The sequence below is a fragment of the Indicator indicator genome, chromosome 26 (assembly GCF_027791375.1).
Source record: "Indicator indicator isolate 239-I01 chromosome 26, UM_Iind_1.1, whole genome shotgun sequence".
NCBI classification, from domain to species: Eukaryota; Metazoa; Chordata; class Aves; order Piciformes; family Indicatoridae; genus Indicator; species Indicator indicator.
In genome coordinates this window covers 10,852,242-10,922,824 of record NC_072035.1, presented here as the reverse complement: position 1 = coordinate 10,922,824, position 70,583 = coordinate 10,852,242, and the positions used below count along the sequence as shown (strand labels likewise).

Sequence of the window (70,583 nt, the reverse complement as noted above, 5' to 3'; positions counted from 1 at the left end):
GCCCTGGGGCTGTTGAGCCTGGAAAAGAGTAGATCTGCTCCATGCTCAGCAAGAGCTAAAGGATCTGTGAGGGGCAAGAGGCTGGGGCCAGACTCTTCTCAGTCATGCCCAAGGACAGTGGGCACAAAGTGGAACCCAGGAGGTTCCATCTGAACAGGAGGAGAAACTTCTTTGTTGTGAGGCTGCTGGAGCCCTGGAGCAGGCTGCCCAGATTGGTTGTAGAGTCTCCTTTTCTGGAGAGATTCCAAACCCTGCTGGCCATTGTGGCCAAGCTGCAGTGGGTGCCCCTGCTTGGGCAGGGGGGATTGGACTGGATGATCTCCAGAGGTCCCTTCCAACCCCCACCATGCAGGGATTCTGCTCTAGACAGGGGGTGTGGGAGGAGATGACTCCCATGAACAAATTATTGTGTCCTATGAACAAAAGGCCAATTTCTAAGGCAGCTCCTCTAAGCTGCAGCAACCTTTGTCTTAAAGGTCGAGCTCACCACCATGCTGCACCACAGCAGCAGCTCTCTGAAGTGGGCAATGATGCTACCTCCCTGTCCCCCTTGGCAAGGACACACCATGACAACAGGCTGCCAGAGTCAGCAGTAATAAACAACACAGCTCACCATGCCAAGGCAGCCAGGTGGTCCATGGCACAGCTTCCAAAGGCACTGCCAGCAGGGCTGCTGACACCAGAACACCACCGTGCACCGAGCTTTGCTTCTCCAGCTCAGAACCACCACAGCAGGCAACTCAGTGTGCTGGACACCAACATTACATGGACCTGTGGGCACTACCTAGCAAATTCTGACTGAGGACATCCCTAACAGCTGGCAAGGACAACAGGTGCAGCATCCTGGAAAGGGGGAAGCATCTGACAGGGTTCTGATCTGGTTGAAGCTGGCCCTGTTCACTGCAGGGACTTGGAACTAGATTGACTTTTAAAGGTTCCTTCCAAGCCAAACCATTCTAGGGAATCAGGGCCCCTGGGAGGTGTTCAAGGAATGTGTGGACATGGCACCTGGGGACATGGTGGTCTTAGCAAGATGGTTGCATTTCATGATCTTGAAGGGCTTTTCCCACCCAAACAATTCTATGATTCTATGGTCCTATCATCTCCACTTCAGGCCCTAGAGTCTGCAAGCACAGGGCTTAGTAGCACTACCAAGCAAACCTCATCTTCATGAGCAAGCTTTGCAAACCTCATCTTCATGAGCAAGCTTTGCTTTGTGCACCAGCAGAAGCAGATCCTGACACATCTCTTTTGGATGTGTCCCCATAACCCAAATATACTTAAGGCAAAGTAGAGGGAAGAATAGAACTGGACTTGGGTTCATAGCTTTGGCATCAGCTCAGGGGGAAATTTTCCAGTGTGCTCAGCAACAACCTGACCAAATCCACCTTTAGCACCAGTTCTGGTAGCCAAGCCCCACATGGAAAATACCAGCCTCAGCTTTTCTACCCAGCACTACCTATGATGCAGGGTAGGTTATCTGATTAAAAGCCTCCTTTGCCCAAGCTCTTGCTCCTACAGCAGCAATTCAAAAGCTTTACATGGAAAATGAACCAATGGGGACTAAGTCAATTATTAACAGTCATAACGAGGATCACTTTGACTCCAGTTCTGCCTTTCACCACACCAACTGAGCCACTAAAACTCATAGAATCATAAAGGTTGGAAAAGACCTCTAAGATCATCAGCTCCAACCTTTCTACCCAATGCTTCTATGACCAGTAGACCATGTCCCAGAGTGCCACTCGTTTCTTGAACGCCTCCAGGGATGGTGACTCCACCACCTCCCTGAGCAGCCTGTTCCAATGCCCCAGCTCATTCCAATTCAAATGGACACCACCATCAGTTTTGCAACTTCCACTCACATCCCATAACTCCTGGAAAAGCCACTAGAGCAGAGCTGGGTGGATCTGTGTGGAGTCCAACGAAGTATTGTTATGAAAGCAAAACACCTGGTGGCATTTATCATCCTCTGAGCCAAACCCCCTTATGTCATCCTCAGCTCTACAACACAATTACATACTTTGAAGTTAATCCTTCTGCCTCTCAGGCTGTGAGCAATTTGCACACAGCTCTGTGATGTCTTCCTTGTACAGTCCAGGCATCATTAAGGTGGGTAGGGTAGGGCAATGCAGCAGGCTGCCACCACCCATCAGGCATCAATAATCTGCCCCAAACCGCAGACCCATAAAAGAAAAAAAAAAAAAACACCTGGTGAGAACAGGGTTTGTGCCACAGGAGCTCCTGCTGCTACCTTAGAATCATAGAATTGTTTGGGTTGGAAAAGACATCTAATACTGAGTTGAACCATCAAGCTAAGACCACCATGGCCATTAAACCATGTCCCCAAGTGCCATGGCCACAGGTTTCTTGAAAACCTCCAAGGACGGGGACTCCACCACCTCCCTGGGCAGCCTGTTCCAATCCCTGACCACTCTTGCAGGGAAAAAAAAAAAATTAAATAATCCCCAACCTAACCCTCCCCTGGCACCATCCAACCTAACCCTCCCCTGGCACCATTTCAGGCAATTTCCTCTTGATCTGTCACCTCACAGAGACCAACCTCACTGCAACCTCTTTTCAGGCAGTTGTAGAAAGCAATGAGGTCTCCACCCAGCTTCCACTTCTCCAGGATGAACAACCTCAGCTGCTTCTCCCCAGTGCTGTTCTCCAGACCCCTCACCAGCTTCATTGTCTTTCTCTGGATCCACTCCAGCCCCTTAACATCCTTCTTGGAATGAGGGGCCCAAAACTGAACCCAGGATTCAAGCTGTGGCCTCACCAACACTGAGTACAGCAGGGTGATCTCCCTAGTATCTGGTGACAGAAGGAGAGGAAATGGCCTGAAATTGTCAGGGGAGGGTTAGGTTGGAGATGATTTAAAATGTCTTTGCTGCAAGAGTGGTCAGGCACTGGAACAGGCTGCCCAGGGAGGTGGTGGAGTCCCCATCCCTGGAGGTGTTCCAGAAACCTGCGGACAGGGCACTCTGGGACATGGTTTGATGCTCACAGTGGTGTTGGGCTGACAGGTGGACTCAGAGGGCTTTTCCAACACAAACAATTCTATAGCTCTAATTCTAAGAGCTCTACCTTGCCTGACCCAATCCAGCCACAGCTCAGGCACCCTGTGCTCTGTTTGTTTTGCAGGAAAATGCTAAACCTACAGATTTGGATGCTGCAGCCAAGCCAGCCCAAGCGCCTGCAAACACTGTCTTGAGCGTTGAGTTAAAGCCAGTGTTGGCTGAACCTCCTGCTGATTGCTCAGTTTAAAACACACACTCGTGCCTCCAGTTTCTCACTCAGCCTCTTCTCTGCAGATGTGGTGGAAAGCAGAGCCATCCAACCTGGCCAGCAATACCTTCTTCCAGTCAACTCTTTGCAGACAAGTTCAGGTACTGACTCTTCACCATGACTGAGTGTGAAGTGTGAGTGTGAGGGTGGTGAGTGAGACAGGTTGCCCAGGGAGGTGATAGAAGCCTCATCCCTGGAGGTTTTTAAGGCCAGGCTGGCAACCTGATCTAGTATGAGGTGTCTCTGCCCATGGCAGAAGGGTTGGAACAGGATGATCATAGAATCAGTCAGGGTTGGAAGGGACCACAAGGATCAGCCAGTTCCAACCCCCCTGCCATGGGCAGGGACACCTCACACTACATCAGGCTGGCCAGAGCCTCATCCAGCCTGGCTGCAAACACCTCCAGGGATGGGGCCTCAACCACCTCCCCGGACAACCCATTCCAGGCTCTCACCACTCTCATGGGGAAGAACTTCTTCCTGATGATCCTTGAGGTCCCTTCCAACCCTGACAATTCTATGGTTCTATGATTCTGCTTCACTAGCAGCTCCTACCCTTGGTCTCACAAACCTCAGATTGCTCCAAACCAGGACCCATCAAGCCCTGGCAGTGGCCATCAGACTCAAAGCAATGCCAAGGGCTCACAGTGACCCCCCACAAGGAGGAGCATCTGAGCAGGAGGCTGCCAGACAGCCAAGTGTCCAAATGCATCCTTTGCCTTCCAGCACATGCTGTGATCAGTTTTGAAGCTCTCTAGATGCTGACCTGCCATCTGCTTCATTGCCTCCTTCTGAAGGATGCTCTCCAAATGCCAGGTTTAGGTGCCCCTCCCATGTTCACAGGCTGCTTCCACACTCCCATCAACAACCAGGTCCTGCTGGAACCAGTGTAATTATCTGGATGCTGAGATGCAGATCTCCAGAAGACAGCTTCCTCTCAGCAGTGTTTGAAGAATCCAATGCAAGAAGCAAAAACAAGCAGACCCCAGTTTATGAAGGGTTTTAAAGCAGTAAGAAGAACCCAGACTCCTGCAGCTCTGAGCAGGAAATCAGGAGAGCAAAATTTGTCCTAGCCCAAGAACCTGTAGGAGGGCTCCAACCATGCTGAGGTATAAGGATGGAGGAGTCACCATCCCTGGAGGTGTCCAAAAATCTTGCAGACATGGCACTTTAGGACATGACTTAATGGCCATGGTGGTGCTGGGTTGCTGGTTGGACTGGATGACCCTGGAGATTTTTCCCAACCCAAACAATTCCATGATTCTACCTTCAGAAACAAGCACCAGGGGGACAGTGACACAAGGTAAGCAAACACCTGGTGAGAGGAGCTCTGTCCCAGCTGAGCTCTCCAGACATATGTCTCACACATGATTACAACACAGGACAGAAGAAAGCTGAAAGCTTCTCCCTGCCCAAAGCAAACCCTCTGCACCCCAAGCGCAGAGCAAAGGCTCCGATGGAATCTGCCAGCGCTGCAGAAGCAAAAGGAAGCACAATCCCAATATGTTTAACAACCCAATTAGCATAATGCTCAGCAGGCAGAAACCAGCTTCCCTGACCTTCTTGAAATGCTGATCTGGAGCCATTGATGAGCCCTTCCTATGTGAGCTGTGATTCAGCTCTCAGAAGAAAATAGCCCTTGTCCTGTCAGGTTTAGTGAGAACAGGTCAGACGTGAAAAATCTCTCCTGCAGCTGCACACAACCCCACAGAAACCAGGAGCATCTCCCTTCTACCTGGTAAAGCTGTACTTAGGAGAGGAGCAAAAGATCTGAAGCAGCAGAAACTCCACTGTCATCAAATCAACTCACTTGTGCTCTCCTTTGCAGGCAGTGACCACAGAGAGCTGCAGGGAATTTGTTCTTCAATATGCATTTTGTGGAGAATGCAAACTGAACATCACAATGACTCATGAGAATCACAGAATCCCTGAATCCCAGCGTGGTGAGGGTTAGAAGGGACCTCTGGAGAGCATCCAACCCAACCCCCCTGCTCAAGCAGGGGCACCCAGAGCAGCTTGCCCAGGAACACAATGTCCAGGGGCGGTTGGAATGTCTCCAGAGAAGGAGACTCCACAACCTCTCTGGGCAGCCTGCTCCAGGGCTCCAGCAGCCTCACACCAAAGAAGTTTCTCCTCCTGTTCAGATGGAACCTTCTCGGTTCCAGTTTGTGCCCACTGCCCCTTTCCCTGTTGCTGGGTACCACTAACAAGAATCTGGTCCTATTTCCCTGCCCCCCTAACTTTTAGCTCTTGCTGAGCCTCGAGAAGCTTTCTGAGGCTGCTCTTCTCCAGGCTAAACACCCTCAGATCTCTCAGCCTTTGCTCCTTACAAAGATGCTCCAGGCCCCTCAGCACCTTTAGAGCCTTCACTCCTTGGCAGTTCCTTGATTCTCTTGAACTGGGGAGCCCAGAACTGGACCCAGGACTGCAGATGTGGCCTCACTATGGCAGAATAGAGGGAGAGGAGAGCCTCCCTCAACCTGCTGACCACACTCATCTACCTGCACCCCTAGGCACCACTGGCCTCTTGGCCACAAGGGCACATTGCTGGCTCATGGACACCTGTACTGGTGTTACACAAACTCAAAACATGTTTCAGGAAACACTTACTATTATTTGCATAAATCAAGAGATTTATTGTCTTGGCCATAACTGCTGTTAAAGGCTTGAACATGGAAAGGACAAACCCTGCACCATTGGTGGCTGTGAACAGCCAGAACAGGCTGATGTTTAGATAAGTTGATTTAATTATGTTGATTAAAACATTCCTACCAATACCTGGCATGGAAATGGTGCCAACAGTCAGAGCACTGTTTGACAACAAATAATAGAAATGACATTTCTTGAAGGTCTCCAAGCAAAGGCACGACCCAGCTGAGCTCCATGATTTCAGCACAAACACTCACAGTTTAAAGGCATCTGTGGCCAGCAGGACCAGGGAGGTGATTCTCCCCCTCTGCTCTGCTCTCATGAGGCTCTACCTGGAGTACTGGATCCAGTTCTGGGGACTCCAACACAAGAGAGACATGGAACTGTTAGGGAGGCTCCAGAGGAGGCCACGAAGATGATCAGAGGGCTGGAGAACCTCCTCTATGGGGACAGGCTAAATGAGTTGGGGCTGTTCAGCCTAAAGAAAAGAAGGCTCTGGGGAGACCTTAGAGCAGCCTTCCAGTACCTGAAGGGGGCTACAGGAGAGCTGAGGAGGGTGTAGTGATAGGATGAGGGACAGTGGCTTTGAGCTGGAAGAGGGGAGATTGAGACTGGAGATTAGGAAGAAATTCCTTGCAGTGAGGGTGGGGAGACACTGGAACAGGCTGCCCAGGGAGGCTGTGGATGCCTCCTCCCTGGAGGTGTGTTCAAGCCCAGGCTGGACAGGGCTTTGAGCAACCTGGGCTAGTGGAAGGTGTCCCTGCCCATGGCAGGGAGTGGTAACAACCTGATCTCTCAGGTCTCTTCCAACCCAAACCATTCCTTGATTCTCTGATCCCTGCTCATCTTGTTCAATGAAGGATTCTGAGTGTTCTCATGAGATATCAACCTCAGTGACAGGGGCCAAGAATTCCAACCCTGAGCTGAACGCTTTCATTCCGGATGAGGCAGCTCTGTCCATCCAAAGCCTTGTATGGTTGAACATAACCACAGCAGATAAACATCCCTCTTGGATTTTTGGCACAGCCCACTGCCTACCAAGAGTCACTGATACTATGAATTGAGAAAGCAGCCAGAATTAATCCAAGCTGACGTCTGAGCTCATTAAAAGCGGGGAATGAACACAAACTTCAATTCCACTCCTATTTATGTCCTTCAGATTCTCATCAGTGCCCTAAAACAAAGATCTGTGCTTTGCACCAGGAGGAATAAGGAGTTTCAGAAGTTGATTTTTGTCACTATCACTTGTGGAGAGGCACAGAAAGCTCAAACTCAAGAGAGGAATAAACAGGCACTAGGAAAACACCAACAGGGCCACGAAAATAATCCACAGGGCCACGAAAATAATCCACAGAAGGGGCTCATGTGTAGGACAACAGTTTGCATCAGTTCCAATGTAAATATTCTGTTTTCAGGTATTTCACTAAAACACTGATAGCTTTTTACCCTTAGGAACAATGAAGGGTAAAGGAGTTGGCTAAAAAAAAAAAAAAAAAAAAAAGTTCACTAATATCTCTAAAGTTACTAATATTCACTATTATTTCACTAATAGCACAGAGAAATGTTCTATTTTCAGGCATTTCACTAAAACACTGATAGCTTTTTACCCATTGGAAACAACAAATGGTAAAACAGTTTACTATTAGCTTACTCATATTTTTACTAATAGCACATCCAAATATTCTATTTTCAGGTGTTTGACTAAAACAGTGGTGGCTTTTTACCCTTAGAAATCATGAAGGGTAAAATAGTTTGCTAAAAATACTAAGATTCCACTAAGATTCCACTAAGATTCCACTAAGATTCCACTAAGATTCCACTAAGATTCCACTAAGATTCCACTAAGATTCCACTTCCAGGTATTGCATTAAAACACTACTGGCTTTTTACCCTTAGAAATTAAGGGTTAAATAGTTTGCTAAAATATTCCACTACTAATATTCCACTACTAATATTCCACTACTAATATTCCACTACTAATATTCCACTACTAATATTCCACTACTAATATTCCACTACTAATATTCCACTACTAATATTCCACTACTAATATTCCACTACTAATATTCCACTACTAATATTCCACTACTAATATTCCACTACTAATATTCCACTACTAATATTCCACTACTAATATTCCACTACTAATATTCCACTACTAATATTCCACTACTAATATTCCACTACTAATATTCCACTACTAATATTCCACTACTAATATTCCACTACTAATATTCCACTACTAATATTCCACTACTAATATTCCACTACTAATATTCCACTTTCAGTTATTTCACTACAACGCTGCTGGCTTTTTACCCTTAGAAACTCTGAAGGGTAAAAGAAATTCTCTCAAAAATAGTTCAGCAACATTTCTAAATTCCCTAATATTCACTAATATTTCACTGAAACCCTGGCAGCTTTTGCCCTTTAGAAGCCCTGAAGGGTACAATTGGTTGTAACCACTAAGGAAAACCTAACCAAGCATCGATGCCTCCTCCACCTCTTCTCCCATGCGCTGAACCAACTTATTCCAGATTGGAACAACAAAAAGCAGCCAAGTCCCCTTTTTCCTCTCTGTTTGCATCCACCTTTGTCTCCAAGCTCTGCTTCTGCAGTCAAGTTGCAGTTGTCTGCTCCCAGACACACACACACACACACACTTCCTGGGAATGCCAGAGCTCTGGGACTCCGCTGCTGGACTGTAAGTGGGTCACGGCTGGCACCAGGCTTAATGGGCTGCTGGGATCATGGCAATGCTGTCCCCAGCCCCCAGCCAAATCAAAGGGGTATTCTGACCTGGAAAACAACAAAAGGCTCAGATCTCTCCCCATCAGAGCTTAGCCTACCCAGCCCCATCTCTTACAACCCCCCATCAGAGCTTAGGGTAAGGCTGGAAAAATCAGCCCAAAGTGACCCCAAAGCTGGAGCTGTTGGCACGCTGCAGACACAAACTCTTTGGAGAATTGCTGGAATGCAGCAGTTTTCCCTCCAAGTGAACGCTGTTGATAACAATTCATCTGCTGAAGGTCTGGTTATCTTTTGCTCCTTGTTCCAGCAGGCTTAATGAACATCCTGACTCATAATTACTACAGTAGTAAGAAGCTTCCAGCTCACACACCGCTGTGAGACCAACACTCATCTGCCTTCAGGCATGCAACAGAATTATTATAGCCCAAAACTGGCTGTTTGGGCACTTAATTCTTATAAGAACTTTTAATGAATGGCTCTAAGTGGCTTAAAGGAGCCCAGATTCCCCCTCCTCTCTTTGCCCCCAGTGTTTAAATGCATGTTCATGGGACGTGACTCAAAACAACACCAAGCAATGCTGGGATAATCATCTTCTGTAGTTCCAGGCTGCTTAAATTGCATCAGCACAATCACACAGGCCTAAGAACAAATTCATTTCCTCTTCCCAAGCATGTCTTGTAGAGATGAAGGGTATAAAAAGCTAATGCAAACACGTGTTGCAGAGATGAAGGGCATCAAAAGCAAATTCAAGCATGTTTTGTGGAGATCAAGAGTATCAAAAAGCAAATTCAACTCCTGTTGTTTCAACATCATCCTAAGGTGTTCAGGAACTGTGACGATCCCTGTTGACAATCCCTTCTTGTACAGATGCATTGAAAAAAACAACCCCAAACAGTTTGGAAAGCTGTTTGATGGTTTCCTCACTTGCAGAAGTTCCAGGCTCACGTATTTCCAGAACATATCAAAGACAGTAGGAAGCAGGGAAAAGATTTTTCTCTTGATCTGGGACAAGAATCTCAAGATTAAGTTGTTTATGGAAGTAAACCTCTTTTAGAGTCTAGTTTATTTAAGTCTAGGCTTGAGGAAAAAACACCATCATCATTCAGCAGACCTACCTCTCCCTTTCTGATCAGATGGTCAGGTCATACCAGCCTAAACTGATATCCAGTCATGAGGAGAAGCATTGATTTATTATGTTTAAGCAGTAACTGCACAAAGACAGAATAGTCTCACACTAAATTTAGCATGCTTGGCCCAAACTCAATCCTCAGGTTTTCTTAAGAATTTGGGGGTCCTGCCACTTAACAGAACCTAAGAGATGGTAAATCCACTGTGCACAAAACCACCCACTAAAGCCTAATCAAGGCAAACACTAATTGGCTTGCTATGGGTTTGACTTGCTAATTTGGAAGGGGGGGAAGGTTTAAGTGTTGCTAGATCACAGCTCCACAAGAAAGACCTGAAAGTTCAGAGAAAGGTTTATGTATGACCTTCAAACCCCCTGAAAGTCAATCAAAGGACAGACACAACTTCTTCCAACTCTTCCCATCCAGCAAGTACCTGCCCAGAATCAGCTCCAGCAGTCACCTCTCACTGGCAGCACATGAATGGGAACCTAACAACAAACCCCTGTCTGGTTGTAGGAGACGTTTGTACATCCAGCAGCACAGGGCAGGTGCATTTGGAGTTTCTCAAGCATGATGTCTTCCAGCTGAACTGTTTAATCTGCCAGGTCTGTGGTCACTCAGAAGGTTGTGATTAGGATGCAAGAGCAGTTTGCTGCAGAGGGAATTCCACAGAGCCCTCCTGATGCTGTTATTCCAACCTCTTTGGCTGCCAACTCAAGACAACCACACAGTGGCTGGCACTGCAAAGGCCACTACAGCAACCAGGGAGCCTTCATCCAAATGCATTTCTGAAGCAAAAGCAACAAGTCTGTGGGGTTTTCCCTATGATTCCTTCATGCAAAACAAACAAACAAAACAAAACAAAAAAACCCACATCTAAAACATTGCAACACTCTCAGGTTCCAGTCACCTTCATGCATCAGACACTCTGAAGTGATCCAGACTCTGCTCACAGCATCTCTGCAGTCTTCATGTCTGGGCTTGCAGGATTCAGTTTACTCCAGCCTCACAAACAAACTGAATGAACTCCTACTCCGTGAAGGTCTCTTGGAAGCATTGAATAGACACAGTCCTTTCCTCCCCAAAGCTGCCTGCTACTTAAGGGCTGAAGAAGGAGTCCCAACAGGCTGTGCCTGTGCTAGGAAATAAATTAATAACATAAACCAGTATCTCCTAGAATCACTGCATTGTTTTGATTGGAAAAGACCTCCCAGATCAAGTCCAAATGTCAACCTAAGACCACATGGCCACTAAACTACATCCCAAAGTGCCATGTCCACAGAACTACGAAAGAACTTCCAACTAGCACTATCCACCTCCTCCTGCAGGGAAAAAAAAAAATCCCCTAAGAAGACACAGCTTGAAAATAAGAGCAGCCCAGTGGCACGAGATGCAACTGGATGCAGATCACTCAAAAGTGGCACATTTAGACATGCCCCCCTCTGACTGCTCACATTTTTATGTAACTACCCAGCACAAAGCTCAGCCTGACAAACCCCTTTGCCAAAGGGAAATTCCCCAGTGCCGAGTTACCGCTTTCTGTGGAATATTAATTTGAGAAAACATGCCAAGCGTTTGGAGGAAAAAAAAAAAAAATCTTTATGAGACTCCTCAACACAAAACCAGGACAATTTTTAACCCCCTGAGCAGCCAAAGCTGTAAGAGGAAGTTTTCTGCAGCCAGGACTGTGCTGTGTCCCTGACTGACATGCAAGGAGTAATCCTCTCCTGTGGGATCCCGATTCCTGCATCCCTGATCTGCAAAGTATTCCCTACAAACACCACCATCCTGGAACCTTCAATAGAGGAAGTTTTCTTACCCCTCAAGGACAGGTGGAAATTCACCTGGAGTTCTACAAGCTCGATTTTGACAATACCTGGAAAAGCTGCCAGAAAAGAGAAAGTTCCACGGCCAAAAATCCAGCAAGGACTAAACCCTGAGGAGAGGAGAGGGCAGGGAATGCAGCAGCACATTCTTCACCGAGGACAGCCAGCTCCTTTTTCACTTCACAGCAACCAAGCACGTGTGAAAGAGGAGGGAGGTGACAGGACTGGTTTCAAAATTATCTACTAGCCAGAGAAACAGAAGCACTGAATGGTGCAGAGTCCAGGACAACACCCAAGCAAAAATCACAGAGCCCTGCAAAGGCTCCCGGGAGGTGGAACCCCCAAGCTCTGCCTGCCTGCCACCAGGGACCTGCTGGCCAGGACTTGATTCTCTCTCATGTGGTCTACAGCTCATGGAACAGACCTTAAAGCCTGCAAGCTTCTCCCTCACAAACCTTCAGAGCCTGCAAAGCCTTTCCCTCACAAACCTTCAAGAGCCTGCAAAGCCTTTCAATAGTATCTATTTCCAAGTGATAATTGATGTTATTTTTCTCCTTTGGGGGAAATGAGGCACCCAGGAAGCATGTTAAGTATTGCCAGAGGAGCCTGCAGACACACGAGGGGCTCAATTAGCATCTAAGATGACACATGGTTGGAAACAGGTTTAAAAAAAATAATAATAAAAACAACCAAACAACAACCAAACACTACAATGATCATCATCACAAATTACTTCCCCCCCCCCTTAATAGATGGGTTCAGAGCTCAGGTCAGGAGGGAGCAGGTACTCTGTCCTCTCCAGAACTGCAATGTGAGCACAAACCATGGGTTGGCAATCTTCACAGTGTTTACTGCTGTATATAAAATGAGGCACTAACAAAAACGACAAAGCCAAGGATTCCAGTCAGAAAGCAGCCCTCTGTTGTGACTCCCTTTAGGGACTTTCCATACAACAGCACTCGAGTCAATTGCACCTATCAGAAAAGAAACAATTTAGCTTAGAATTAGTCCAGAGCCTGGTCTGAAAGAGAACGGAGTGAAGCTCATGAGTCTATTTGCACCAAACTGTACAGCTATCAAAAGCTAATTACAGGTTGCATCTTCTGTTTATTCAGGATTCCTACCTCTGTAATTATTCTAAAGTAGAAAGGCTTTAGAGATTTACTGGCTAATAAATATCCTTGGCTAATAAACAGCATAGAATCACAGAAGGGTTTGGGTTGGAAGGGATCTTACAGATCATCTAGTTCCAACCCCCACGCCATGGGCAGGGACACCTTGCACTAAACCTTCCACTGTGACTGAAGAGAAACTAAACTAAGCTTAACCTGAGAGCAGACAAAAGTTCTATCAGGATCCAAACAACCTGAGTTTCAAGGCTCAGATGGCTCCAAATTGAACATGAACTTTATTATCACAGAATGGTTTGGGTGGGAAGGAACCTTACAAGCTCATCCAGTCCAACCCCCTGCACTCAGCAGGGACATATGCAACTAGAGCAGGTTGCTCACAGCCCCAAAAGACCTGACCTGCAATGGTTCCAGGGATGGGACATCTCCCACCTCTGGGCAACCTGGGCCAGGCTCTCACCACCTTCAGTGTCAAACATTTCTTCCTTCTCTCCAGTCTCAATCTCCCTCTTTTAGCTTCAAACCCTCACCCCTTGTCCTGTCATAACAGACCTTGCTCAAAAGTCTGTCCCCAGCTTTCTGTGATTGGCCCCTTTAAGCACCAAAAGACCACCAGGTGGTCTCACCAGAGCCTTCTCTTCTCCAGGCTGAAATATCCTCAACGATTTTTTACAGAAAAAAAAACCAACAACACAGCATGTAGGGAAGAAAATCCTACCAAATGAAAAAAAGAAGAAGAAGAAGAAGAAAATAATATAGAAATTCCTGCAAGATTTGTTGGGAAAAGCCTTTACTGAGGTGAAGCTGCCAGGGAAGTTTATGAGCATTTCTGCCATACATTGTCTGCTTCCCTACCACACCCTAAGAACGTCAGAGAAAAAACAAAGAAAGAGAAGAATTTTTTAACGTGTTAGTAAAACAAAAGAGATGTGAAGCCTTCCCATTTCTAGAAGAGGGACAAGGAAAAGAAAATACCAGCAAGCTTCACTTGTGGCACAAAGTGAAGCTAAACAACTTCACAGTTACCCTGGAAACATAGTTCACCTCTTCAGCCTACCAGGAAAGCTGGCTGCAGTTACCAGCGTGGATTAAAACATCACTTTGGACAAAATATCCACTGCTGGGGGCTGCAATCCCTCCAACGTTTCATTAGGAGCAATACTTGAACAGAAATTTGTTACTAAACTCTGAAGAATCCCATCTGGGGGCAGGGTTGGGGGGATGGTGGAAGGTTGTGGTAGCTCAGAACGGTACAGGAGAGCTCCACCATCTGCCGAGCGCGATGTCCTCTAATCCCATTCCTCATCCACAAATGAAAATCACCGGATTACACCACAGAAATAGAAGTCAAGTCAACACCTGAATCCAGAGGATTAACCTCCTACCTTCCGAGGGGAGGGACTCGGGAAGAGCAACAACGCTGCAGGCAACAAACATGGGAGGGCAAAGCTGCCGACACCACCAGACGGGAAATAAAGTGATTGCACAGATCCCTGAATCCCAGCGCGGTGGGGGTTGGAAAGGACCTCTGGGCATCATCCAGTCCAACCTCCCTGCTCAAGCAAGGGCACCCACAGCAGCTTGCCCAGCATCACAATGTCCAGGTGGCTTTGGAAGGGAGATTCCACAACCTCTCTGGGCAGCCTGCTCCACAGTTCCAGCACCCTCACACAGAAGTAATTTCTCCTCCTGTTCATCTGGAATGTCCTGGGCTGCAGTTTGCTTCACCCTCTCAGAATCCCTATTTTGTTCCTGAATCCGTGCGGATCTCCGTGCGAGTTGAGGGAAATGGGACCTGACCTCTGCGTGATCTTTTCAATCAGCTATTTCCACCCCTAAGCAGAGCTCCACACCCTTCCATCCACACCTAAGTCACTTCTCTTTGGAGTTAGGATGAAAAACGGACAACGAGTTGTGTAATAGAGGAGAGTAATAGAAATTTGATGCCTAAATATCAGACCTGCTTCCAAAATAAATCCATATTCCCATTGATGGGCTGACGTGCCACAAGGATAGGGATGTCCACCCGCTAGTTAAAAAGAACCAGGAGGATAAGCTCAGGCTACCACCTAAAACTAACTCTAGAGAGTAGATATCTCTCCTAAAATCCAAAATTAAGCACTCCTGAAAGCCATCTCCCCTCTGCAGACCACTGCCAGCCCCAGCAACCCCAGCAGGAACCCACAAGGCTGTGAACTCCTTACTGGGGAGAAAGCGGGGGGAGGGAGGGGAAGGAGAACATCTTTATTCGGACAGTTAAGCACATTAGCATCACTAATCCTAAAGGGGAACAGATAATTGGAAGCTCTTACCCAAATCATCTTGGCTTACAAAATAAAGCTCTAATCTACTCACCAACAGAACATCATACCCGGGGGCCACCAAAACCAGCATGAAAATCACCCAGAACCGGAGAGTAGAACCATTAAAGATTTTTGTCTTTTCCCCCCTCCTCTCTTTTTCCCATTTCCCCCCTCTGTTTTTCCCCTTTTCCCCACTCTTTTTCCCTTTCTCTCTTCCCTCCCCCCCCTCCATTTCCCTTTTTCCCCTCCTTTTTTAAGGCGTACTACACAGGATGGTCCAACTTCTCCCCTCGCCCTTGCTTCTGACGCAGCGAAAGCCAAGCACCGAGGCCACCCCAAAATCACCGTGATTGACCGGGCGGTGGGAGTTTGCCCTCGGGATGCCCACGTGTGCGTGCCCCCCGTTACCAGGGAACCGGGAGCGCAACCCCGAGACCCCCCCCTACCAGCTCTAAGAGCCGGCCAGGGCGAAGGTGGTAGGGGAGTCCTGGGAGCGTGCTCCCCTAAGAGCGAACGAACCACCCTCACCGAGCCTATCCCCGGTACTTACCGGAACGGCAGCACCGGTTCTTCCCTCCAAGGAACACGGGACGGCGCTGAACACGGGGGAAGTTCCAACTCAAACTTTAAAACGCACCACGGCAGCACCTCAACGGCCTCTCCTACGGCTGGACACAACCGGACACCCCCACCCGAATGGGGAGGTGGAGCGGGAACGGGGGCGGAGCCGCCGGGACGGCGGGGGATGGGGAGGAAAATGGAAGAGGGGCGGGGGGGGGGGGAGGAGGGGGGTGCCCTTCCGAGCTTCCCGGTGAGGAAGGGGTGGGTGGCTGAAGCGACAGGGCGATAAAAGGGAGTAGGGTGACGGATAGGCCGCGCTGTTTGTCCCGGTGCCGGTGCCCCCCCGGAGCCGCCGGTGGCGGCGTGCGCGCGCGCAGCCCAACCCGGGCCCGGCCCCGGTTCACTCCCCGGTTCACTCCCCCCCCTCACCCCACCCCTTCCCTCCCCATCCGCGCGGGAAGCGCCGCTGCTACCATGGCAACTGCGCAGCTCATTGGCGGTTTCCGTGGGATGGCTCCGCCCCCTCCTCTTCCCCCTCCCACAGACACAGGTCCAGAGGACGCAGGTTCGCGGCCCGGCACTGACGCCGGTGTCAATTTCACCGTGCCTCATGTCGGTAGCTTGAGGAATGGAGCCCCCCCGATCGTACAAACATAGAATTGTTGGGGTTGGAAAAGCCCTCCAAGATCATCCAGTCCAACCATCAACCTAACACCACCATGGCCATCAAACCATGTCCCAGAGAGCCCTATCCACACGTTTTTGAACCCCTCCAGGGATGGGGACTCCACCACCTCCCTGAGCAGCCTGTTCCAATCCCTGACCACTCTTGCAGCAAAGACATTTTAAATCATCTCCAACCTAACCCTCCCCTGGCACAATTTCAGGCCATTCCCTCCATGCTATCACCTGATAGTAGGGAGAAGAGGCCAATCTCCACCTCACTGCAACCTCCTTTCAGGGAATTGTAGAGAACAATGAGGTCTCCCTTCAGCCTCCTCTTGTCCATGCTGCACAACCCCAGTCCCCTCAGCTGCTCCTCACCAGCCCTGTTCTCCAGACCCTTCACCAGCTTTGTTGCTCCCCACTCCAGCCCCTCAATGTCCTTCTTGGAGTGAAGGGCCCAAAACTGAAGCCAGGATTCAGGGTGTGGACTCACCAGTGCCCAGCACAGGGGGGCAATTCTTGCCCTGGTCCTTCTGGTCACACCATTGCTGATCCAGGCCAGGATGCTGGTGGCCTTCTTGGCCACCTGGACACACTCTGGCTCCTGGTCAGCTGCTGTCAACCAGCATTCCCAAGTCCTTTTCCACCAGGCAGTTTTCAGCCATTCTGCCACAAGCCCGAAGTGTTCATGGGGTTGTTGTGAGCCAAGTGCAGCACCTGGCACTTGTTAAACCTCATCCAGCTGACCTCAGCCCATCTGATCTCACATGCCTTCATCTCTGCTTCTGTTCTTTCTCCTTCCCTAAGTAGAGCAACGGAGTGACCTGGGGTCTAGTTGCAGATGTCCCTGCTGACTGCAGAGAGGTTGGACTAGATGACCTTTAAAGGTCCCTTCCCACCCAAACCATTCCATCATTCAAGGACAGCCCAGTAGCCTGCTTTCTCCTCCTGCAGGGACATTTCGCCTCAGATGCAAACATTTCTCCACAGGTGGGGGCATTGCTCCTCAGCTGGACACCCCTCCCTAAAAAATGGCACCTGAGTCACCAAACGTCCCCCCAGACACCTTGGTGGCACCACCACCTCCTCCAAGGCCATGGCAGGGTGGTAGTCACTCAAATGCTCCATATGTTGGGGTTTGCCCTTACAAAAGGTGTGGTTTTGTGTGACTGAGTCCAAAGTCATCTCCCGAGGAGACTGGTGACTCATGGCAGATGGGCAGTGCCCACACTGTGGCTGGGGACAAAGGAGGACCTGGCTGGCAGTGGGTACAGCAGCAGCAGGCCAGGGAAGGCTTATGGTGTGGCAGGCAGGAGAAGGCAGCTCCTCCTCATTGCTTCATCTCTGAGCAAGACCTGGAGAGGCCAAGCAGCAGGTGCCATGTCCCAGCCATCAGCAGGGAACTTCCTGCTCAGCTGTGAAGCAGCCCTTGAGGGAGCAGATTTCAATCCCAGCTCTTTAGCAGATATGGTGGGTCCTGAGCAAATCAAGCTGATGGATCTCCCTGTGACCCCAAGCTGCTGAGGGGAGGTGACAGCCATTGCCATGCCTTGGCTGCACAGTAACTGCCCCTGAGCAGGTGCATGGATGGGGGCCAGCAGCAAGGCTTCACCAGCAGAAGCACTCAGCTCTGTAGCAGCTGCAGGAACAAAGCAGCACCTCCTCTGTCCCCACCCTTGCTGTGTACACCCACAGCCCATTTACATCCAGATCCCTTTCCCACAGATCCTCCCCCCTCCCCCCTTCTCCCAGATCAGGATAATGTCTGTGTTTTCCCCACCTTAGCAATGCTTTTATCTTCACCACACATGCAAACACCAAGGGATCCCAGTTCCGTGACTCATTTGCCTTTCTCTTTTCCAGTAATCAAGACATAACCCAACCCTTCACCCACTGATCCCTCCCAGCACCCTTCCCTGGCACCACTCACCTCCATGCCAGCACCCACCCTGCAGCTCAGGCTGGTATCTGCCCCTATGAGAGAGGATGGATCCGTGGCTGGGATCAGTGTCTGCAAAGAGGGCGTTACTGCTCCTTGCAACCTCTTTGAAGTGGTTCTTCTTCCATCCATGGCTTGGGAACCCCTGCTGCAGCATGTGGGGCTTTCAGCAAGTCATGAGAAGCCATAAAATCGTCTGCTCAGTTATTCAGGAGCCGCTCTGATGGCAGCACCCTCCCCAAAAACACCCACAGGCAGCAACAGGAGAACTGGCCCAGCCAGGCTCTGGAGGCTACGTAGCCTCTGGGAGGCTGCATTCAAATGGTCGGCTTCAAGAAGAGCAGACTCGTTCCCAAGGAGCTGCTCCCTCATTTCCCACTGTCTGAGGAGGAACCTCAACATGTACTTTTGGAGATGCCTGGGGAGATGAGACCTGGGAGCTTCAAAGCAGCCACAAAAGCTCTCGATGCTTCAAGCCCTGGCAGGCCAGAGGCAGCAGCTGCACCTGCAGGACTGTGGAGCTGCAGGGTAGATGCAGTGGTGTGGAGCAGGCCTGGGCTGACCAGCCCCCAATGCAAAGCTGGAGGGGTCAAATCCTCACCCTCACTCAGCCCATGTTGCCCTTGGGACGTGCTGGCTGTGTGGGAAAGGGAATGGCTCTGGTGTGGGTCCAGCAGACAGTGGAGAACCGTGGGACCTGCTGCAGGGAGTTGGGTGCCCCCCCAACCATCACTCGGGGGCTGCCAGGGATCCCACCAGCCAGCATGCTCAGCCCTGGCATCCCAGGCACGAGAACCATCACCCAACCACCACTTACCACCACCCCACCATCACCCAACCACCACCTACCATCACCCAACCACCACCTACCATCACCCAACCACCACTTACCATCACCCAACCACCACCTACCATCACCCAACCATCACCTACCATCACCCAACCATCACCTACCATCACCCAAACACCACCTACCATCACCCAAACACCACCTACCTTCACCCAACCACCACCTACCATCACCCAACCACCACCCCACCATCACCCAACCACCACCTACCATCACCCAACCATCACCTACCATCACCCAACCACCACCTCACCCACCACCCCACCACCACACACCACCTACCATCACCCAACCACCACCTACCATCACCCAACCATCACCTACCATCACCCAACCACCACCTACCATCACCCAACCATCACCTACCATCACCCAAACACCACTTACCATCACCCAAACACCACTTACCATCACCCAACCACCACCTACCATCACCCAAACACCACTTACCATCACCCAACCACCACCTACCATCACCCAACCATCACCTACCATCACCCAAACACCACCTACCATCACCCAAACACCACCTACCTTCACCCAACCACCACCCCACCATCACCCAACCACCACCCCACCATCACCCAACCACCCACCACACCCAACCACCCACCACCACCCCACCATCACCCAACCACCACCCCACCATCACCCAAACACCACCTACCATCACCCAACCACCACCTACCATCACCCAACCATCACCCATTGCCACCTGTTGCCACCAGACAGAGCAACAAAGCTGGTGAAGGGTCTGGAGAACAGGTCTGGTGAGGAGCAGCTGAGGGAGCTGAGGTTGTGCAGCCTGGAAAGGGGAGGCTAAGGAGAGCCCTCAAGTCTCTCTATAACTCCATGAAAGGAAGTTGGAGTAAGGTGGGGATGGGTGTCTTCTCCCTAGTATCAGATGATAGAAGGAGAGGAAATGGCCTGAAATTGTGTCAGGGGAGGGTTAGGTTGGAGATGATTTAAAATGTCTTTGCTGCAAGAGTGGTCAGGGATTGGAACAGGCTGCCCAGGGAGGTGGTGGAGTCCCCATCCCTGGAGGTGTTCAAGAAACCTGTGGAACAGGGCACTTGGGAACATGGTTTGATGGCCATGGTGGTGTTGGGTTGCTGGTTGGACTGGATGATCTTGGAGGTCTCTCCCAAGCCCAACAATTCTATGATTTGCTGACATCTACAGCTCCCTTGGGCCAGCAGGACCTAAGCTTTGGCACACAGCCCTTGCTCCGAGAAGACTTTCTTGCCCCATTGCTCTCTCTGCACGGACCTTTCCTCCCAGCACGCTGGTCAGTGAATTTTGGACCAGAGTTTGCCTCAATCTAGGCGCAGGGTGAAAGGCAGAGCCCTGCTCTCTGCCCCCATGTATATAAATTAGAGCTGTAATTCCACCCTGCGGTGTGGATGGCCACAGCAAGCAGACACTGCCAGGCCCACCTCACGCAGCCACGGGAGCTTTGACCCCTGGGTTTATGATTTCACCAGGGCCATCAGCCTGGTGACACACAGGCAATGAACAGTGGAGGAGGGACAAGCCCCTCCACCTACCAGGAATGGCCATTTTAAAGGCCATTCTTTGCCATCAGACCAACAAGAGGCTCTGCCAGGCTGAGGCACCTCCTCTTCTCGCAGGGCTGATACTCAGGCACTGGAACAGGTTGCCCAAGGAGGTGATGGAGTCCCCAGCCCTGCAGGTGTTTAGAAGGGCTTGTGGAGATAGGATGAGAGGGAATGGATTGAAGCTTGAGGAGAGAAGATTTAAGACTGGAGGTTAGGAAGAAATTCTTTGCAGTGAGGGTGGGGAGACACTGGAACAGGTTGCCCAGGGAGGTCAGGGATGCCTCCTCCCTGGAGGTGTTCAAGGCCAGGCTGGATGAGACCTTGTGCAACCTGAGCTAGTGGAAGGTGTCCCTGCCCATTGCAGGGGCTTGGAACTAGATGATTTTGAAGGTCCCTTCCAACCCAAACAATTTTATGAAAAAAATTCTCTGCAGGAGCTCAGGGACATGGTGTAAGAGTTGTGTAAAGGGAGTTGTCAGGTTATGGCAGGGACTCAATGATCTGCAGGTCTTCTCCTTCACCAACCAGGTGGTTCTGCAGTTCTATGGAACTGTTGTTTCTCCACCATACAATTAAACTTCCAAGGTGGGACCTTTTCAGAATTAAAGCAGGGCCTGCAGAACACAGTGACTAACAGCAAACCTTGTGTGCTCCCCTGAGCTGGTTCCTCTGGCACAGTCTGTCAGTGCCCTGCAGTGGAGAAATGGGTTAATTGCATATGCAGTGGGGACCCACTGCCAAACCTCCTGCTACAGCCCTGAGGACCTGAGGTCAGGCCATGGCAGCTGGTGGGGAGATCCCAGCCAAGCACCATCACAACAGCAGGGATGAAAGTCCACTCCTGTCTCACCTCTGCCAAAACAGGAGGAGAAATTTCTTTGGTGGGAGGGTGCTGGAGCCCTGGAGCAGGCTGCCCAGAGAGGTTGTGGAGTCTCCTCTGGAGAGATTCCCAACTCACCTGGACATTGTGATCCTGGGCAAGGTGCTGTGGGTGCTCCTGCTTGAGCAGGGGGGTTGGATGATCCCCAGAGGTCCTCTCCTATCCCCCCACCTCATGCTGGGATTCAGGGATTCTGTAACAGCGTCCAGGCTCTGCACAACTTCACCAGGTGCAAGGGCAAGGTTCCCTCCTTTGCCCCAGCCATTAATCTCCATTTCTTCCCACTGAGCAAGTTGCTCCTGTTAGGAAGAGATGGAGATGTATTCAAAACCACTTTGTCTGCTCTCCTCCTTCCCACAGGGGTTTGAAAGGCTCTGGCCTGAAGCAGTGAGGCATTTCAGTGTCCTGTCTTGGCAGCCCTCCACCAAGTCAGTGCTCCCATGAAAGCCAAATCTGTCCATGAAGGGTCAGGATGAGGCCCCAGGAGGAACCAGCCAAGAGCTCCTTGCACATCTCAGGCATCAGGTACTGCACCAAGGTGTTCCCCTGCTGACCACAGACAACCTGCAAAAGGGGAAGCAGAAAATCCTGCTCACCACCACCACTGCAGGGGTCCATAAAATCTCCTTTCCCACCTCTTTGCGTTCACCCACCATGAAAATCCATGCAGAGCTGCACAGAGAGCATGGCAGAGGGCACAGCCCCATTGGCCATGGCACCCCTGTTCCTTCCTCTGCCATCCCCCAAGTTTGGCTTCTGATTTAAACAGGAGCAGGGCTGGGAGGAAGGAGAGAGTCTTGATTTAAAGGGAAGAGTCTGTCAAACACACAGTCCAGCATCACCTGGCTCCTTTGGACCATCCTTTGTGCCCTTGAGAAGGCTGAGCTCTGCCAGGCTGGAAAGGACCCCTCTGGTGGGTGCACAGTGCCTGCAGGATGAAACCTTCAGTATCTCCAAACCGCTTTGTCCTCCAGGCAGGAGAAATCCAGCGAGGCAGAGGTCATCAGAGCTCCACTGCAGGGAGCAGCTCCCGCCAGAGATCCTTGACAAAAGCCTGAGGATAAGGCAGCATCAGACTTGTCCCTGCGACGCTCTCCAGGAGGCAGGAGCTGCTGGAGCGCGGCGTGGCGGAGGCTGGATTGCATCAGAGTGAAAGAATCAGTGGGTGTGGAGGGGATTTTTGTGTGTGTGTGTGTGTGTGTGGCCCATTATATAAGCCCTGGCAGGTTTCACCTCGGCTGGTTGGGGTGAGGACACAGCACCCACCCCAGCCAGCGCCCGCCCTGCGCTATCAGCCAGCAGCACATGGTCAGGCGTAGGGGCGGGGGCCAGCGGGAGGACAAAGGACAGCAGAGTGCCTGGGAGTCTGCTGTTGTTCTCCCGAGCAGCAGAGTGACTCAGATTGCAGCTCCCACTGCTGTAAGGCAGCCAAGGACAACACGCTGGGAGGCAGAGGCATGGAGGTGAGGATCTGGGAGCTCAGCTGACAGAGCTCAGATAAACTCAGCCATGCGCTGAACACGGAGCCCCCCGCCCAGGGACGGCAGCACCTGGCTCCCAAACGGCCTCCCTGAGCTCCTGCAAGCCTTCAGACAGTGGTTCAGGCTGGAGAGGACCTTTCGGGTCATTCAGTCCAACCCTTAACCGAGCACTGCCAGGGCACCCCCAAACCGTGGCCCTCAGCACCACATCTACACAGTTTGGAAACCCCTCCAGGGCTGGGGACTCCACCACTACCCTGGGCAAGCTGGCCAGGACAGGCCTTGGCAACCCTTTTGGAGGAAGAAATTGTTCCTCATGTCCAGCCTAAACCTCCCTGGGGTGACTTGAGGCTGTTGACTCTTGTCCTATCTCTTGTTCTCTGGTAGAAGAGACCGACCCCCACCTGTCTCCAGCCTCCTTCCAGTGAGTTGTAGAGAGCAATGAGTTTCAAACCATCACAGCCTCCTTTTCTGCAGGCTGAACAACCCCCAGCTCCCACAGCTGCTCCTCACCAGCCTTATTCTCCACACCCTCCACCAGATCTGTTGCCCTTCTCAGGACCTGCTCCAGCACCTCAGTGTCCTTGGAGTGAAAAGTGTAGGAAGCTTCTCAGAAAACACCTTGTGGTGTGAAGCAGCACAGACAGGCTTGGTTTGTGCACTATCATGGTCCAGAGCTCTGATAATGGCAGTGACCACCCCAGGCCATCCACACAGCTGCTGGAAGTGCTGCAGAAATGCTTTCACTTTCTGAGAAGCGCTGCAGGGAAAAGCACTCCGCTTCCTTGTGCTTAAGAAAGGGCTCAACACCCCCTTGCTCCTTTGTCTCCCATATCTGAGCTTGTTTTTCAGGGCTGGGAGGAACTTCCACAGCTCATTAGAAACACCACAGCATGAACTGCTCCAGTATACCCTCGGAGCATACCCAGGATGGCAAAGCAAATCCCCATAGCACAGACCTCCTGGCAGGCAAAGGCTTGCTTAGCCTGGAGAAAAAAAGGCTCAGAGGGGATCTTCTGGCTCTCCACAACTCCCTGGAAGGAGGCTGGAGTAAAGTGGGGGTTGGTCTCTTCTGTCAGAAAACAAGAGATAGGACAAGAATCAACAGCCTCAAGTCACCCCAGGGAGGTTTAGGTTGGACATGAGGAAAAATTTTTTCCCCCCAAAAAGCATTGTCCAGATGTAGCCCAGGCTGCCCTGGGCAGTGGTGGAGTCCCCACCCCTGGAGGGGTTTCAAAGCTGTGGAGATATGGTGCTGAGGGCCATGGTTTAGTGCTGAGCTGGCAGTGCTGAGTTAAGGGTTGGATTTGATCACCTTAAAGGTCTCTTCCAACCTAAATGATTCTGATTGTCTGAAAGACTCAGCTCAGCAGGAGCTGCCAGGATGAAGCTCACTGCTCCCCTGTGCAGCTGCTGGCTGCTGCTGTTCAGAGCCCTCAGCCCTCAGCAAGGCAGAAGCAGATGGGGGCTCAATTTTCCCTCCTCCTTTGGGCAAGCTCTGGTGGGTCAGGCTCTGGCTGGCACCGTGCTGGAGCTGGGTGACTTTGTGTCCCATGCAGCCAGAGCTGCTGCAGGCATGGAGCTGGCTTGGCCCTGCAGGGCTGGTTGGGGCTGGAGCAGGAGCTGCTTTCTGGGCATCCATTCCAAGCCTCTCTGTCTCTAAACTCTTCCAACCCAAACCATTCCTTGATTCTGTGATTCCTGTGGCACCACCCTCGAGCTCCCAGTGCTGCTGGGCTTGGGAGGGGACCCAAGGCTGGCAGCAGGGTCGCTGCTGCTGCCCCTTTCCCTGGCACCAGGGTAGCCTTAGTGATGCTGGTGCCAACTGTGTGCTGTGGGCACCAAAGGATTCCACCTCCCAAGGATCTGCTCCCTCCAGCTGGGGCTCAGCCTTTGTGCCATGGCTGTGCTGCCCCTGGAGGTGGCATCTCTGAAAGACCTGTTGGAAGAACCTGACAGGTCAGGTGTGGCTGGAGGTGGCAGCAGGGCAGAGCAGGTGTCTGGAGGAGCAGGGCTGTGGTTGTGCTGAGGTTTAATGTGGTCCCTCCTGCATGCTGACAACCTGCCAGGAACAGTCCTGCTCCTTCCTGGCTGTGGCACTGCACCGGTGCCATGTGCTGTGACACTGTGGGGACAGGGGCACAGGAGAAGGCCTGGCAGCCACACTGCACCAACACAGCCCCCTGGCTGCCCCCTCACCCCTGCCAGGCACAAACACCGCCTCAGGCTGCACTGGGCATGTGCCACCTCCAACTGGTTTGTCAGCTGTGGTTGCTGGATTGGCAGCAGCAGCCCAAGGGCTCAGACTCCTGCAGCAGAGGATCAAGACCCAGGAAAACCCTTGGAGCTGCCACCAGCCCTCCCACACAGCAGGAGCTGCCACCTTCCAACACCACCTGCTGGTGAAGCATCAATGCTGATCAATCTATAGGGAGGGGGGGAGAGGTGTGGGGAAGGGGGAACAAGAGGATGGGGACAGACAGAAGGGTCAGTGGGCACCAACTGGAACCCAGGAGGTTCCATCTGAACAGGAGGAGAAACTTCTTTGGTATGAGGCTGCTGGAGCCCTGGAGCAGGCTGCCCAGAGAGGTTGTGGAGTCTCCTTCTCTGCAGAGCTTCCAAACTCACCTGGCCATTGTGATCCTGGGCAAGCTGCTGTGGGTGCCCCTGTTTGAGCATGGGGGGTTGGACTGGATGATGCCCAGAGGTCCCTTCCACCCCCACCGTGGTGGGATTGCATTCTCCTGCAGTGCAGCCCAGCGTTTGCAGCCCAGTGCCCAGCGTGGGGAACCAGCAGCGCCGAGGAGCTGCTCTGCAGGTTTGCAAGAGGCTGCACGGAGGTGGGAATTCTGGTGGAGCTTGGAGGGGCTGCAGCTGCCTAAGTGCACTTCAAAGCACAGCCTCAGGACAGCTGCTTTTGTGAGAGTGTCCTGAGTTAAAAATTAATGAAGCTCCGTTTTCAGGCTCATTTCCTTCCTTCCACCTCACCAGCAGGATTTGTGCAGCCTCTCCCCTCACAGAGAGCTTCTGCTTTGCCCCCTTGGGGGGCAACCTGGCCTCTAGTGATTGGACTGCTAATTAATATCAGGTAATTAAGAGATTCACAAGGGCAGAGGCTGCATGTTTGGGGAGTGTCTGCAGCAGCCTTTTGAAGTTCTTCTTCAGCCTGAGCTCCCTGGCACTCCGTGAGCCTGGGCTGCAGACTGCTGCTGTGCCATCAGAGCAGACATGCCCCAAGAAGCAAACACATTAAGGATTAATTAAATACCAGCTTTTATTTAATTAAGCCTCTTCTCCTAAGTATGTGAGAGAGGCAGGAATCTGGAGCTGGCATCCAAGCTTGCTTCCACTCCTCTCCCATTTTTAGAAGTGCATTTAAACTTGGTGCTGCTTAAACTGTGACTTCCAGGCTGGTGCAGATCTGTCCTTCCCCTGTGAACAGGCTGGGGACAAGCACAGCAGTGCCAGAAGGTGGCTGATGGCACCAAGAAGGATCAGGATTGGCTTCTTCCTTGCTCCCAAACACAACAGCCTCCCTGGGGAACACTGGGAACCCCCCCATGAGCATCCAAGAGGGACATTGACGTGTGGGAATGGGTTCAGAGGAGACCACAAAGATGATCAGAGGGCTGGAGCACCTCTCCTATGGGGAGTTGGGGCTGTTGAGCATGGAGAAGGCACCAGGAGACCTTAGTACTGCATTGCAGAGTCTAAAGGGGACCTACAGGAAGGCTGGGGAGGGACTGTTCAGAAGGGCCTGTGGGGACAGGAGGAGGGACAATGATTTGAAACTGGAGCAGGGGAGGTTGAGGTTGGGCATTAGGAGGAAGTTCTTCACAATGAGAATGGTGAAAAACCAGAACAGGTTGTGCAGAGAGGTGGGGGAAGCTCCATCCCTAGAGACATTCAAGGTCAGACTTGATGTGCTCCTGGGCAGCCTGCTCCAGTTGGAGATGTCCCTGCTGAGTGCAGGGGTTTGAACAAGATGACCTTTGAGGGACCCTTCCAACCTGCTGAATTCTGTTAATCTGTGAATCTAAAGACCTTCTGGAGCCTCCAGAGGTGATGGGCACCAGCCTCAAGTGCAGGCAGGGACCCCCAGCAGCTTGTCCTCCTGCTCTCCTCTTCTTGTTTCAAATCTAGAGATTCTGTGGCTACCTGATTATAATAATTTGAGCTTTCTCTTGACACTCTCATCCTCTTTGCATCTTTTCCTGGACTCCTGCCACCCACCCACCTGCAGTGGGGCAGCCCCAAGCCTCTCACATCACTGCCAGCTCATGCTCGGGGGATGGACCCATGCAAGCTGAAGAGATGAAGGGAGGGAGAAGGGAGGGAGAAACATGTCCTCAAAGCAAGGATTAAAGCACCTGAGCACCCATTCCCACTACTCCCAGGAGACAGCAGCACTTTTGGGTGCAGCTCTTACCCTTCATGTGATCAAAACAAGGATTAAATCACCTGAGCATCCATCCCAGTGCTCCCAGCAGACAGCAGCACTTTTGGGTGCAGCTCTTACCCTTCATGTGATCAAAACAAGAATTAAATCACCTGAGCATCCATCCCAGTGCTCCCAGCAGACAGCAGCACTTTTGGGTGCAGCTCTTACCCTTCATGCCCTCAAAACAAGAATTAAATCACCTGAGCATCCATCCCAGTGCTCCCAGCAGACAGCAGCACTTTTGGGTGCAGCTCTTACCCTTCATGCCCTCAAAACAAGAATTAAATCACCTGAGCATCCATCCCAGTGCTCCCAGCAGACAGCAGCACTTTTGGGCTGAGCCTTCCCCTACCTCAGTGCTCTTGAAGCAGCATCTCTGAAGGCACCAGAGCTGCCTTTTGTTTTTTTTGTGCCTCCCCAGGGACTGTGCAGCCATAAAGAACAACCAGGAGTCCATTGATTTGAAAATACATTAACCATAGAGAATAGAGCTTTAATTTTCCTCTCTGAACAACAAGAAGGAACAGTTTACGTTAAAAAAAAAAACCAAACCAAAACAAAACCAAAAGCCAACCAAAACAAACCCAAACCAACCAACCCAACACATGGATCAGCAAACAGACACCAGACATCCTGCCACAGGGTGGAGTTCAAATCATCTGAAGGACATTAGCAGCACTTGTACAAAGGTATGAAGCTCCCAGAGACCCAGCTGGCATCCAACAGAGAAAAGCAGCAATTCAGGGTAGGGCAACAGAAGAGTCAAAGGTTGGTACATCAGATACATTCATCACCCTGCATGAGGGACATCTCATGGCCTGCAGCACCTGGGACATGACCTCTTTCCCCCCATGGTGGCTGTGGGAAGTGGCTCACCTGCCCAGCTCTCAGGGAAGAGACAATCATGGGTCTAAAGTGACATCCCAGCTGGGTTTGCAACCAAGGGTTTGGTTGGTTTTCCTTTGTGGAATCAGCTTGCTCCTTCCCTGCCTCCTGGGAAGGAGCTGCCCGAGAGGAGATTGAATTTCTCAGGAGTTTTAGGCTGATTTTAGGACGTTTTTAGTATCTCAAGTCTGAGGAATGTCATGGACTCACAGACTCATTAAGGTTGGATAAAGGCCTCTAAGATCATCAAAGTCCAACCCCACACCTCCATGACCACCAGACCATTTCTTCATCTTCCCCAGCAGTGAGGCCATACCAATTCTTAAGACTTCCAGGTACTTTTGGAGACCTTGTGCATAGTTCAAATGTTAAGCATTGATTTAGTTAAAAATAAAGGAGAAAGCAAAGGCTGAATGGTGCTTTCCACCACCCCTTACAAAAGAGTTGATGGGTTCTGACCTTCCTCCTAACCCTCTCCCACATCAACAGCACTTGATGCTGGTCCCTGGTCATGTGCTGAGCTCCTTGGAGGCTCTCAGCCCACCAAGGGCAAGCTCTTGCTGGGCAGAAGGAAGTGGAGGCTTATCCAGGAGGCTTGAGGAGCTATGCTGAGGACAGCAGCAGACCCATTTGATGGGACAGAGGGAGGCTGGGACACACCCTGCCTGCTCCAGACAGGGCTCTGTGTGCAGGACTGGCCCCAGATCCACTGGGAACACAAAACCTCCATGTGCCAGCAGCTCAGGAGCCATCACACCCAGCCACAAAGCAGAGGCTCTCACCTGCAGCTCCATCCTTGGCTCCCTGCTCAGCCTCCATGTGCAAAATCCATTTAGGAGAGAGGAAATTATTCAGCTGCTGGGCAGGAATTTAGGGCTGAAAACGCTTATCACTGACCTAAAATTAGATGGGTATCCCAACAACCTACATTCTCCAGGAAGTTCAGGACTGGGACAAAGTTTAGAAGAAATCCAGCACTCCAAGGTGTAGGAACACCCAGCTATGGAACCAAAATAACCTCAACTCTGGCCCACGCTGCCACCACAAAAGTGACATCACCAGGGACCACAAAGACTTGGGTGACTCAATCAGGGTCAGGAGTTTACTTCAGGGCAAGGAAGGAGGACAGTGACCCTGACTGAAGCTCACTGGAGGGCCTGAAATAGCAGCCACACCAAGTGGCACTTTACCTCCTGCAGGGATTCTGAAAACCTCAAAGAGGAATTTCTGAGAGCTGGTTCTGGGGCGAGTTCCAACCCTTCCCTATTGCTACCAAAATGGGTCACTTCCTCTCCAGGTTGTGCACTTGCACTATCAGTTTGTGCTCAGGAGACAGCCAGAGGCTGAAAATGTGCCCAGAACTGCTCAGGAGTTGTGAAAATACCCAAATGGAGCAGAAGATATTTGACAGAGGGTTTGATGAGCATCGTTTTGGCTTCACTGATGGCTGAGCTGAGAGGCCACTTCCAGCTGGGCAGCAATACCACAGCAGAGCAGCAACTTGAGATACTGTAAGAGGTTTTAAGCAGTGAATGTGCACGATGAGAACCCTGAAACTGGCCCCAGAACAGTCTGAGGAATGTTTGCCACAGGGGCTCCCAGTGCAGAGCACCAACCAGGTACTCAAAGAGGATGGGGAAGGAAGAGCAGTCAGCCAAATAGGGGAGGGAGAAGGGAGGGAGAAGGGAGGGAGAAGGGAGGGAGAAGGGAGGGAGAAGGGAGGGAGAAGGGAGGGAGAAGGGAGGGAGAAGGGAGGGAGAAGGGAGGGAGAAGGGAGGGAGAAGGGAGGGAGAAGGGAGGGAGAAGGGAGGGAGAAGGGAGGGAGAAGGGAGGGAGAAGGGAGGGAGAAGGGAGGGAGAAGGGAGGGAGAAGGGAGGGAGAAGGGAGGGAGAAGGGAGGGAGAAGGGAGGGAGAAGGGAGGGAGAAGGGAGGGAGAAGGGAGGGAGAAGGGAGGGAGAAGGGAGGGAGAAGGGAGGGAGAAGGGAGGGAGAAGGGAGGGAGAAGGGAGGGAGAAGGGAGGGAGAAGGGAGGGAGAAGGGTCTCCTCCTGCAAAAGCTCTTAACCACGAGGTTGGTGTCTCCAAGATGGGATTTAGGGATGGGTTCATCAGAGCGGTGGGTCATCATGGGTGGGTTCCCAGAGCGGTCATTCCAAGGTACCACATCAAGAACAAGTCCCCTGCTCTGTTTTTCACTCCTCAGGGATGATGGTTGATGCCTGCACTACCACTGCTGGCTCCAGTTACAGTGGAAGGCGTGTCTGGATATAACAGATGGGATAAACAAATAACCCAGGGGATGTTCAAAACATAAAGAGGCTGGATGAGAGCAGAACAGGGTGGCAGCAAGAAGTTCCCATGCACAAAAAGTCTTCTCAGTCTCTGAGTGTTCACATGAGTGACACTGAAGGGGGTGGGACCAAGAGTGATTGAGTTGCATCAGCAGAGAGCTCCAAGGCAGAAAAGAGAATCCATGAGCAGTTCCCTTGGGGGAACACGGGGCCAGGACACAAACACTGACTGTGCTTAAAGACACCAAGATCATCTGTGAGCTCAGTAGCTCCAAGAGAACACCAGGTGAACACCCCACACCTCTGAGGACACTCAGTGCAGGCTGAAGAGCTCAGCTCTGGAGCAACCTGGGCTGGAGAACACAGGCTGGAGACAAGCAGGATGCCAACCTGCAGCCAGAGGAAGGATTGAGTCTTGAATCACAAGGCACAGCAGCTCCAGTGCCTGGACCCACAGAGCAAACAGCAGCAGGACAAAGACAGTCCTCAGTGTGCAGAGCCATGGCAGGGGTGGATTTCAGCTGAAGGGAGCTGCTGGGATGGGACATTCCTCTCCCCAAGGAGCCAGACAAGATGACTGTATATGGACAAGTATTCCTCTGCCACGCTCCCTCCCTGGCAGCCAGGAGATCTCAGGCTGCCCAGCCAGCAGAGACCAGGACAATGTCTTTCTCTTGGGGCAGCCTAGCAGAGGGACAGAGCCCTCTGGACAGCCTATGGCCAGCTGGAGAACTTAAACCTTCCCTTCCATTTTAGTAGCTTTTAAGCACTGAACAGATCCTGAGCCCCTCAGTCCTGGTGTTGCTTCACTGTGGATCTCCACAGTTGGTCAGGCAGTGATGACCATGGAGAGGTCAGCAAGGAGCTACCCACTGCTGATGAGATGCTCCACACCAAGGTGGGACCACATGTGGATGGAGCTGGGGAAGGGCAGAGCTCATGGCCTATCACACACAGCCTGCTCCTGACCTCCCACAGCCAGGACCTTGCCTGCTCCCAGGCCAGCAGCACAGCGAGGCTCTGGCAGGGGGCAGCTGGGGAACGGCACTGACCACCAGTGCAGAGCCTGGAAACCCTTCATGTTTTCTGCCTCATGTCTGCATGGGAACACAGAGCTGGACCTCCACCTTCAGCATTTGGGAGCAGATGGCTTTGCCTGACTTCTGTAGGAACATGAGCAGAGCTGGATGTGGAGCAGAGCTAGATAGGAGCTGATCAGCTCCACAAGGACCTCTTACAGGTGATGCAATTCTCCCTCCTAACCAAACAGCAGGACCAGCTGCAGAAGGGAATGACTTTGGGCCCAATTTCCATGACCCACCATATTCCTTGGACCACCCAATTCCTCTGCAACCCTCACCAAACCTCAGCTCTGCAACTGTCCTTACCCAGGGCAGGCACAAAACCCTGCACCTCAAAGAGGTCTGCTCCTGTGGGCTCAACTCAGCACCACAGCTGATGGAACAAAGCTGGAACAAAGCTTCTTTATTATTATTATTATTAGTGTTTGTTTTCCTCTCCTTTCCTCCCACCCCCGCCCCCCCTTTTCCAGTGCAAAGTCAGAACAAACATCAAGGTCATGATGTTGACTCTGCTCTGAGCTTCCTCTTGCTGTACCAGAACAATTCTCACAGCACAGGAGACAGGGACAGATTGGCACATCCTGGAATAGGTGCTATAGAAACCACACAGTTCTCAGAAGCAAAAGATTTTTTTTTTTTGCTTGTTTTGTCTTTTTCTTTTTCCTCCCACCCCACCCCTCTCCAAAAACAAAACAAAACAAAACAAAAAACAACCCACTTAATACCCATATATATTTTTTTTTCTCTCTAGCCTGTATATATCTTATATAGAGACACAATTCTCTGGTAAACATTTACAAGATATCATCAAGAACACTGCAAAGAGAAATCTCCAGGTGCAGAACCAGGCAGCACACTCACGTACTCCAGCATACAAGGACACACACTAAAGGTACAATCAATCAATAAATACTTGGGAATTCTCCCCCCCTCCCTCCTTCCCTCCCCACCCCCACCCCCAAAACAACAACAACAACAACAGAAGAGTTGTTCCAAACCCCACTGCTATTCTCAGTTAACACAGACAGTGAATATTGTGCAGAATTTCTTGGCTGGTTTTGTTTAAAAACCAAGGAAAGGCAAAAAGAAAAACCAAAACGAAACAAAACCAAGAAAGAAAACCAACAAAGAGAAGCTTGAAAGATAAAAGTGTCAATGATGTTGCTTGATAAGATTGTGTTGAAGTTGGCCTACTGGTTGTTGTCCCTCAGAAAGAGGAGGGCAGAGCCATTCCCTTTGCCCTCTGGAGGAGGTGATGCAGGCAGATTGCCACCTGTCGTGGGATCTAGAGGGAAGAGGAACAGGCTGGTGGGGACAGGGTGAGCTTTTGCCTCTGCTCAGTGGAAAGAGGGAAGTTTCATCCTGAAGCTCCAGTGCCTTTGTTTCTTGTGCTGCTACAACCCAAGCACTCTGTGGAGATCTGATGGCAGAGAATTGCTTCAAAGCACTTCCTGGCTTAGGTGGGAACACATCTGCTCGTTGGCATCAAGAGAAACAAAAGGCTCCCCCCGCCCCCATACTGCTCTGCCCACCTCTTCCCCAAAGGGTTCTCTGTGCTCACTGCTGTCCCTTGTTTGTTTTTCTTTTAGCTGCAGGCTGCATGTCCAAGTCCTGCAGAAGGATCAGCTGGCACACTCAGGAACTGCAAACCACCCCCACTCCTGTTCTGAAGCAGTTTTTCTCCTCTGCAAATTTACATCTGGCTTTTCTTTTTTCTTTTTTTCTCTCTCCAAGCAACATCTGACACACACCACAAACAGGTACAAAACACAGCTGGCACACACAGATGTTCCACAGAAGAAGGGAAGGGCACCTTTTCCCTTCAGGTGAGCAGCACTCCCAACAGCAGCAAGAGAAGAGCAGGGGCTTGGCTGGCAGGGGGGAGGAGGAGAGCACACAAACACACACACACCCCACACACACATTGCATGGAGGGGCAACACACATTTTTGCAGCAAAACTTGAGAGAAAAGTACCCTCATGGAGAGCTAAACCCCAGCATCTTCTCTGCTGCTGAAAGCACACCTTCATGGCAGCCTTCTGTGGCCATGAAGAAGCCCTCTCCAGCTGAGCTGGACCTTCAACTACCAACATCTCTCCTTTGCCTTTATAGTTTAGTGTTTGTTTTTTGGTTTTTTTTTTTTTTTTTTTTTTTTTTTGTGGTATCTGTATTTTTTATTTTTTTTTTACCTGAGTTGAAAAATGAACCCAAACCCTCTGTAGCAGGGCACAGCAGCTCAGCTCTCATGCAGGTAGTGCTGGAGAGGCACTTCACGCAGTGTGCTCCAGGGATTGGAGAGCCACTGCAGGAGAAGTGGCCACAGAAGTGCATCTTTCAAAAGCAAAGACCACCCAGGGACCTTGGGCTGTCACAGGCATGTGAAAGAAGCCCCCCCCACCCCCCTCCCCAAGACTTAACTGGAGACTTTCAGTGGACTCAGGGGACTCTGCAGCCCTAGAAGTGCACAGGAAACCTGCAGGCACCAAGGGGATTGTTCCACTGTCTAGCTGGTCTTGAAGAGAAGAATAGAACAGGCACCTTCAGAGGGGAAGTCAGGACAGCCACTAGAGTCAGAGCTCTGACTCACCTTCTGAGAAGCCCTCCCCTGACAGGGGCTGGAAAAGAACAAGAGGGAGACCAGACTCCTACCACAAGCAGCTAGAGTAAGGCAGGTAAGAGAACCTCAAGTCTGGAGGTCAGGACCAGACTTTGCAGCGTTCAGAGAGCATTACAGAGACTGGATTCTGAAAGAAAAACCCAGTGCTGAATTTGGAGCTCTCCTGAACATCCCATCCAGAGCTGAAACTCTTGTGTGCTCAGTTACTGTAGTAACAAACAAGGTAAAAATCCCAGGGAGAGAACAGAGCCTTAAAAAAAAAAAAATCCTACAGGGGCTGAGGGCATGAAGGGACGAGATCAAAAGAGGAGGAATTTCAGTGATCCAAGTCCCTCTCTGCTACTGCCAGAACCTCACAAGGTTGGTACCAAGCTCTGGCAGCAGTCCTGTGTTGCCAAGGCTGGCAGGGCTGGCCAGCATCCCCATGCCAAGGGGCAACAGCTCTCCAAGGAAGCAGCTTTATTTCCTTGCCCAAGTTTGCCCTGTGGAGTCTCCCAGACCCTCAGCTCTGCCCTGGGATGCCAGCAACAGCCTCAGCAGTTGTGGTGGTGACCACATTCACTGCCCTTCTGCTGCAGCAAGGGGAGGAAGCAACTGCCCAGGTCCTGCTTCCAAAGCAAGTCCTCAGCAAGAAAATGCAACTGTAGGGATCTTTGGTTCAGTCACTGAAGAAGGCTGTGAAGATCTGAGCCTGGGGCCCCTGGACCTAACACTGACCACAGCACTTGGAGGGCTAAGGGGACTTCCAGTTTAGACAGCAGCACGTGTGCAACTACCTCACCTCCACAGGTGTGGCACTTGGGGAAGGAGGAGAAGGGGAGGAAGCATTGAAGGGGGGTCCTGGCTCTCTGTCTGGGTGCCTCTTCTTCCCCACATCCTTCACTTGTTCTCGATCAGAGTCTGGACTTTGTAGACCAGGTCCCGAGCCAGCTTCAGGATCTGTTTGGTGTTGTGTCTCTCAGCCATCTCTGCAACACAGACAGAAGGAACCCACTGAGAGCCCAGGCCCCAGGAGGCCCCCAACCTCACCACTCTCAGCCCAGCTCCAGGCACAGAATCAGAGAAGCAGTCAGGGTTGGAAGGGACCACAAGGATCAGCCAGTTCCAACCCCCCTGCCATGGGCAGGGACACCTCACACTAGATCAGGCTGGCCAGAGCCTCATCCAGCCTGGCTGCAAACACCTCCAGGGATGGGGCCTCAACCACCTCCCTGGACAACCCATTCCAGGCTCTCACCACTCTCATGGGGAAGAACTTCTTCCTGACATCCAGTCTGAGTTTCCCCACTTCCAGCTTTATTCCATTCCCCCCAGTCCTATCACTCCCTGATATCCTAAAAAGTCCCTCCCCAGCTTTCTTGTAGGTCCCCTTCAGGAGGCAGGAGCTGAAGCTCTCCAAGATCCCCCAGCACCATCCTTCACAAGGACATGGAGTCATGGAATCATTCAGGTTGGAAAAGATCTTCAAGCTCATAGAGCCCAACCATTCAGACCCCTGACTCTGAAGAGCTACCATTACCCAACTCATCTGGGATGGCTTAGAGCAAGCAGCAAGCACAACCTGCACTCACAGCTGCCTTCAAGTACAGCAAGGTGGGCTGTTGCCAGGCTCTAGACCAGCACCAGCCCCCCTCAGAGCTTGACAGTTCAGGGACAAGGGGTCCCTCTGCCATCGTGTTCCCAGTATCAGCATCACACACCCCTCCACTGCCCAGTTTGCTGTACCAGTATGGCCCAGACACAACCAGCTACAGCCAGATGAGAAGCAGGCCACCTGAGCAGCTGCCACCCACCCAGCCCCACAAACTCCAGCTGTACCATTGAAAAACTTGATGATGTCTGTGAAATCCATGTTGTTCTCCAAGATGATGTCCCGGTACATCTCCACCAAAGCCAGGGCTATGAAGAGCACATAGTGAGCAGAAGAGACATGTGCAGCTGCCCAGATGGTCTCCCAGACTGCAAACACATCATCATACACCAGCTCTGGTAAGAGAGGAGGAGACCCAGCAGTTACTACACCAGCCATGGGTGCCCATGTCCTGACTCCCAGCAGCACTGGGAAGACACGCTGGGTGGTACCCTCCCGCAGGATCCTGTTCCAGTTGGAAGCAGTCAGTCAGTCAGTCATCTGTAAAGACAAACAACCTGGCCTGCAGCTGGTGGCACAGGCTTGAGGACACAAACCAGGTGGAGGATGACCAGCAGCTCCAGAACAACAGGTTCTGCATGGAGGCAGAAACGTCAGGCACAGCTCTGGCAAAGCACAGCAGAGCAGGGACAGGTGGTGAGAAGCTCAGGCAGCTGCCACTGGGAAGCCTGGAAGCGTGGCAGACCCTTCCCACCCCTCCTGGCTAGGCTCAGCTGCCTCCTCCCACCTCTCTTGAAGTCCAGGAGAGCACACACCTCTCTTGAAGTCCAGGAGAAACCATCTGTAGCAGAAGTAGAAGTGAGTGTAATCACCATTCTGGTGCATCAGCTCAAAGAGCTCAGAGTCCAGGATCTGCCAGGAAAAGCCAAAGGAAGCTCAGCAGAGCAGGGGCACCAGCAGCTCCTCTGCCTGCCTCCCTCCATTCCCACTGCTCTCCCAACACACCACTTCCCACCCAGCTTCTCCACCCTGCTACACCTTACTGTTTGCAGCCCCAGCTCACTTTCCTGTTTCCCACCCACTGAAAGCTCCTCTCAGCCCCTCTGAGACCCCCATCCCAAGGAGAGCTTTGAGAGGCTGCCAGGATCCTCCTACCTGAATCAGAGACCTCATGTTGGCAAAGTGGGTGTCCATGGCTCCTCCATGGGGGAAGTTCTGATTCATCCTCTTCATAAGCTCAGTGAAACAGCTGAAAGCCAGAGCCTCTGTGCAGGGAAGAGAGGCACTGCTTGGCTGCATGGACACTGCTGCATCACCACAACCCACCACCTGCAGCAGCAGCAGCATCCCTCCCTGCTCCACACACACAGTTAGGTCCTCAGCAAGACAGCCCATGCTGCAAGAGTCCACCTTGTCCCCCAGCTAGGCTCTTGAGAGTCAACCAGCATCAAGAACAAACAGGATCCTGCCACCAGCTGCTCCCCATCTTCAAGCATGAGACCCTCCCACTGGCAAAGGGCCACCACCAGACCCAGCAGGTCCCCTCAACAGAGCTGTGGGAAGAGCAGAGCAAAGCCACCCACTCACCATCATCCAGGATGACCAGAAGAGGGGCTAGAAGGTCACACATGCCCTGCACATAGCCAATCTCAATGTGCTGCCAGATGTAGCTGTGGGAGAGAGAGCAGGAGAGGTGGTCCAGGAACCCTTCCCATGTCACAGCTTGCCACCTTGCTTCCCCATGCCCTGCAAGGGAGGTTCCTGGGATGCTGGTGTCTCCTACATGCTGTCACCTCTACAGCTGGGCATGTAAATGATTACACTGTGGTGGTGACTTTCAGGTAACACCATCCAACCCAGGGTGTTGATCCCAGGCTGTGCCATGGCTCAGCCTTCCCTCCTTGACTCATCCTCCTGGCTCCCTCTGCACGATACCATCAGCTTCTCCTCCCTGCACCCAGCAAGCAACCAAGCCTGCAGAGATATCTTCCCATATTTGGTAGCAAGTCAAAACTGTGTTCCTGAAAGGGCTCAGATCCACTGCTAGACACAAGGGGATCATCTTTTCCACCCTGCTTGCTAGTTATCCAAGATCTGCTGCCTTGTAGGTCTTATCTCAGCAGAGATCTCCAACTCCAGCTGTCAGATTGAGTGACAGCTCCAGTGAAACAGCAGCTTCTCCTCATATTTGGAAGATGAGTAATAACATTTTAACCTTTGCTGCCCCCCCCTCCTCCCCCTAAAGCAGCCACAGCTGTTGAGCTGGAGCTGGTTTGGAGTTGGTGACTGTCACACAACTACCTCCTAGTCACAGGGACTAAGCAAAGAGAAGCAGAAATGTACCCAGCTGTCATTTTCTGCTGGACAGGCAGGAACCAACTTGCTTCAGGCCCTTCTTCAGGAGCACCACAGCTTTGAGGGCTCATTAAAACATTTCTCAGACATGTTGCAGAGAGCAGGTGGGATGTGATGGGTACAGACCATGAGGCAGCATGCCTGGGCAGCCCCAGGGAGCCCTCTGCTTTGGCCAACAAACCCAACACATGGCAGTCATGAGGCAGAGCAGCAGCCAGGATGGCTGGACTCCTTGGAGTCTCCAGACTCCTTAGTCTGGAAACTGTGAGGTCACAGAATCACAGGATCCCAGCATAGTATGGGTTAGAAGGGAGCTCTGGAGATCATCCAGTCCAACCCCCTGCTCAAACAGGGGCACCCACGGCAGCTTGCCCAGGATCACAATGTCCAGGGGGGTTTGGAATATTTGCAGAGATTCCACAACCTCTCTGGGCAGCCTGCTCCAGGACCCTCACACCAAACAAGTTTCTTCTCCTGTTCAGATGGAACCTCCTGGATTTATCTGTGCCCATTGCCCCTTGTCCTGTTGCTGGGCATCACTGACAAGAGTCTGGCCCCAGCCTCTTGCCTCCCACAGCTCCTTTAGCTCTTGCTGAGCATTGCTCAGATCCCCTCTGGGGCTGCTCTTTTCCAGGCTCAGCTCTTGCTGAGTGTTGCTCAGATCCCCTCTGGGGCTGCTGTTTTCCCAGGGCTCTCAGCCTTTCCTTCTCACAGAGATGCTCCAGGGCCCTTCACCATATTTGTAGCCTCTGCTGGACTCTCTCCAGTGGTTCCCTGTCTCACTTGAACTGGGGAGCCCAGAACTGGACCCAGGATTCCAGACATGGCCTGACTAGGGCAGAGAAGAGGAGCAGGAGAACCTTCCTGGACCTGCTTGCCAGCTTGCCACACTCTTCTTCATGCACCACAGGGCACCATTGGCCTTCTTGGCCACAAGGGCACATTTCTGACTCACAGGCAACTTGCTGTCCACCAGCACTCCCAGGTCCTTCTCTGATGAGCTGCTTTCCAGCAGGTCACCCTCATACCTGTATTGGTGCAGGAGGTTCTTCCTCCCTAGCTGCAGGACCCTACCAACTGCCCTGGTTGAACTTCATGAGGTCCTTGGAGCTCTGGGACGGTAAGGGAGGTTTTGGGGGGGGAGGAAGGAGACGAAACCCAGTAACCAGAACAAAGTTTGGGGTCCCAGTGAATTCAGGGAGAGCAGCCCCCAGTGCCAGGAGCCTGCCCTACAGCAGGGAGGGCTGGCAGGCCCCCAGCCTGACCCCCCCCAGAGCTCCCACCTGCACATGATGTTGCGGAGCTTCTCCAGGTTGGCAGGGGTGAAGTACCAATAGTTGCGGTCGCAGCGCTGCACGTCCTTCTCGATGCGGTGCAGGTTCACTGTGTACATGTCCAGCAGCTCTGCCTGCCCACAGCAAGAGCCAAACACAGACCCCACAGACAGCTGTCAGGGCAGCAGAGCCTGGGTGGGAGGTGGAGAGCCCCTGGACAATCCACTGCAGCATCAGCACAGGGTAGAGCTTGGGTGGGAGGTGGAGAGCCCCTGGACACCCAAGGGTAGGATCAGCACAGGGTAGAGCTTGGGTGGGAGGTGGAGAGCCCCTGGACACCCAAGGGTAGGATCAGCATAGGGTAGAGCTTGGGTGGGAGGTGGAGAGCCCATATAGACCCAACTGTAGGCTTTGGGTGGGAGGTGGAGAGCCCCTGGACACCCAAGGGTAGGATCAGCACAGGGACGAACTTGGGTGGGAGATGGAGAGCCCCTGGACACCCAAGGGTAGGATCAGCACAGGGTAGAGCTTGGGTGGGAAATGGAGAGCCCATATAGACCCAACTGTAGGCTTTGGGTGGGAGGTGGAGAGCCCCTGGACACCCAAGGGTAGGATCAGCACAGGGAGGAACTTGGGTGGGACATGGAGAGCCCCTGGACACCCAAGGGTAGGATCAGCACAGGGTAGAGCTTGGGTGGGAGGTGGAGAGCCCATATAGACCCAACTGTAGGCTTTGGGTGGGAGGTGGAGAGTCCCTGGACTCCCAACTGCAGGATCAGCACAGGGGACCCCCCCATGACCAAGTCCATACTTACAGAGTAGGTGACTCCCGTTGAGGAGACAGCAGATGTGTCACTGTTGGCCAGATCAGTTACAGCCAGAGAATCCAGCTGTGGGTACAAACTCTCCATCTCTGGTTCCTCAGAGAGGTTATCTTCACTTTCCACTAAGCTTTGCTTTTCAGCTTCACTGTCTGCCCAGCTCTCCACCACCGTCAGGGCCACGCTGTCGCGATCACGTAGGACCCCCGACGAGCTGTCATCCACAGGAACAAAATCCACACTTCCACTGGTGGAAAATTCACCTTCCAGGCTGTCTTGGCCCTGCAGGTTCTCCTCTTGCTGGGCACCATCATGGTCCTGTGGACCTGGCAGGTCAGACCCACCAGCTTTACCCTGAGAGCTAGTTGAGGATTTGTTGGTTTCCATGGCGCTGTCCTCGTTGCTGAAGCTTCGCTCCGAGAATCCTGATGTGATGGAGAAGTTCTGGGAAGATGGGTGGCCAGAATCAGGAGAACATGTGCCATTGGGAACTGTCCCGTTGGGGATCTTGCTTTGTTTGCCATCTTCCAGTTGAGAATCTCCTTCAGCCTGTTCTACTTCATCAACAGACTCAAACACCTGCAAAGCCCGAGCAGAGACCCAGGTGAGGGAGAGCAAACATCCTGGACTCAGCAAACCCTTGGGAACACAGGCAGGATGTCCCCTTATGCAGCTCTTGGGGACATCATGCCCATCTTCCCAATGGTTGGAAAGTGAAGAGGATCTGCTCTGCATGTGAAGGGTTCATAAAAGCAACCAGTGAAAGAAAGCTCAGAGGACTTGAGGGCGTTTTAACTTGGCTGGAAGAGACATTTAAGATCACTGAGTCCAACCATTAACCAGGTCACCACTAAACCATGGACCCCAGCACCACAGCTCCATGGCTCTGAAACCCCTCCAGGGATGGGGACTCCACCACTGCCTTGGGCAGCCTGAGCCAGGCCTTGACAACCCTTCTGGGGGAAGAAATTGTTCCTCATGTCCAACCTAAACCTCCCCTGGAGCAACTTAAGGCCATTTCCTCTTGTTCTGTTGCTTGCTTCTTGGGAGAAGAGACCAACCCCCACCTGGCTCCAACCCCCTTTCAGGGAGGTGTACAGAGCCAGAAGATCTCCCCTCAGCCTCCTTTTCTCCAGGTTGAACAACCCCAGTTCCCTCAGCTGCTCCTCACCAGAGGAGCTGTTCTCCAGACTCACTACTGCTGTGCCTTCCCTAGAGTGACAGACACCTTCAGCCCAACCATCTTGTGCCATGTCCCATTTGACCCAGATTCTTGAAGGAATTTCTGGGCATGGCCCTCAGCCTTTAGGTTCTCCTGCCTGGATCTGGCAGGTCAGTGCTCGATGATTTGCACATCTCAGAGCCCACAGTCCCTGCTCCAAAGGACTGCACTTCACTCAGCATGACAGATTTGGCAGAACCTCACTCAAACAGGTTGGTTAAACACATGGTCACTAACATAAGGAGCAGCCAAGGGCCTTCAAGTGTGAAGGCCACATGGGGGTTGGTCCTTCAAGCCTGGGCAGAGCAGGCTGCCAGAACTCTGCCAAGCAAGTTCTGACCTTAGCCTCTCCAGAAGCAGGTTTGTGAATCATTTACCTTCTCCAACCAGCCCTTGTGTTTGCCAGACATCATGAGGAGGATCAGGGAGTGACAACCTGTTGGGTGGCTGCTGTCTGGATGAGCAAGAGGGGACCAAGCTCAGCTGCTCACCTGGGTGCTGGAGCTGGAGTCGCTCTGCAGCCGGGCGTGATTCTGGCGGCCAGAGCTGCAGCTCTGAGAGGACTGCAAGAGGGAGGAGAGAAAGCCAGTAAGGAGGCAAGGAGCAGAAGGAAAAGGCAAGGTCTGGGAGCATGGGGAGGCTGACACCACACTCTCAGAGCTGGGCACATCTGCACATCAAGAGCAAGCAGAAAATCCATCCATAAATTCTCACATCTGCCCCATGTTGATGTCATAGAATCAGAGAACTCTTGGGGTTGGAAGAGACCTCTAAGATCACTGAGTCTGACCTAACGCCACCATGGCCATCAAACCATGTCCCCACGTGCCATGGCCACACATTTCTTGAACCCCTCCAGGGATGGGGACTCCACCACCCCCCCCCGGGCAGTCTGCTCCAATCCCTGAAATTTCTGCAAAGGAATGTTTCCCAATCTCCAACCTAACCCTCCCCTGGCTCAGTTTCAGGCCATTTCCTCTTGTTCTATTGCTTGTTCCTTGGGAGACCAACCCCCACCTCACTCCAACCTCCTTTCAGGGAGTTGCAGAGAGCCAGAAGGTCTCCTCTCAGCCTCCTTTCCTCCAGGCTGAACAACCCCAGTTCCCTCAGCTGGGCCATGCAGCTCTGTCACACAGCACAGTGCCCTGCCCCAGCCCGCCACTGACATTTACTGCTGGAGAAGATGACAAAAAACCCAAAGTCCTTGGCCAAGGCAGTTGTACAAACACTGTATGTTTGGGACTGCAGGGAACTGCTTTCTTCTGACCTTCAGAGAGGTCACATTGTCTCCCTGGAGTGCAAATTTCTACCAATCTGTCCTAATTTGGCAGCAGTGCAGCTCTCCCCATCTTGGTTTATATAAAGGATGAAGTCAGAGGCTATAAAACAATCCCTCCACACACATTGAAGCTTTCCCCCTGTTCTTAAAGGACAAATATTGATGTTTCAAGCAGACTCAGTGGAGGCAGCTCCTGCAAAAGTCAACAGCACCCTTATCTGGATCCCAGCTGAAGCACAGAAGGAAGCATTGGGCTTTGCAGCCAACAGTGGATGCTGTGCCTGGTGGATTCCTTCTGAAGCTTCAATCCAGAGTGAGCTCTCCTGGTCCTGAGGGCTTATTGTAGCACAGGAGCTGCTGCTGCTCAGGCTGCAGGACCTGCAGAGCACTGAGATCACAGACCCATGGATTCACAGAATGGTTTGGGTTGGAAGGGACCTTAAAGATCATCTAGTTCCAAGCCCCCTGCCATGGGCAGGGACACCTCCTGCTACACCAGGTTGCTTAAGGCCTCATCCAACCTGGCCTTGGACACCTCCAGGGAGGGGGCATCCACAACTTCCAGGGCAACCTGTTCTAGTGTCTCCCCACCCTCACTGGAAAGAGTTTCTTCCTAATCTGCAGTCTCAATCTCCCCTCTACCATCTCAAAGCCATTGCCCCTCGTCCTATCACTACAAGCCCTTGCAAAAAGTCCCTCCCCAGCTCTCCTGCAGCCCCTTCAGGTACTCGAGATGAGATCACCAGCAGAAGTTGTCCCCACCCTGGTATTGTGGGTGATGAGTGGGCAGGGCTCTGCTGGAGAGAGGAAGGGCGACAGTTTTCCTCCATTGCCATGGGAGTGTTTCAGAACAGGAAATTTCAGGTTGAGTTGGGAAAAGGCTGAAGCTTTGTGTGCATGAACCCTGCCAGCTCCCCTCCCAGCACATGCCCGTGGAGTCACAGACTGCTCTGGGGGGTGGGAAGGGACCTTTAAAGGTCAGCTAGTCCAACCCTCCTGCAGCCCTTAACCCCACTCACCTCGTTGCTGATGGTAGAGTCCCTGTGCATCATCCTCTGAATGTGGGAGTCCAGGCTGGCCCCAGAGGAGCACTTGGCCAAGGCTGCTGCGTGTGACTCCTTCTCCCGCTGCCGGACGATGGCCTCGCAGCCCAGCCACTCGGCCATGGTGTGCTCGTAGCAGGCACGGATCTGCTCATCAGCCTGAGGGGTTCACAGACAGAGGAGCTGGGGAGGGATGGCCACAGACCCACACAGGCACAGCCCTGCTCCTCCAGACACCTGCCCTGCCGCCACTTCCAGACACCTGCTCTGCCCTGCTGCCACCTCCAGCCCAGCCACTCGGCCATGGTGTGCTCATAGCAGGCACGGATCTGCTCATCAGCCGGAGGGGTTCACAGACAGAGGAGCTGGGGAGGGATGGCCACAGATACACAGAAGCACAGCCCTGCTCCTCCAGACGCCTGCTCTGCCCTGCTGCCACCTCCAGCCCTGCCCTGCTGCCACCTCCAGCCCAGCCACTCGGCCATGGTGTGCTCGTAGCAGGCACGGATCTGCTCATCAGCCGGAGGGGTTCACAGACAGAGGAGCTGGGGAGGGATGGCCACAGACCCACACAGGCACAGCCCTGCTCCTCCAGACATTCTGTCACTGGGCACTGCTGAGAAGAGTCTGTCCCCATCCTCTCCACTCCCGCCTCCCCTATAGATATTGATCAGCATTGATGCTTCACCAGCAGGTGGTGTTGGAAGGTGGCAGCTCCTGCTGTGTGGGAGGGCTGGTGGCAGCTCCAAGGGTTTTCCTGGGTCTTGATCCTCTGCTGCAGGAGTCTGAGCCCTTGGGCTGCTGCTGCCAATCCAGCAACCACAGCTGACAAACCAGTTGGAGGTGGCACATGCCCAGTGCAGCCTGAGGCGGTGTTTGTGCCTGGCAGGGGTGAGGGGGCAGCCAGGGGGCTGTGTTGGTGCAGTGTGGCTGCCAGGCCTTCTCCTGTGCCCCTGTCCCCACAGTGTCACAGCACATGGCACCAGTGCAGTGCCACAGCCAGGAAGGAGCAGGACTGTTCCTGGCAGGTTGTCAGCATGCAGGAGGGACCACATTAAACCTCAGCACAACCACAGCCCTGCTCCTCCAGACACCTGCTCTGCCCTGCTGCCACCTCCAGCCACACCTGACCTGTCAGGTTCTTCCAACAGGTCTTTCAGAGATGCCACCTCCAGGGGCAGCACAGCCATGGCACAAAGGCTGAGCCCCAGCTGGAGGGAGCAGATCCTTGGGAGGTGGAATCCTTTGGTGCCCACAGCACACAGTTGGCACCAGCATCACTAAGGCTACCCTGGTGCCAGGGAAAGGGGCAGCAGCAGCGACCCTGCTGCCAGCCTTGGGTCTCCTCCCAAGCCCAGCAGCACTGGGAGCTCGAGGGTGGTGCCACAGGAATCACAGAATCAAGGAATGGTTTGGGTTGCAAGAGTTTAGAGACAGAGAGGCTTGGAATGGATGCCCAGAAAGCAGCTCCTGCTCCAGCCCCAACCAGCCCTGCAGGGCCAAGCCAGCTCCATGCCTGCAGCAGCTCTGGCTGCATGGGACACAAAGTCACCCAGCTCCAGCACGGTGCCAGCCAGAGCCTGACCCACCAGAGCTTGCCCAAAGGAGGAGGGAAAATTGAGCCCCCATCTGCTTCTGCCTTGCTGAGGGCTCTGAACAGCAGCAGCCAGCAGCTGCACAGGGGAGCAGTGAGCTTCATCCTGGCAGCTCCTGCTGAGCTGAGTCTTTCAGACAATCAGAATCATTTAGGTTGGAAGAGACCTTTAAGGTGATCAAATCCAACCCTTAACTCAGCACTGCCAGCTCAGCACTAAACCATGGCCCCCAGCACCACATCTCCACAGCTTTGAAACCCCTCCAGGGGTGGGGACTCCACCACTGCCCAGGGCAGTCTGGGTACATCTGGACCTCTTGTCCTGTCTCTTGTTCTCTGGCAGAAGAGACTGACCCCCACCTGGCTCTAGCCTCCTTTCAGGGAGTTGTAGAGAGCAATGAGGTCTCCCCTCAGCCTCCTTTTCTCCAGGCTGAACAACCCCAGCTCCCTCAGCTGCTCCTCACCAGCCCTGTTCTCCAGACCCTTCAGCAGCTTTGCTGCCCTTCTCTGGACCTGCTCCAGCCCCTCAGTGTCCTTCTTGGCCCAAAACTGAACGCAGGATTCAAGGTGTGGACTCACCAGCTCCTAGCACAGGGGAACAAAGTCGCCTGCCCTGGTTCTGCTGGCCACACAATTGCTGATCCAAGCCAGGATGCTGGTGGCCTTCTTCCTCCCACCTCCAATCTACTGCTGCAGTACAAAGGGGCCCCAACACCCAGAGGGTTCACACAGGGTGGACTCTGACATCTGTACCCTTCAAGCTGTGAAGAACCCAGGACACAGCAGCAGCTGCTGAGCTGGCAGCACAGCCACACCAACCTCTTTCCTTTCTGCCTCTGTCATCCCAAAGTGGTAATGGCCCAGCAGGAAGGGCCAGACAGCCTTCCTGATCTCGTGCTGGATCCCACCATAGTAGATCAGCCGCAGCAGCTCCTGGTCCTCATAACTCTGTGGGAAGAGCTCTGAGTGAGGGCACAGACCACAACCCAGCAGCAACCCCAGCTTGGCTGTGCCACTCTTCAGCACCCAGAGTGCTGCCCACCCAGAGACTGGCTGCCCACCCATTGCTGATGCTCCCCCTCAGACCCCGGCTTGGGCTTCAGCACAACCAGAGACCCCTGTGGATGGACACGTGGGGAAACTCTGGCTCACCACAGCTAGGAAATGACCCACCAGAGCCACTCCAGGTCACTGCTGTGCCCCTGAGTGCCAGCAGCACAGCAGGACTGCAGCACTGGTCACAGAACATACAGACACCTCCCTCAGGACCACAGCACTCAGGGTGACAGGGAATCTGCAACCACAGCAGGTTGCTCAGAGTCACAAACAACCTGACCTGGAATGCTTCCAGGGCTGGGGTAGCTCCCACCTCTCTGGGCAACCTGGGCCAGGCTCTCATCACCCTCAGTGTCAAACATTTCTTCTTTTTCTCCAGTCTCAATCTCCCTCTTCTAGTTTCAAACCATCACCCCTTGCCCTGTCACAACAGGCCCTGCTCAAAAGTCTGTCCCCAGCTTTCTGCTCAGCCTCTTTAAGCACTGAAAGGCCACCAGGAGATCTCCCTGGAGCCTTCCCCATCTCTCTCAGCCAAGTCTCACAGCAAAGGGCTTCCAGCCTTCCCACCATCGTTGTGGCCTCCTCTGGCCCCATTCCAAGAGGTCTCTCTTGTGCTGAGGACTCCAGAGCTGGACCCAGCACGTCCTGTTGAGGATTAGAAGCCCCAGGCAGGCTCTCTGACTTCTCTCCTCGAGAAGTTCCCCAACGTGCTTTACCCTACCACGTTTCAGTGACCCTGCCCCAGAGATCCCAAGGCCACCACTAGAGTGGCACATGCCAAGAGCGTTGGCCCTACCGTGGTGTCCTGCAGGTATCTCTGCCATATGTCCACAGTCAGTCCTGAGCTGGCACTGCAGGGCACATCAGGAGACACGATGCTGTGGTTGACCAGGGCGGACAGATGGGTTCGCACTGTGGAGAGGTGACGGCAGTAGGCCAGCCCTGCACAGGCAGAAGACAGCCTTCAGCCAGGGAGTTCAGGGAGGGTGGAGAGCAGGAGAAAGCTCTGATGAATCTGGTCCCTGAAGGAGACCCTCTGAAGCTACACCCAGCCTAAGCCAGCAAAGCAGGGAGTCTACAGGGGCAGGCAAGCGTCTTGTCCTCTTGGACCACCAGCACGGCTGCTCGCTGGGCTGAAGCCTGAGGATCAGAGTTCAGATGTTTGCTGCAGTCCTGAGAATGGCCCTGCCTGCATCAGACAGGTCCCAGTCCCCGTGGCTACTGCCCTCCTGCCTCAGCACCACTCCTAGCCCAGAGTCCAAGACTTCATCCCTTGCCCATCACACATCTCAAGGCACCATGGACAGGACCAGTACTCACAGCCGTAGAAGGCCCGGGAGAGGATCTGGTACTTCATGTTGTCACACAGCAGCTTCAGGGGAGCTCTGCCAAGAAACACATGGGATGTGAGAAGAAGTGTTCCCTGTACGTCCTCAGCCCCTGCTTTGGTCTGACTGCTCCAGCTTTGCCTTCAGAGGTGCACCATGGGACCTCTTGCTGCCAGGACATGGCCACAGAGCAGCTGAGAAGTCCCAGATGAAGGCCCAAGCCTCACTTCAGCAGGTTGTAATGAGGTGGGTGTTGGTCTCTTCTCTCAAGGAACCAGCAATAAGACAAGGGGAAATGGCCTCAAGTCGTGCCAGGGGAGGTTTAGGTTGGGCATGAGGAGGAATTTCTTTGCTGCAAGAGTGGAACAGGCTGCCCAGGGAAGGTAGTAGAGTCACCATCCCTGGAGGTGTTCAAAAAGTATCCAGATACAGCACTTTGGGACATGGTTTGGTGGTCATGGTAGTGTTGGGTTGATGGTTGAAGCTGATCTTAGAGGGCTTTTCCAACCTTGGGCCCTGCAAATGGTTCTTGGACAACCAAGCTGAGGCTGGAGACACCACTCACACCATGACTGCTCTAGTTCAGCCACCCAGCTGGGCTTCCCCCCCTAACCATGTTTTATCTCCCCAAGAAAGCAGCAGAGCCATCACACCTCTCATGGCTGCAGCCATTGGATGGTCCACCATCAGAGGAGCCACTCTGAGAGCAGGAGGAGCAGGAGGACTTGCGGGTGCTGGGTTGCCACATGGGAGGGAGGCCAGCACCTGGTGTGTCCATCAGGTCCTGGGGCACTGCAAGAGGGCAGAGAGAGGACCATCAGCTACTGGCACTGCCTCAGGAGGTCAACAGAGAGGAGAGGTTTGATTTGATGCAGCATCCCCAATTCTTCCCCAGGAGACTTCAGCAACTAGGGAGGACCCACACCAGGTAATCATTACAGCACCAGCACTGGTGAGCTCAGGAGAAAGGAAAGGAAACAAAGAGCATGGATGAGGGAGTGAGAGAAAAACCACCTGCTGATTAACTGCAGTGCCTTCAACAAGCTGATCTTGAACTGCTGAAACCAAAACACCCAACCCAGAGAGAAACCAACCAGGATGGCAGAGCAGAGGGAAACCAACCAGGATGGCAGAGCAGAGGGAAACCAACCAGGATGGCAGAGCAGAGGGAAACCAGGATGGGAATCAACCACTGCTGCAGGAAGAGTGGATCACTGGAAGGAAAAAGCCCCCATCTCTCCAACATCAGAATCCCATCCAAGATTCAGGGAAAGACAGGAGCATCCAAATCACAAGGCAGGAGATAATGTCTTTGATGGAGAGGTTGTGAGGGGCAGCAGAAGCAAGTAGCTCTTCATGTTGTCACTTGTTAAATCCCTGTTTAAACTCCAAAGTGCTACTGCAGTGGCCTTGGATCCTGCATGGATGGGGCCATGCAGGAGGGCTGCTGGCCTGGCTTGGACCTGCCTCTGCCCCTGGAAAAGGCCCTCATGATGAGGGGGAACTTCTGGGATGCAGACAAATAAGATTTACTGAGGAACAATCCTATTTGCTCCACCTTGGAAACCAAATCATGGTAGAAATTTCAGCTTCCAGCTAGAAAAGGGTCTCCTCACTCATCTTGGTCTCACTGACTGTCTATGATGCTGAATAATTCACAGCAAGAGGAGTGGTGAAAGCTTCTTACTGCCCTCATACTGAGCAGGTGCTGATGGGTCAGTGACAGGGGGCACCTCTGCAGGAACAGTCAAGTGACAACATGGGCAAGCAGTAGAACCAGACACATTACACAGATGCTGAGTGGCCCTCAGAAACCATTTAGGGGTCACCACTGTCTTGCTTGCAGCTGGAGTTCTCTCCATCTTCCCCCTCGTAGCAGCGACGGAGGTCACAGAGGCAAGGAATGGGTGAAAATTACCATTAATGGCAACTAAGAGAGACAGAGAGAGGACAAGGGCACAAATGAAAGGAGAGAAAGGAAGGATCTGCAGAGAAGAAAGAGCTGATGCAGTTCCAGCCCCCTCTGGGCAGGTCCACAGGAACTGCACAGGCTTTGCTGACGCCAGCTGAGGAGATTGCAGCAAATCGTTTCACAGAAAACGTGGCCCCCAGCATGGAATTTTAAGGGGTAGAGGATCAAAAGGAAGCCACAGAGAGGAACATCTCCATCTGCTATTTTAGCCTCAATCGGATTTTTTTATCTGACTCACTGAGTTGTGTTAGTCAGCTAAAGGCAGGGAGAGGGAGGTGTAATGTGAACTGGTACGCTGGAGGAGTCACAGGAGATATGATTGCACCCTTCCAGCCTCAAAGATCTAGGAACAAGCTTTGGATCCAATTCCATTTTTCACAAGCACTCCACGACTTTTCTATTCCACTTTTGGTTTTTCCCCTTTATAAGGTCAGCTGTGGTGCTCTTGGTATCCCACAGAAGAGTGAGGACAAAGGTATGGTCCCTTCAGCCAAGCACAGTGTTCAGATCATTCACCATTAAAGAGAGAGAGAGTCATAGAATGGTCAGGGTTGGAAGTGACCTCAAGGATCAGCCAGTTCCAACCCCCCTGCCATGGGCAGGGACACCTCACACTACAGCAGGTTGCTCAGAGCCACATCCAGCCTGGCTGCAAAAACCTCCAGGGATGAGGCTTCTACCACCTCCCTGGGCAACCTGTGCCAGTCTCTCACCACCCTCATGAGGAAGAATTTCTTCTTAATATCCAATCTTAACCTACCCATTTCTATTTTTGTTCCATTCCCCCTAGTCCTATCACTCCCTGACACCCTAAAAAGTCCCTCCCCAGCTTTCTTGTAGCCCCCTTCAGATACTGCAAGGCCACAAGAAGGTCTCCTCAGAGCCTTCTCTTCTCCAGACTGAACAGCCCCAACTCTCTCAGTCTGTCCTCATAGGAGAGGAGCTCCAGCCCTCTGACCATCCTCATGGCCCTTCTCTGGACATGTTCCAGCACCTCCAGATCCTTCTTGTAATAGGGGCTCCAGAACTGGGCGCAGTACTCCAGGTGGGGTCTCACCAGATTTCTGGTTTGGTGGATCCAGAGCATCCTCTACCTAGCAGCACCACTACCCTGTGAGCCAGGGAGTGAAGATATGTGGGTCCAGTGTGGCAGCACCCACTGTATCCTCTCCTTTGTGCTGCAGAAGCAACAGAGCTGGACTTAGTGCAGCACTTGCCAAGCTGGCCTGGCCACAGCGAGAGAAGAATCAGCCCTGGAGGTTTGTGATGCTGAAAACTGACCCCCAAGGAGCATGGCCAGAGTGAACCCCACTGCTGAAACCATGTGCAAGGTGCTTTTCCCAGCCATTAAGGCAGTGGTGGCCCTATTGTGCAGCTGCAGAAGGATTTGGTACCAAGTGAGAGGTTAAACCAAAAAAAATTAACCCTCCAGCCCATACGTGGTGCTGTGTAAAGCTGTAACACGCAGAGCCCACTGCCCTGGGGCCATTCCCCAGGTCAGGGGTGTGCCCTCAACTCACACAGCCCATAATAACCCCCCTGTGCCAGCCCAACTCACCGAATTCAGACTGTGTCCCTGGGTAGATGATCCTGAACACATAATCCGTGGCTTCGTCGTCTTCCTTGTCGGAGGCAGACTCGGAGGAGCCCTGGGGACTCCGCTTCCTCAGCTTGGGGAACACCTTTCCCTGGGTGAACAAAGCCTGCTCTTCACAAGCCACCCCATGCAGCCCAGGGTGGGTACTGCCCAAATAGAGCCTGGCCTTCACCACACCAGGTGATGTTTGTACCTTCCCTGGGCTGGAGCCTTTGGATTAAGCTTCCGACTCCATGGTGAACACATTTCATAGAATCATGGAAGGGACCTTAAGGATCATCTAGTTCCACACCCCCTGCCATGGGCAGGGACTCCTTCCACTACACCAGGTTATTCAAGGCCTCATCCAACCTGGACTTGAACACTTCCAGAGAGGGGGCATCCACAACCTCCCTGGGCAACCTGTTCCAGTGTCTCCCCACCCTCACTGCAAAGAATTTCTTCCTCATCTCCAGTCTAAATCTCTGCTCTTCCAGCTCAAAGCCACTGCCCCTCATTCTATCACTACAAGCTCTTGTGAGAAGTCCCTCCCCAGCTTTCTTGTAGGGCCCTTCAAGTACTGGAAGGCCTCCATAATGCCAGGCAGAGGGTGTTGCCCATCAGCTCTGCTCTGAGACACTCCACAAGGGAACACCAGCAAGAGCCTGCAGTGCCCTGGGCTCAGAAGAAGCCCAGTTTTGGGGTGCTTACCTTTCCTCGTTGTGACCAGAGGGGTGGATCCAGCTGCCCATGGGGCAGGAGCCCATTCTCCAGGCAGGACAGGAACTGCAGCAAGTGTCCTCCTCTGGGGAACCTCAGTGGGGGCCTCTGAATGCCATCCTGGCTCACCAAGACAACCGTCCCACCACTGTCTACTGTTGGCAAGAGCGACAGCAGAGAGAAGACAGAGTCATGAATGGGGGAAACACTACCAGTTAAAAATGCAGAAGGCAAGAAGGCTCAGGGAATTGTCTTGCTGGGATGGAAAAGAAAGAATTTCTTCTTCATTCGGATTCTTCTGGGGCCCTGGAGAAGCCTTGCCTAGGAGATCACACCCTGGAGGACCACAGAGCATTGCTCTGCAGGGAGCACTCCCCAGCCGGGAGCCGGTTTGAAGGTTTTCCTAGAAGCACTTACACAGCAGTGACCAACCACCCCGAGCTCTGGACATCCTGGGGCTCAATCTCCACATGGGCACTCCCCAAAGATCTACTGAAGCAAGTGTCAGGGTGAGAAGAGGCTCCAGGAGCCCCCCACTATGGCCTTACCTTGCTGGTGGCAGTGCAAGTAGACAATCTCCTCCAGGCGGATAGTCATGGCGTAGTCCCAGTACACACTGGAGCAGAGAAAGAGAGCAAGCTGTGAGCTCCAGGGACAGCTGGGACAGAAAGGATGAGGTCCCAGCAGCAGTGTGCCTGCCACAACGCCAGCCTGAGTAAGTGACAACATCCCTCCAGAATCAGTAACTGCCCCTGTCACTACAGCTCAGTCAGGACAAGTCCAGTTCCACCTGCCCCGGGCTGCTTCTCGTTGTTCCTAGACACAAACAAGGTGCCCATGATCCTGCTCACTTCAGGGAGGGATGTGGAACCCTGTAGAGCTGAGGACCTCCTCTAGGCACCCCAGAAAGGATTCCCCACCCTGCTGTGGTGCTGTGAGAACCCCACAAACCTGGTAGGAGCAGCCCTGGAGCCCCTAGGGAAGATGCAGGCTGGGCCTGGGCTGCTGCTCTGCTGAGCTCCTGTCCCCAAGGGAGAGGGAAATAAAACCTCACAATCTGTGGGTTTTATTTAGAGCTGAAAATAGATTTGCTCCCAGTTGTTCCTGTTTAAGAGCTGCACTCCCTCAGCAGAGGCACCTCGAGGGGATTGAGCAAATCTGGAGAACACTGGAGAGCTGCTGATCACCAGGCAGGGCAGAGGGACAGAGATACCAGGAGGAAGCTGGAGATGACTCCAGGAGACACATGGCCTCACACAGGGTTTGTTTTGTTCCTCAGGCAAAAGGAGACCTGGCATGATTCTGTAGCTAAAGGGCAGAGACAGCAGGAGGAAGCTGGAGATGTCTCCAGCAGACACATGGCCTCAGGCAGGGTTTGATTTGTGAGGAGAGCCCTGCATGAGCACTGCTCTGTGAGGGTGGCAGCGTTTAACAACATCCCACCAGGCTGCCAGCTTTTGAGCAGCATTATCTGCCAAGTCACCAAAGCAGTGCTTCACATAAAGGGGGCTTACAATGGCTTCAGCAAGTCAGTTGAGGAGAGGAAGGGTGCAGAAGAGTCACTCCTCCTAGATCCACACTTACCTTGTCAGCTGGCTTCTCTCTTCCTTGGTCACATCTTGACACTGGGAAATGTTAGAGCTTAGGCTGATGCCCAAGTCAAGAACTCAGAAAAATAGTGTAGAGAGGAAAATAGTGGTTTAGGGGGAAGGTATCAGGCAGAACAGAATGGCCCAGGGGCCAAGAAGACAGGGGAGATGAAAAGAACAAAGGTAAACAAAACCCCCCAAAAACTCCAACTGAGAACAAACAAAAGTGTGAATGAGTCTTGCTGAAGAAGAGCTTGACCCTAGGTCAAGGAATCAGTGTCCTACCCACTCCAGCTTTCCTGGAGTGTTTGCAGGTGGGAAGGGTTTGTGTTTGATTTGTTCCTCAGGCAAAACAGGACCTGGCATGATTCTGTAGCTAAAAGGATGGCAGCTATCAAGGGAAATGCCAGCAGCCCATGAGGTGAGCTCAGGGCATGGCAATACACCCTGCTGAGCAAACTAAGCAGACTTCAGCCCCCCTGGAGCAATGAGCTTCATGGACTCCAACAGATCCAAAGGATTTTGAGGACCTGCATGTAGGATTCAGCTGCAGGCTGCAGCAGAACAGAGCTACAGAATGGCATGGGCTCTGTCACCCAGGTGGGATTATCTGGGAAGTGTTGAAGTTCCCTCTCTCTGCAGGAGCTCTGCTCTTGTTCATGAGTTCCCCACATTAAACTAAGCACCATAAACCTGAAAACAGTGGGAAGTGTGCAGAGAAGATCCAGAACAAGCACCTCACAGCTCACTGAGAGCCTTGCCCAGTAGAGATGGGCAATAGTACAGCATCTCACACCACCTCACACCACCTCAAGCCTCCTTCCCTGTCCCTTCCCTTGACTCAAGGATGATTTCTGTGCTTTTTTTGCTCAATGACTTAGACATCGGATCCCAACTCTGAACCTGAGGAATGTTTGCCACCCCTCTGCCCTGTGCACTTGGAGCCAGTCACCTCTTCTCATAGTCCAGATCCCCCATGGAGCCATTCATCAGCTGGTTGGGAGTCCACTTCAGGGCCATGATGTCAGCAGTCTGGTGAAGGGACAGATATCCTGGGATGGCCTCCATGTCATCTCTCTTGAGAAGAGAAACACAGGGAGAAAGGGAGCTGCTGAGAGCAGGCTGGAAGATGCCAGAAGCATGAAGTACCACCACTGAGGCTGAGCCATGCCCTGGAGAACAGTCCTGGGCCAGACACAGCCCTGGCTGCTGCCCCTGAGCCCAGCCACTGGGAGAACCCACAGTGGCCCTGCAAAACCTCCCAGCAGAGACAAGAGGACACTTTCACCAGCTTGGGAAAGGGCTGGGAGCTGCTGTTCAGTCGAGGCAAACAAAGTAAGTAGTTTAAGTTAACTTAAACTAAGTTGTTTGCCCGTTGTTTATTTCACTACAGTAAAAGCAGGAAGGGACAGGAGGGGGATCCTGTGGCTTCTGGTCAAGAGCAGGCAGGGAGAGCAGCCAGTTTCTAACTCAGAAAGAAGCAGAGCTCTTCCATTCCACTGACAGCATCCACATCACAAGGACCTCAACAAACACAGTCCTGTCACTGTCTGCCCACATTAAAGATCACAGAATCCTAGAATGACTTAAGCTGGAAGAGACCTTAGAGATCATCTACTCCAACCTTCCTGTCATGGGCAGGGATGACTCTCAACTAGACCAGGTTCCTCAAGGCCTTATCCAAACTGGCCTTGAACACCTCCAGGAAGGAGGCATCCAAAACATCCCCGGGCAGCCTATTCCAGAGTCTCACCACCCTTGTACCAAAAAGCTTCTTCCTAAGCTCCAGTCTAACCCTGCTCTCCCTCACCTTCAAACCATTTCCCCTTGTCCTGTCTCTAGACAACCTCATGAAAAGTCCCTCTCCAGCCTTCCTGTAGGATCCCTTCAGGTACCAGGAGGTCCCCCCAGGAGTCTCCTCCTCTCTAGATCGACCAACCCCAGCTCCCTCAGCCTGTCCTCACAGCAGAGGTGCTCCAGCCCACAGAACACCTTTGTGGCCTGTGCTTCTCTCCAGAGGAGCAAGCTGGGGCAGAAGTACCCAGCAGCACTTTGTGGTCCAGCAGGTACTTACTGGCTGCACCAGGACATTGTTCTTGCCATAGAGGAGGGTGGCTCTGGAGTTCTGGTGCAGGGACTCCACGTAGTCCCTGGCAGAGAGCGACGGCCTGTCATCCATGCTGCCACTCGAGTGCCTCTTCTGGATCTGGAAGAGATCCACTTACAAACATGAGGGGAGCACAGACACCTCCTGCTTTCAGAAAGCTTCTCTTGAAGCTCCTTCCCTCCTCAACTTGCACGCTTCAGAAAAATCACTGCTAGAAACAGAGCCATAGAATCATTGTGGCTGGAACACACCTTTAAGATCGAGTCCAACCACTGTCTAACACTACCAAGGCTGGTGATAATCCATCTACACATCTTTTAAACCCCTCCAGGGATGATGATTGAACCACTTTCCCCAGGCAGCCTGTTTCAGTGCTTGACAACACTAAACCTTTCCCTATGTGTCCTCTAAGAGGATGCCTGGCTCTGGCCAAGCTCGACTCCCTACTCAGAGAAGCCCCAGGAGTGTGCTTTGTGTGCAATAAGCAGAGAAGAGAAACACTGCTTCAACTGCTTTTTGCTTTTCATTCATAGCTGATGTTCTCAAAGGGCACAGACCCCCACCATGCAGCACCACCTTGGTCCAGCACCCCTCCAGTCTCCACAGCCAACGCTTCCCAGCAGTTTGGGCTTGAAGACTTCAAATAACTGCACTGTTCTACCTTCTCCCATCAGAGGGCTGGTGTCACAGCCCTCTGCAAACAGACAGAAGCTCAAGCCCTGGCTGCCTGTGCACCCCAGGAGGGGGCAGAGGGAGGGCCTGTCCCTGCCACACTCACACAGAGCGCCGGGCGCTTGGTGGGTGAGTCCTGGCGACAGTGGGAGCTGTGGATCCGGTGCCTCTGAACCAGCTCATCAGCTGAGGGGTCTGTCCAGAAGTGGTCAGCAGTCTTCATCTTGGTGTACTCCAGTGCACAGGGCCCCACTGCACAGAGGAGAAAAGTCACAGCCATGAGGAGGGTGGTGGAGGTGTTCCTATGACAGAGGTCAGCTCACAGAGTCACAGATTGCATCGGGTTGGAAGGGACTCTCAAAGGACATCTTGTCCAACACCCCTGCACTCAGCAGGGACATCTCCAGGCCACATTAAGTTTGACCTTGAATACCTCAACTACATCTCTGGGCAGCCTGTTGCAGTGTTTCACCACCCTCACTGTGAACAGCTTCCTCCTAAGGTCCAAACTCTCTCTCTCCTGCTCTAGTTTCAAACCATCGCCACTCATCCTATCCCCACAGGTCCTTCTAAACAGTCCCTCCCCAGCCTTCCAGATATTGAAATGCAGCCCTGAGGTCTCCCTGGAGCCTTCTGTTCTACAGGCTGAACAGCCCCAATTCTCTCAGCCTGTCTTTATAGGAGAGGTGCTTCAGCCCATTCATGATCATGTTTGTGGCCTCCTCTGGACCCACTCCAGCAGGTCCACAACCCTCTTGCGTTGAAGTTCCCAGACCTGGACACAGTACCACAGGTGAGGTCTCACCAGAGCAGAGGGGCAGAATCACCTCTCTGGATCTGCTGGCCACGCTTCTGCTGATGCAGCCCAGGATGTCATTGGCCTTCTGGGCTGCAAGTGCACATTGCTGGGTCATGTCCTCACTGCCTGACTGGTCATGTCCATTCTGAGCCCTGTGCTGCAGCCCCACACTCCCAGACCCCAGCCTTAGCCCTGGTTTATTGCCCCTCACTACTTCTGAAGCCTCTGCAAGACAAGAAAACTCCCAAGCTCAGCCTTGCAATTCTTCATCTGTAGACACTGCTCAGTTCTACACATCATGTGGTCTTCACAGGGGCTCCACCTGCCCAGGGCACCTAAGTTTTCTGAAGTTCTTACTAGAAAACAACTGCATTGCCCACCTCAGATCACAGAACTGGGAACATGGGTTTGGAAAGCAAGCTGGGGTAAGAGGGAAGAGTTACCTAATAAAGATGCAAGGATTGGCCCATCCACAGGATCCATCAGGAGAGCTTCTTTCTCATAGTACTTACTAGAAGAGATAACAGAGAGCAGCATGTTGTAGCATTCCACACTCCAACAGGGACAGTGGTTTGAAATCCCTGCAGTGCCCTTCTCTTCCTCTATCACCCCTCCATGCTGAGAGGACAAGAAGCCCCAAGAGGCTGTTCCTGCCAGCCATGACACCCTCCTACAGCACATTGCAAGCACCACCACCTCTTAACAAAACATCCCCAGAACTGGAAGATGACACCTCCCTAGGACAGGACACCTCAGTGTGCAGTTTCTAGAATCACAGAATGCATCAAGTTGGAAGGGATCCTCAAAGGTGTGCTGGTTTGAGGCCAGCCAGAACATCTCTTGCCCCCAAAGGGACAAAAGAATGACACACGCAAACGGATTGGAGAGTGATGGAAAAAGTTTAAATGGAAAAGCAATTGGTGAAGCTACAGAAAACTACAAACTACAAAGCATAGTGAAAAAGAACATCCTAAAGCATACAGAACCCCCTCACAGGATTCCCAAAAGCTTCCCAGTCCTCCCACCTGAGGGTCTACCCAACCCCTCAGGGCTCTTCCTTCCCCCCCCCCTCCTACTGCTAGGCAAGTCTCAGGCTGGCCAGGTCTGAGACTGCCTCCCCCTCCATTCTCCTCCTGGCATTAGGCCTAGACAGGCCTAAGAGGCCTTGAGGATACTCCCCCGGCATTACCCGATAAGAGAGGACATCTCCCATGGGAGCAGAGGGAAGAAAGAGGAAGAGAATGACTCTGCAGATGGCCTTATAGGGCGCAGGATTTATGGGTAGAAATACGCCGTTTCCTGTGTCCACCACTCTGGGTGGGCACCCAGGACACCAGAGGTGTATCTCATGCAGCAGTGGCAGGGGGCACCCAGCCTAAACTGCCACAAAGGTCATCCTGTCCAGACAAGGACAACATGGTCCCCAACAACTCAGCTATCAGCACTTTATTTTAGGGAGTGTGTGGTGGCTACCAGCCAGCAGGGAGTCAGTCAGAACCCCTGTGATGGGCAGAAAGTGATACAAATGGCCTGGCCCATCCAGGCAACCCCCTGGCCCATCCAGCCACACTTGGCCACACCACCTTCAGCACCATTGGGGCAGAGGCAGGTGCTGGGAGGCAGTTGGGATGGGCAGAGGGCTGGCCTTGTGGCAGCACTCACCTGCTGTTTTCCACCAAGTAGTGCACGATTTTGTCCAAGACCTTTTCGAAGAGGGCTGTGCGGATCCAGAGGTGCTTGATGGCTTGGGGGGACAGGTTGGGCAGCTTCGGCACCTTCCGCACGTTCTCCGGGATGCCCTGGGCCTGGTTCCGTCTGGAGAGGCACAAGGGAAAAGACAACCACATCACTGGCTCATCCCTGGGCACTGCAGGAGCCCAGGGCACTCGTGGCACCTCGTGGGGCACAAGGCTGGGCTCTCGCTGGTGCTGACCGTGGTGGCCGCCCAGGGAACCATGTGGGGATGAAGCTCTGGAAGCTGCTCCTTCACCTCTTCCAACCCTTACTCCAGGAGGCCCACATCTGCATTGGAGAAGTGGCATCACTGGATCAGTTCTTCACTGTAAGGGTACCCCAGGACAAGCCTCTGCCTCAGCAGAGTCCTCCAACCCCACACCTGTTCCCCTGGTGCCTGAGGACAGCAGCTCTCAAGCAAAGCAGCAGGACAGCATCCAAATCCCTGCCCCAGGGAGCTGCTCCATCCAGCTCCCTGGTTCCTGTCCAAGGATGAGCAAGCCACTCTCCCACAGAAGTTGAATTATTACAGGTTCAAGCCCTGCACACTGAGGCAGACCAAATGTGGTTCCAGTTGGCTTAGTTCACTGGTCCATAAACTGTGACAGCTCAGGAGCAGACATTAGCTGCCCCTGAGGCAGGAGACACAGGGCAGAGGAATTAGAACTTAGAATCATAGAATCACAGATTTTTTTCACTTGGAAAGACTTCTAAGATCATCAAGTCCAACCTTCAACCTAAGACTACCATGGCCATTAAACCATGTTCCAAGGTGCCATGTCCACAGATTTTTTGAACACCTCCAGGGATGGTGACTCCACCACTTCCCTTGGCAGCCTGTGCCAGTGCCTAACTTGTTCATCCCAGTTTAAACCACAACACGACTCAAATTCATAGAGTGATTTAGGTTGGAAGGGACCTTAAAGATCATACAGTTCCAACCCCCTGCCATGGGGCAGGGACACCTTCCACTAGACCAGGTTGCTTAAGGCCTGGCCATGAACACCCTTAGGGAGGGGGCATCCACAACCTCCCTGGGCAACCTGTACCAGTGTCTCCCCACTCTCACTGGAAAGAATTTCTTCCTGATCTCCAGTCTCGATCTCCCCTCTTCCTGCTCAAAGCCATTGTCCCTTGTCCTAACACTTCAAGCCCTTGTAAACAGTCCTTCCCCAGCTTTCTTGGAAGCCCCTCCAAGTACTGGACTCACACTCTTTGAGAAAAGCAACCAATTTGGTCAAGATATCAACAGCTCAGGACAAGCCTCTGCTGCACTGGCAGAGCAATTCCTCCCGGAGAGGCTGAAGCTGGAGGCTGCGATCCACACCCATGCCCAAACAGGAGCCCCCTGAGGGATGGATAGCAGCAGTGCTGGTGCCTTACACGTTCTCAATGAGCTGCTCCAGGTCTTGCACCTTCTTGCAGAGCTCCTCAGCCTGAGGGAAGCTCTTCCCCACCTTCATGAAGAGAGCTGCTATCTTGTTGCTGCGCAGGAACCCGGCCGCCCTCCTCTTCAAGCCGTGTAGGACGCAGGCTTCCACAGCAGCTGCAACACAGCAAAGCCCCAGCTGCAGCTCATGTCACAGCAGCCCTTCTCCTGCTGCAGCCATCACCTGGCTCTGCAGCAGAAGTGGTTCCCAGGAGGAATCCTGTTGGTTTTCTTTCCCAGTACGGGCTACCATTGGGTGGCGAACCAAGGCACGAACCCCTTGCTGTATAGCAACACGATTCCAGAAATGCAGAGAACCTCAGAAGGCCTCCCAAAAATCCTTTATTGCTGCCTTGTAGAATCCCTAGCATTAGAGTCTCAGAGTCCCACTTACAGAAGTAGTCCTGGAAGCCCTTAACATGAAGCAGCTAACAGTAGTCCCAAGCATATCCCTCACAGCATCCCTACACCGAAGCCCTAGCCAGAACTAACAGAAGCAGAAGTCCCTACCAGCCCTAACCAAAGCCATTCCTACCTAAGTCCCCAACCCAGAAGTAAGTATTGCTCATAGGGGCTGCTTTTTATGCTCTTTGTTATCAATCCCTTAACCAGTAAAACCCACCCACATCTATAAGCTAAAATCTTTCTCCAGTCAGAGGTGCCAGCATGTCAAGGAGGTGGCTTCTGCAGCATGTTCCAACCCAAGGGTGCCAACGTGAGGATGCTGTTCTTGGCACCCATGGAATGTTATTGTTTTGCTCTATGCTAAGGGATTGGTCAAGCTAAGGAATCCTGCACTCTGCATGCATCCAGCAGCTGCCCTCAGAACAGTGGCAGCAACAGAAACCCAGTGGCATGTTCTGCTTCTGCCTGAATGGGCAGGAGATGAGGGAACCCAGGTGTCTTCTGACCCAGAGCAGCAGGCAGTGGGGCAGGGCTTTGCTGCCTGCAGAAGCACAAATCCAACTATGCAGACCAGAAGAGGAAAAAATTGAGGTTGGTGTCAAGGGTCAGGCCACAGGACAAGTGATAGATGCTCTCTGTGAAGCCCTGCCCCTTCCCAAAGGGAAGAAGGGAAAACTAAACCAGCTGGGATGGAACGAAGAGCAATCCCATGAAATAGAGACAAAGGGATCCAAACCAGTACAGAATCCAACCCCTGATGTCACCATTAGCACCACTGATGGTGGGGAAGGTACTGGGCAAGTTCCAGACTGGACTCAGCAGCAGATGAGAGCTGGATTCTGGAACTGGATTCAGAAACACAGGGATTGGGATGGAAGGCAGAAGGGACAGAGTCCTCCTGGAACACTGGCCAGTGGAAAAGAGGCATGACCCTGGTGATCCCCCAGCTTGACCCTGAAGATGCCATCCATGGGCTGCAATCCCTTGTTGGGCAGTTGAGGGTCAGCTGTTCTGCCTGCTCCTCCCTGCAGGTGCCACCTCTGCCTTCCTGACACAATGTGGCAGTGCCCTTGGTCTGCAGGAAACCAAGCCCAAGCCAGAGGTTTTCTGCAGCCCAGCCCTTGGCAGGAACTCTCCCCACCAGCTTCTCACTGCTAGAAGCAGCTCCTGGCTGTGCAAACCTGCCTTGAACTTCAGAAAGTGCCTCACTGACCAGGGACTCACCTGGGAAGTCACAGGCCACACCAGCAGCTCAGTCTGGCTTCAGAGACACCCCCCCACCCCCCCCCCCCCGCCAAGATTAGTGGTGGCTCAGCTGCTTCTCAACAGTTAAGTCCCCAATTCCTGCACTGAGCTTTGCCAAAAGGCAGCATTGGGCACTCACCAAACCACAGGGAGTGCCCAGAAAGCACCAACTGCCTGTCTTGTCCTCTCCTCCCCTGCCAGGCTCCCTACCCAGGCACGCAGCAAGCAGGGAGCCCAAGGAATCAGCTCTGCTGGGGATGGGAGATCACAGAATGGTAGGGGTTAGGAGGGACCTCTGAAGATCGAGTCCAAGCCCTTTGCCAAAGCAGAAGGAGCCCTTTACCTAAAGCAGAAATTCACAGGAAGATGTCCAGGCAGGCTTTGAAAGTCTCCAGAGCTGGAGACTCCACCACCTCTCTGGGCTGATGACTCCAGAGAAAGACACATACAGGCAGGGCTCCACCAGCAAGCTGTCTGCTGGAGTCCCCTGGGAGGGCTCAGGATGGATGCCTGGTGTCAAACACAGGCTCATTAACCAGGCTGATCCAAGCTCTGGGAAATGACACAGCTCTGCAGGCCATGGATCTGGGCCTGACAAGGAGCTTTCTGCCTCACCACCACCCACCCCTTCCCCAGGAACCCACCAAGCCCACCCCCCCTTCAGCCACCCAGCAGATGCTTTCCTACAGCTGAACTCTATGGAGACACCAAGAAAGAGATTGTATGAAGATCCACCAGCATCAGGTCCCAGGGCTGCAAGATGCTCTCCTTCTCTCTGCCCTGCTCAGTGCTATGCCTGAGCTCAGCACCAAGCAGGCAGCATCTGAGGTCCTGTGCTGCCAGCAGAAAAGCCACATTTGGACCAGCCAAGTCCTGCTCACCCAGTCCTAGCCATTAAGAACCATTGGATGGAGATCTCATTTCTAAGCATGATAGGTCCCATGCATGGATGGGTCTGCCTACCTCTCCCAGGGGATTATATTGAATCATGGAATTGTTCTAGTTGGAAGAGAACTTTAAGGTTATCCAAGAGTCCAAAACTGTTCACCCAGCACTGCCAGGTCACCACTAAACCATGACCCTCAGTATCACATCTCCATGGCTTCGAAACCCCTTCAGGGCTGGGGACTTCACCACTGTCCTGGGCAGCCTGGGCCAGGCCTTGACAACCCTTTTAGGGGAAGAAATTGTTCCTCAGGTCCAACCTAAACCTCCCCTGGGGCAACTTGAAGCCATTTCCTCTTGTCCTGTTGCTTGCTCTTTGGGAGAAGCAACCAACCCTTACCTGGCTCTAATCTCCTTGCAGGGAGTTGTAGAGAGCCAGAAGGTCTCCCCTCTTCCTCCTCTTTCCCAGGCTGCACAACCTCAGTTCCCTCAGCTGCTCCTCACAAGCCCTGTGCTCCAGACTTACTGCTCCTGTGCCTGGCTGTGGCTCCACATCTTCACTAGAGTGCCAGACAGCTTCAGCCTGACCACCCAGTGCTCTGTCCCACTTCATGTCAGGACCACCACACCTCCCTGTGAGGTAAGGAGCAGCACATGGGAGAAAACTCAGACTGCTGAAGAGCCCCCCAGCATGTTCCAGAAGGCATCAAGTATCTGTCACTAATACCATAGCCTCAACCTCTCCAAAGTACTACTCCTGCAGGCCAACCCCCCTGCAGATGTGCTGTGTCCACAGAAAAAAAAACTCTCCCTGTGCTTTCCCAAGGGCTCAGAGACTTGAGCACACACTCCAAGAGCACCTTGTCCACACTAAATCCAAGGACAGGGACAGTTTCTTCTTCAGCCTTGTGAATTTTGGAGCCTGGTTCTCAACTTACAGTCCCCGCTGTGAAGAGAAAGCCTCTCCCCATCCCTGCAGCAGAGACACACGGTGCAGAGGGAGGTCCAGAGGGAGTTTTGGTGCCTGGCAAAAGACTGAACTTGTCTCTGGGGTCAGAAGTGCTCTGGCCTGGCAGGGCTTGAGCATCCAGCCAGTCTCAGCATTGATGTGGACAGCAAAGCCCTCATCTCACACAGCCCCCAGCCCTGCCACCGGCTCTCCATCAGCCTCCCAGGCCAGCGTGGACCTGACAGATGCCAACTCACGTTTGTCTGCTTCAGACCTTCCCCTCCTGGGCACCACAGGGCAGCTGCCTTTCCCTGCCAGCCCACTGCTTCCATCAGGAGGGGTTTGCAGACCACTGGCTACGCAGAGGATGAGGAGGGCTCTGTGAGGAAGGCAGCTCAGCTCTCCCCAGGGCAAAAAAGGGCAGCTCTGCAGAGCCAGGCGTGCAGCACGCTCTGCTTGGCAGGGAAAAGAGGTTGTGGATGAGCTCAGCCAGCTCATGGAGAGCCCCAGCACCGAGGAAGGTGCAGGTCCCAATCCAATGAGCTGGTGCCAGGGGATGGAGCAGGTGGAGACGAGCAGAAGCCACTCCAAGAGCAGCATTAAGAAGGCAGAAGGAAGCAAGGAGCCCTTCCTGCCTGGATGCCTCCTCTCCACGCTGCAGCAGGCTATAAATAATGCCAGGCTGCCAAGCCTCGTGCTGCAGAGCAGAGCAGAGAGTGAGTCACACCTTCAGCTCTGCTCTGCTCTTTCGATGCCATTCAGGCACCAAGGGACCAAGCACAGGGGCCTGAAGCAAGCATCTGCAGGGCTGTCACGTGAGGGCCCAGCAGCAAAGGAAGAAGGTGGCCTCTTCAGTCTCCAAAGCAGAGAAGGAGACCTCACAGCTCTCTTCTCCTTCTCTTCTCACAGAATGGTTTGGATTGGAAGGGACCTTAAAGATCATCTGGTTCCAAGCCCCTGTCATGGGCAGGGACACCTTCTGCTACACCAGGTTGCTTGAGGCTCACTCCAGCCTGGCTTTGAACACCTCCAGGGATGATGGTGAAGGGTCTAAAGAACAAGTTTTATGAGGAGCAGCTGAGGGAACTGGGGTTGTTTAGTCAGGAGGAGGCTGAGAGCAGACCTCATTGCTCTCTACAACTCCCTCAAAGGAGTGAGGTGGGGATTTGGTCTCTTCTCCCTTGTCTCAGGTGACAGAAGCAGAGGAAATGGCCTGAAATTGTGCCAGGGGAGAGTTAGGTTGGAGATGAAGAACAATTTCTTCGCTGCAAGAGTGGTCAGGGATTGGAACAGGCTGCCCAGGGAGGTGGTGGAGTCCCCATCCCTGCAGGTGTTCAAGAAACCTGTGGCCATGGCACTTGGGGACATGGTTTGATGGCCATGGTGGTGTTGGGCTGACAGTTAGACCAAAATCATCTTAGAGGGCATTTCCAGCCCAAACAATTCTATGATTCCACGATGTGTCCACAAATTCTCTGGGCACCCATTCCAGTGTCTCACCACCCTCATAGTAAAGAGCTTCTTCCTAATGTGCAATCTAAATCTACCCTGCTCTAGTTTCAAACCATTGCCCCTTGTCCTGTCACCACAGGCCCTTCTAAACAGTCCCTCTCCAGCTCTCCTGCAGCCCCCTTCAGGCCCTGGAAGGCTGCTGTAAGCCTGTTGTGCTTACTCCTGAGGATGCTCCAGTCTTACTCAGAGGTGACAGTGCTGCACGAGCCTTCTCAGAGCATCTCCTTCAAGTGCTAGCTGTCATCACTTCAGTCATCTTCTTCCCAGCCTCCGGCAGCCCTTCAGCTATTCATAAACTGAGGAGGTGACACTCACCCTCCCCACGCAGCAGCTGCATGGTCCCAGCCTGGCTGTGCAGCTGACTGGAGCTCAGCAAAACATCTCTGCCCAGAGCCACAGGCTCAGCAAGATGTGTCTGCTACCAGCAGACTGTACTGGGCACTGGCGAGGTCACACCTCCAATACTGAGTTCAGTTTTGGACCACTCACTCCAAGAAGGGCATCGAGGTGCTGGAGCAGGTCCAGAGAAGAGCAACAAAGCTGGGGAGGGGTCTGGAGAACAGGGCTGGGGAGAAGCAGCAGAATGCAGGTGGTTTCTGCCTGCTTTGCAGAGACAGCTGGTGGCCTGGGAGGGCCTCTGGTCTCTCAGGTTCACCACTGCATGGCAGAAAGGACAAGGAGGTGCCCAAGACCTGTTCCAGGAGCACCCAAGCATGCCAGGCTCTGCCCAGCAATGCCCCCAAAGATTCGCCACAGATCTCCAGGACCACAAGAAGCAGGAAAGCTGTGACTGCCCAGAAGGCTCAGGCCAAGGGAGCCCACAACATCTCCTCCAGGACAGGGCAGAGCTGGGCCCAGACCAAGCCCTGCAGCCCTGGTGCTGCATCCTGCCTGCTGAGCCAGCAGCCTGTGTGTTGCCATAGACACAACCACGGCAGAGCACGGGCACCAGGGCTGCAGAGCTGGTTGGTGAGTGGGCAGGGATGGAGGACAGCCTCCTCCTGCAGAGCTACACTGGGGCCTTTTCTGTGAGTGAAAAAGAGAGGGCAGGAAGCAAGCACGAGCTCCTCAGGAGCTCACCTCAGCACAGCAGGACCACCTCGCAGACAGAACCTCTGCCCATGCCAGGACACAGGAACAGACACCACACTCCCCAAAAACCCATTCCAAGCAAGGAGAGATGTTGTGCTCCAGGGCAATGCCCTCCCAGTGGGCAGAGGGAACTCTAACCACTTCCATCAAGAGCCCCATGTAGGAATTTTGTCTTGCAAAACTGAGGGAGCATCCCAAAGAGGGCAGCTCCACCAATTAAGAGTGATGGAGCTTCAGCTCATACATGCAAGAGGGGAAGCACAACAGGGTAAGACTCTCAGTGGGGAGCTGCTAGCCCTCAGCAAGCCACCTTCACCTCTACCACTTACCCAGTGCACAGCTCTGGCATCCACACCAGCCTGAGAGCAGCACTGGAGGGAGAACCTCTGTGTGTGGCACAAAACTGACTGCTGCTCTGCTTAACATTGCCAAGGGAAAGGGCTACAAACAGGCCCAAAGCCAAAGCATCTGGGCAAACCACCATTGTGGTGCTACCAAGCCAGCAGACAGCAGAGGACTTGCTCTTCCTCCACACTGGTCACTGGTGTCTCCCCAAACCAGTATCCATCTCTCAAACAGCTGCTAGTGAGGTGACAGAGGCAGATGGAGGGCAGCAGGCACCTTGCCAAAGCACACCCTTGAGCTCTGGGGGAGTGGGTAAACACTTGACACTGACAGGGCACAGAAATCACAGCTCCTGTGTCTGGTTACTGCTGTCCCTTTGCCTCCTTGAAGCTCTCCATCTGGCTGCAGCTCCATCCCACCTGCATCCCCAAGGGGCTGAGGGATATTTTTTTACCCATCCTGCACAAAGGGCCTGTTCCATGCCCAGGGCCACAACCACCTCACTCAACCCTGCTATCAACAGACTATCTGGTCTCTGCCCAGGTATGACAGTCACCAAACAGCTCCCAGCCCACCAGCCAGGCCTCTTTGGGCACCTCCCAGCCCACCAGCCAGGCCTCTTTGGGCACCTCCCAGCCCACCAGCCAGGCCTCTTTGGGCACCTCCCAGCCCACCAGCCAGGCCTCTTTGGGCACCTCCCAGCCCACCAGCCAGGACTCTTTGGGCACCTCCCAGCCCACCAGCCAGGACTCTTTGGGCACCTCCCAGCCCACCAGCCAGGACTCTTTGGGCACTTTTGCAAACACTGATCCTGGCAGCGCTTGGCACTGGACAGTTGAAGCTGCTGGAACAGCTGCTTCACCTTGGCATCCACTGTGCCCAAGGCAGATTTTTATTCCCCACTTTGCACAACCAAAGCTGCACAGAGAGGCCAAAAGAAGAGAAACAACTTCATTGCACCCCCCTGATTGCAAAGCCTCCCCTGATCATCAGCACTGACCTTATCAAAGGGCAAAATTCTGTTCTCATCTGTCAGAGGAGCCATGGGGAGCCAACCCATGAGGCCATTAGCATCAGTCCGGGCTGGTCCAGCCCCCAGAAAGCTTCTCCAGTGCAGAGCAGCTGCTGAGAGGAGCCTGGACACCTCTGCACAGATGGTACTGGCCCTCCAGCCACACCATGCATTACCACACCACAGTTTTGGCTGCCAAAAACCAGGAGCTGGCAGGTTGCCCCAGATGCTCCTCCTGGGATGCAGTGGCCTACTGAGCCTCAAACTCATGCCATGTGCCACCAGGACCAAGGCTGACCCTCTCCTGCTCCACTCTACCTTCAAGTTACAGACACTTCCCCTCTTCCTTGGACCTCCACAGTCCTTGCCCACAGTGCCCCCAGCACATCTCACAGACAGCATCCAGCAGCTCTTCAGGAAGGATTTTTTAGAGCTCAGTTTGCCAAGATTTTGATGGCTCCACTCTGAAACACTTGCACAGTTACCAAATTGTCACAGCCTAGGTGAAAAAAAACCCCAAACCAAGAGGGGAAGTGGAAAGCACAGCTGCCAGAAAGCAAACCCCAAACCAGCACAACAGCAGAGCAGCTCTTCCTCAAATTCCATTTAAAATCCTTTCGTGGCCTCCAGACTCTGCTCTGAGAAGAAGGCAAATCTGAAGCCTCCTTTCCATAAATTCCCATCACAGCAAAGAAATATTTGGACTTGACAGACTTTGTTGAATCTGTTCTCAAGGGAATTAAAAATAAAAGATCCTTTCCAGTCTCTCTGAAGTGCCTGTGCATGCTGCCAACATCCCTCCCTCTTCTGACACGTCTCCATGTATTTTAAGCACAGAGCAAAGACCTCAGGGACTCAGACCGCTGCCAGAACAACTCAGCCTCTGGCACCAACCACCCCTCCAGCCCCAGCATGATACCCCAGAGCTGGAAAGTGTCCCCAGAAGCCTGAGTGCTGAGCAGGGAAAGCCCAGGGTGAAGAGGGTGCTCCAGCCCTTCAGTGTCACCAGGGACTCATGGATTCATAGAACGGTTTAGGTTGGAAGGGACCTTGGAGACCATCTAGTTCCAACCCCCTTCCACAGGCAGGGACACCTCCCACTAGCCCAGGTTGCTCAAGGTCTCATCCAGCCTGGCCTTGCCCACCTCCAGGGAGGGGACTCACCACAGAAGGAGATGATGTGGCTGCTGTCCTCATGCACAAACTTCCTCGTCACTGCCTCCTCCATGATCTGCTTCACCTGTCAAAGAGAGGCTCAGTTAGACAGATGTTGAATTTCAGCACTGGACCAGAGTGAGGAGAGCTGTGGTGGAGTGTGTGACAGCCCCAGCCAGGCTGCTCCCTCCCCACCATGCCCACCACAGCCTCACCAGCTAAGCTCTGGCAGCTCAAAGCAGCAGACCACAGGATCTGCAATCCCTCTGCTTTCCCCTCCTCACCCCACAGCCCTGGTATGAACACCAGGTAGAGCCTCCTGTCCCTGTGCCATGCCTCTGACAGCCAGTCTGTCATACCCTGCTGGGAGCTGTGGTGGCTTCCATGTCCACCTGTCACCCTCCTTGACATCAGCAAGAGTCCAGCTGAATGTTTCATGCTTAAATCTTCATAGAATCATAGAATCAGTCAGGGTTGGAAGGGACCACAAGGACCATCTAGTTCCAACCCCCCTGCCATGGGCAGGGACACCTCACACTACATCAGGCTGGCCAGAGCCTCATCCAGCCTGGCTGCAAACACCTCCAACCACCTCTCTGGACAACCCATTCCAGGCTCTCACCATTCTCATGGTGAAGAACTTCTTCAGTTCTTGGAACCCTTTTCTTCTTAACCCAGTTCTTCTTCAGTTCTTACCCCTTTTGTCTTTTTAATACAGAGCTGTCAGCATGCCTGGATCTCATCTTCTAAGTGCCTCTAGAACACCCTGCTTTTTACCTTTGGTGTCAGAAAGTGCAGGGGAAAGGGCTCAGAGAGCAGAGATGTGGGCATGAGAGAGGCTCAGCATCACAGAACCATCAAGATGTTCTCTCTGAAGTCACAGGGAAGAGCAAAAACCAGCAGGTCAAGACATGGCCAAGCAAACCTTGAATGTAGGAGAGACCTTTAATGGCATCATTTGGAGACTGAAACTGCTTTGCAAGATGGATTCAAGGTCAGCTACGCACAGAGACAGCACAATAAAGGAAATCCCTTTACCAGTATGGCTTAAGGAAAAAGTCACATCCAAAGCCAACAGCATCTCTCAGCATGTCAAAGCCATCAGGTCAGCTCCCACTGCCTCTCTGCTGGGTGACTAACAAGCCTGCTGGTGACCCCAGGGGGAGCAGGACTCTCACAGTGATTTCACCTGCATCCCACAGCTCAGATGGGCTGACAGTGAGTCAGGAACTCACAGCAGGGACCGTCCCTGGGATGTGCACCTAGGGACTGGAGGTGGCTCAGAGAGCTGGGGCATTCCCCTTGGCACAGCATGGAATAGGCTGTCCAGGGAGGTGGTGGAGTCCCCATCCCTGGAGGTGTTCAAGAAATGTGTGGACATGGCACTTCGGGACAGGGTTTAATGGCCATGGTGGTGTTAGGTTGAGGGTTGGACTTGAGGATCTCTCAGAGCAGAGGGCTCCACTTCCAGAGACCTGCAAAAAAACCTTCCTC

The 70,583-nt window shown here is 52.9% G+C and overlaps 1 protein-coding gene across 1 annotated transcript; it reads right to left on the bottom strand.

Moving 5' to 3' along the window:
- Positions 1–35,207: 35,207 nt before the first annotated feature.
- On the bottom strand, positions 35,208–69,168 carry SGSM1 (small G protein signaling modulator 1). The gene is made up of 25 exons (XM_054392557.1): positions 69,099–69,168; positions 60,444–60,606; positions 58,989–59,141; positions 57,770–57,837; positions 56,634–56,779; positions 55,823–55,954; positions 54,701–54,825; positions 53,744–53,806; positions 52,708–52,775; positions 52,151–52,314; positions 51,422–51,551; positions 49,681–49,821; positions 48,545–48,683; positions 47,884–47,948; positions 47,360–47,505; positions 46,327–46,455; positions 43,890–44,072; positions 42,083–42,154; positions 40,364–40,948; positions 39,558–39,682; positions 37,507–37,589; positions 37,075–37,184; positions 36,735–36,831; positions 36,147–36,314; positions 35,208–35,296 (listed from the first exon to the last, which is right to left on the bottom strand). The coding sequence occupies exons 1-25, from the start codon at positions 69,160–69,162 to the stop codon at positions 35,208–35,210; spliced, it is 3,408 nt and encodes a 1,135-aa protein (XP_054248532.1). The 5' UTR covers positions 69,163–69,168.
- Between the last annotated feature and the right edge of the window lie 1,415 nt (positions 69,169–70,583).

What these genes read in the sequence shown, in the direction of transcription:
- SGSM1 (XM_054392557.1), bottom strand. Translation starts at nt 69,162, where the DNA reads ATGGAGGAGGCAGTGACGAGGAAGTTTGTGCATGAGGACAGCAGCCAC. An exon ending in AATCCTTGCATCTTTATTAG is followed by an intron (nt 56,780 to 57,769) that starts GTAACTCTTCCC and finishes TCCTCTGTGCAG; the next exon opens with TGGGGCCCTGTGCACTGGAG. An exon ending in CTCCCGGGCCTTCTACGGCT is followed by an intron (nt 47,506 to 47,883) that starts GTGAGTACTGGT and finishes CTGCCTGTGCAG; the next exon opens with GGCTGGCCTACTGCCGTCAC.